The sequence below is a fragment of the Hevea brasiliensis genome, chromosome 11 (genome assembly GCF_030052815.1).
Source record: "Hevea brasiliensis isolate MT/VB/25A 57/8 chromosome 11, ASM3005281v1, whole genome shotgun sequence".
Classification (NCBI taxonomy): Eukaryota; Viridiplantae; Streptophyta; class Magnoliopsida; order Malpighiales; family Euphorbiaceae; genus Hevea; species Hevea brasiliensis.
Window position 1 is genome coordinate 92,971,441 of NC_079503.1, and position 59,919 is coordinate 93,031,359.

Consider the following 59,919-nt stretch of genomic DNA (forward strand, 5'->3'; position numbering starts at 1 on the left):
ATGTGAATTAAAAACTTGGATTTAATCAGGGCTTGGCTTTGTTCAGCAATTCCTCAGCATGACATAATGAAAGATTTGCTCTACTTATTTGCTTTCTAACTTAAGCAAAATTCAGCCAATTTTTTTGCCAAAGAAAAATATTAGTCTTTTAATTTGTAATTAAGTTTTTATTTTATATATTTTTTAATTGTTTAAAAATTAAAGTGTAGTTATTAAATCTAGCTTAGAGCTTGACTCAGTTGAGGGATCATATCTATGGGTAGGGGTGAGCATTCGGTTCAAACCGAACTGAATCGAACCGAACCGAATCGAACCGAATCGAATTAAATTATAAAAATTGAACCGTAAATTTTAGAAATCGAACCGAAATAGGTGAAAAACCGAATCAAACCGAACCGCTCTATTTCTGTTCGGTTTGATTTTTTATTGATTTTTTAATTTAGACTTGATTTTCAAATTATTTGGTCTAATTTTAACTTTGGTTTGAACCTAATAACCATTAATCAATGAAATTAAATAATTAATATATATAAAATTAAATATAATTCATAAATTTTCCATAAAAATAAATCAATTCAAAAATTGATTCGGTTCGATTTAGTTTGATTTCATTATATAAATTACTATTCGGTTCGATTCGATTTAATTGATTTTTTTTTCTCTTCAAAACCGAACCGAACTGAACCGAAATAACAAAAATTTTTATAATGTAAAATCGAACCGAACTGATTGAATTTTTAAAACCGAATCGATTGAATCAAATTAACTCGATTCGATTTGATTTTTCGATTTGAACCGAACTCTGCGCAGCCCTATCTATGGGTTACTAATTGAACTAATGAATATTATTCAATTAATGAATTATTAAAAAAATAAATTAAATATTACACCTATTCTATTAATAAATAAATTTAAATCATTTTTTATTTTTAAAATTAAACTTTGAAGACATTTATATATACTAATTTTTTAATGACACGTGTGTTGTGTTGCACGTGCATCTTATCTTTATTAATATATTTTTATATTATAATTTTTTATTTAAAAATTTATTTTTAATTTATTTAAATTTATGATCTAATTGTAAAAATAATAAATAATAATAAAATTTAAATAATTAATTAAAACCAACTTAGAATGAAAAATGTTACTCCAAAAACTATATATTAATAAATAATATTTAATATAAAAAAATTACAGAGTTTATAAAAAAAATAACATAAAAATAATATATAACACTTTCTTTTGAAACACATAAAATATAATACTTAAAAAAAAATCTATTGAATTAAGAATCTCAATAAATATAATAAGATAAAATGTGATTATATAAATGGAAAATATATATATATATATATATATATATATATATATATATAATTTTAAAAATACAACATATGGTTAATCGTTTGATTATTTAAGAAATAAAATTTTTATTAAATTAATATCATGAAATTTTATGTTGTTATGTTATCTTTTTATCAATTACAATAATGCTAATATTTTTTTTTATTTTAATAGTGTTATTTTCATGTTATTATCCTATTAAATGGTATATAGATAATATGATGGTATAAAATTTTAAGACATTAATTTGATAAAATAAAAGTTTTGTCAATCTAGTGATAAAATTCTAAATATCACATGATACATTTTTAAAATTATATTTACCTAAAAATTATTTTATGTATATAAAAAAGTTAATATAAATGTCAGAAAATTAAAAATTAGTAGTAGAAAAAGAAATTTAAAAGTTTTACAATAAAAATTATGTATAATAATTATTAAAAATTTATATATGAATATATAACTAAAATTTTTAATTATTTAAATTTATTAAATTTTATTATTTTATTTATTTAATTCTATATTTTTATTATCAATGTTGTATACGGTGATAGACCCAAGTACCAATTTTTTAAAAATATTGCTTTTCCTTTTTATTTTAAAAAATAAATATTAAATATAAGGTTTTACAAATTTTATATTTATTTGAATTATTATAAATTTTAATTTTAGTGACTAATTTTTTTATTTTGTCTCTAATATTTCTTTCAAAATTTAGGAATAATTATTTTATCTAATTAATTAATATTTAAAATTAGCTTTAACATCGAATGTAAAAATAGATTAAATATTAAGAAAAAAAATCTAATTTTTATGGTATAAAATTTATCTCTATTTATTTTTTCTCATAGAGTTAAAATTTTTAATTATTATTTATTATAATAATTATAATTTATTATTTTAAACAAAAATTATTTTAAAAATATATCTTAAACTCTCAAATCTCAAATTTAGTTTTCCTACGGCACTTTAACTCTTTAATTCCAAATCATAAATTAAATTCTCTAAAAATTAATGTTTTAATTGACAACTAAAAATATATTATAATAAATGTTGATTATGACTTATGGGGAAGTTATTCCTAATTATTTAAAGTTAATAAAATGTATGTGTTAGCATAATTACAGCAATTAGCATAATTATAGGAGATTTATGTAGCATAATTACAGTAATTAGCGTGATTATAGGAGATTTGTGTAGCATAATTATAGCAATTATTATTCTTGTCCAAATTAGTTCATATTCTCATATATAAATAGATGTAATATCTTTGTAAATAAGACACAGACAAATACACAATCCTTTTTTTCATTACTTGTATTCTTTCTTCTAACATGGTATCAGAGCCGTAAAGCTTTTATTTCTAGTTTATGGGGTCTCTCTTCTCTCTCTACAACCTATTCTGGTTCATTCTTTCATTCCTATTATTATACCTTTTTTTTTCTCCTCATCTTGTTATCAATGGAGAAATCTGATATTTCAAAACCTATTGCAACAGTTCTGACTGGTTCCAACTATAATATTTGGGTTCAAGGAATGAAAAGTTTTTTTATAGGCCGCAAGCTTTGGCGTATTGTTACCGGAGATATCACTACGCCAACAAGTGAGAATGATGAAACTGATGCAAAATTTGCTGACCGTCTTGAGGATTGGGATAGTAAAAATCATCAGATCATCACCTGGTTTCGCAATACCTCTGTCTCGTCCATCCACATCCAATTTGCTAATTATGACTCTGCAAAAGAAATCTGGGATTTTTTGGCTAATCGATATCAAACCACTGGACTTGCCCACTATTATCAGTTGTGGACTACTCTTCATAATCTGAAACAAGAAGCAGGTCAATCTGTAAATGATTTTCTTGCCCAGGTCCAACCCATTTGGAATCAAATATCTCAGGCCAAAATCAGTGAAGATCATCTTCATCTTATTCAAGTTCTAATGGCTCTTCGATCAAAATATGAGGCCGTTCGAGCATCCCTGCTACATCGAAATCCACTCCCATCATTGGATACTGCTATTCAAGAGATTATTTTTGAAGAGACTCGTCTCAGTTTAGATAAAACTCCTCAATTTGAAGCTGCTCTTGCAACTACTCGATCCTCACATCAGAAATATGGCAATCAACTCTGTAAGAATTGTAATCAAATTGGTCATGCTTTTGCATATTGTCCTTCTATAGAATGCAGATATTGTCATGGTTACGGTCATATTCTTGAACATTGTCCCACACGCCCTCCAAGACCAAAATGAGGGCATTCTAAATTCAAGAATGTCTCAAAGCCTGGATCTTCCTCTGTCAACTGTTGTTGCTGCTACTGAGGGCTCTACTGCCATCACCATGAGTGATCTTGAGGCACTATTCAAATAGGTTATCTCTTCTAATTCTCCTGCTGCCATGTCTGCCACTCCGAGTAATTTTTATTGGCTTTTTGACTCTGCATGTTGTAATCATATGACCACTAATCTTAAATTCTTGTCTTCTACAAAACCTGTATCTTCCTTACCACCAATCCATACTGCCAATGGTACTAAAATGAACATCACACATACTGGTCATGTGTCTACCTCAAATCTTTATCTCCCTAACACCTATTATATCCCTAATTTGGCACTCAATCTTATTTCTCTTGGTCAGTTGTGTGAAAAAGGACTAAATGTTATTTTTTCTCACCATGATGTCCAGGTACAGGATCCACAAACGGGATAGATTCTTGGGGAGGGTAGCAGAGTGGGTCGATTATTTGAACTTACATCTTTACATCTTCCTCAGAGATTTGTGTCTGCAGCTACAATCCCTAATTCCTCCATTCACCAATGGCATCTTCGTCTTGGTCATGCTTTCTGCCAGTAAAATTCAACCTTTAATTTCTCGTGGATTATTAGGATCTACTAAGTTTGAGTCATTTAATTGTTTAAATTGTCAGCATGCAAAACAACTTGCATTATCTTTTTCTCATAATAATACTACTTCAGACACTCCTTTTGGTTTAATTCATTCTGACATTTGGGGTCCTTCTCCTATTTCTTCAATAAATGGTTTTCGTTATTTTGTGGTATTTATTGATGATTATTCTCAGTTTACTTGGATATATTTTTTGAAACATCGATATGAGTTATCACAAATTTACATCACATTTGCAAAAATGATTAAAACTCAGTTCTCTTGTGACATTAAAATTCTCCGAACAGATAATGCCATGGAATATCGAGATTCTTTTTTACTTCAGTTTCTTGGTCAACAAGGCACCATTGTTCAACGTTCTTGCCCTCACACCTCTCAACAGAATGGGCGAGCCGAACGCAAGCATCACCATATTCTAGATTCTGTACGTATTCTTCTTCTTTCTGCCTCATGTCCAGAAAAATTTTGGGGAGAAGCAGCTCTTCATGCTGTTTATATTATTAATCGTCTTCCTACCTTGGTTCTTCATAATTTATCTCCTTTTGAAAAGTTGTTTGGACAACCTCCTGACTATTCCATCCTTAAACCTTTTGGATGTGTTTCTTTTGTTCTTTTACAACCTCATGAACATACCAAATTAGAACCCCATGCTCGTCTATGTTGTTTTCTTGGTTATGGCATTGAACACAAAGGGTATCATTATTGGGATCCTGTTTCTAATAAGTTACGCATCTCTTGTCATGTTACCATTTGGGACAATACTATGTTCTCTTCTCTTTCCAAATTTCATCACTCTGTCAGTACTGACTCTCTATTTTTCACTGACTCCTCCAAAGAGTTGTTTCCAAGTCCTGATCCAGGTGATTGTGATGTGCTCAATATTAGCCCAACTACACCTGCCCCTGTTGAATTGGCACCAGTTGTTGATCCAGTACTTGCGCCTGCATCTCCTCCTAGCACTACTCTTCGTCGTTCTACTCGTGTAAGAGAAACTCCTCATTATCTTTCTGATTTTCACTGTTACTCTACTATTACAACCCTTCATGAGCCTCGTTCTTATCGTGAGGCAAGTACTGACCCTCTTTGGCAGCAAGCTATGGTAGCGAACTTGGGCTTTAGAGAAAACTCATACTTGGGATTTAGTTGATCTTCCACCAAACAATACCCCTATTGGTTGCAAATGGATTTACAAAATCAAGACCCGTTCTGATGGAACTATTGAACGCTACAAAGCTCGCTTAGTAGCCAAAGGGTACACTCAAGAGTATGGTATCGACTATGAAGAAACTTTTGCTCCAGTGGCCCGATTAACATCTATTCGTAGTCTTTTAGCTATTGCTGCAGTTCGTAAATGGAAATTTTTCCAGATGGATGTCAAAAATGCTTTTCTTCATGGTGATTTAACAGAAGAGTTTTATATGCATCCTCCTCCTGATTATCATTCTCCTCATAAGGTTTGCAAACTTCGGCGAGCCTTATATGGATTAAAACAAGCTCCCAGGGCCTGGTTTGCCAAATTTAGTTCCACTCTTGCTCAACTTGGTTTTCTCTCTAGTCCACATGATTCTGCATTATTCACTCGCCAACTGACAGTGGTATTGTTCTTCTGTTGCTTTATGTTGATGATATGATAATAACAGGAGATGATTCATCTGGTATTTTAGAGTTATAACATTATCTCAATCAACATTTTAGAATGAAAGACCTGGGTTCTCTCAGCTATTTTTTGGGTCTTGAAGTTTCTCAAAATTCTGATGGCTATTATCTATCTCAAGCCAAGTATGCATCCGACTTACTTTCTCGAGCAGGCATCACTAATAGCAAAACAGTATTAACCCCATTAGAGCTCAATTGCAAACTTACACCTCTTGATGGCACTCCTCTTGATGATCCTACTTTATATCGACAGCTTGTCGGGAGTCTTGTTTATCTCACAGTTACTCGACCTGATATTTCATATCGCATTCATCCGTCGATCGGTTTATGTCTGCTCCTCGCTCAACTCATTTCTCCGCAGTACTTCGAATCCTTCGTTATATCAAAGGCACTCTTTTTCATGGTTTGCACTTTTCCGCTACCTCCTCCCTAGTATTATCTGGCTACTCTGATGCTGATTGGGCTGGTGATCTGACAGATCGTCATTCTACAACTGGTTATTGTTTATTCTTGGGTAATTCTCTTATCTCTTGGCGTAGCAAAAAGCAAACTGTTGTTGCACGTTCTAGCACAAAATCTGAATATCGTGCTCTTGCTGATGCTACATATGAATTACTTTGGTTACGGTGGTTATTAACTGATTTGGGTGTCACTCATTTTTCAGCCACAATGCTTCATTGAGATAATAGAAGTGTCATACAGATTTCTCATAATGATGTATATCATGAGCGTACCAAACACATCGAAATTGATTGTCATTTTGTACGTCATCATGTTGCTCATGGCACCATATGTTTGATTCCTGTCTCCTCTGTCAGCCAAACCGCTGATATATTCACCAAAACGCATCCTCCTGCTCGCTTTTAGGATCTCTTAAGCAAACTCAAGTTGGCATCTGTGCTACCACCTTGAGTTTGAGGGGGGGTGTTAGCATAATTATAGGAGATTTGTGTAGCATAATTACAGCAATTAGTATGATTATAGGAGATTTATGTAGCATAATTATTGTAATTATTATTCTTGTCCAAATTAGTTCATATTCTCATATATAAATAGATGTAATATCTCTGTAAATAAGACACAGACAAATACACAATCATTTTCTTCATTACTTGTATTCTTTCTTCTAACAATATAATTTATAAAAAATCATGATTATTGTTTGATAAAATATAGTTTATAAATTTTTATTAATTATAATAATTATGTGACTATTTAATTTTTTTTCCTCCATTTTTAATTTTGTGTCCCCTAATTGTATACAAAAACTTTTGTCATATCTATGTAATATTTTAATAATTATATTTAGGCTACTAGATTACACATATCATTAGTAAAGATCTGATTTTTTTTTTCCTTTTATTGTTGAAATTCATTTTATGATTTCACAAATTTTATTTTTCTTTAAATAAGTATGGTATTTTCCTTTTTTAATTTAATTTTTCTTTAGTTAATTTTACAATTCCAAATTGGAATATAATTAAGAAAATATAATTTTATTAATTAAAATTTAGAGTATTAATTATTAGTATAATTAAAAGCAATTTAATTTAAAATTACTTATTTTTAAAGCATTTATTTACGAATTTTTTAAAGGAAATATGAATTTATTAATTAATTTTTTTATAAGATTTTAATTAAAGTTGCAATAGAAATTTTTGTTATGTAAAATTTTAAGTACGATTAAAAATTTTAAATTTTTAAAAACTAAAATTAATATAAATAATTAAAAATAATGTAATTGTAAATAATATAAAATTTAAGAATAATTTTACCTATTAAAAATTCACACACTCATTTGTATATTTATGTATATTATTAATTAATGGTAGAATTATAGATAAATATGTCTTTATCATTTTATTTTTCATATATTATAATAAAGTAAAAAATTTTAATAACTAATTATAAAATCAACCTTGATAGAAAAAAGAAAAAATAAATAAAATTAAAAGCACTTTTAGTTTATTCAAAATACGATTTGAGCTTGTTTTATATTATAATTATAATTTTTATTATAATTATAATTAGAAAATCATAAATATCTAATTTTTAGTTTTTTCCATAAAAAATATATTTTTTGAGAATATTAAAATTACGATTTTCAATGAAAAAAATTAATTTTCAATTTTGTTGAATTTCTATTTATAAAATTTTATTTTGACTTATAATAAAAAAATTAATTAAGTAGAAGTTAATCACAATTAGGCTATAAATTTTAAATTTATATAAATTCTAAAATTAATTTAAATAAATTATTTATAAAATTATAAATAATTTAAAAATTATGGATATTTGTGTCTGTTCAAAAGTTTTCAGTATATATATATTAGTAATATTTATAAATAATAAATAAAAATAACTTTCATTTATTAAAAATTATTATTCCAAGTTTTTTTGACTGAAAACATCAAATTTCGATTTAATTGAGCATTGATAGAAAGTTAAAGAGCTAATTTAAACTTCAATTCTAAATGAAAATGAAAATGTATAAATTAATTAAGGTGAAAATCTCATTTTTGAATTTAATTAAAAATCCGTAAAAATTTTAGGGATCTATTTGAATTTTATTCCTGGCGTTGGCAGTAAAAAAGTTGAAACTGGTTCAAAACAGAAATGGGCTGCTCTCTCACTTTCATCAATTCATTGGACTGGGCTACAATATGAGGCCTATCTGAATGAAATGGCCTGTCTTCTCAATTAGCACAGTCTTTTGGGTCTAAAAATGGATCGTTTGCATCCTTACAATTACCGGGACGAAGAAGGGCTTCAGTAGGTGCTTTAGCAAATGCTCGTGCTTGAATGGCTGTTGCAAGAGCCTGCGATCTTTCTGCCTGCCGACGCTCCAATTCCGGGTGCGGAAGAAGGTCGGCAGCATACTGTTGTTTTTGCCGATCTTTGTGCTTCACCGTGCTAGTTGCTATGTAGTACAGACACGAAAACACTGACACAGCGAAACAATATTTTTAAAAATATGGAAAACGAAGACTTGGGAAAAATGCGTAAATAAAAAAAAAATAATAATAAAAAAAAAAAAAATATATATATATATATATATATAATGAGTTTTTTAACTCAATAATATTAGTATTATAAGCTCTTAAATTGTAGATAAAAAAACTTAATTATTAAAATTAATAATAATAATATAAATATAAAAAAATACTCACCAAATAAAATAATTTACTTGGTAAAAATGAATTTTATTCTCGTAATTGTTAGACTTTAATTACATTGTGAAGCAATTTAAGAATAATAATTTTAAATATATTAATTTAATATGTTTCAATTACAGCTTGGTTTGCTAAGTCACAACTAAAGTAGATTAAAAGAAAAAAAAAGAAAGTCATTGAACTAAATCACAACCAAACTCACATGCTTAAAGTCAGCCTTAAACATTGATTAAGATTCAAAACCCATATACAAAAACCAATTAGAGGCAGAACAGAGCATGGGAAAGGAAAAGATTAAAGGGATCTTTGATTTGATTTACCTGCAATGCCGGCGTCACGCCGCTAATCTAGTGCCGTCGTTGCTGGGTAAGTCCTCCTCTTCTTCTTTTTCTTCTTTTTTGCGATGTGTTGCTGATCAGTGCTCTCAACTCTCACTCTCTCTCTCTCTCTCTCTCTCTTTGTGTGTGTTGTGTTGGGTTTTAAACCTAAGCCATTTTTTTTTAAAGAAATGCGTTTTCAATCGGAAATGCGGAAACGTGTCCGTAACGTTTCATCTGTGTCTCTCTGTTTCCGATACAGAAATGTTTTCGAAACGGAGAAACGGTATAATTTGGCATTTTTGTGCATTACAGGCTAGTTGCTAAAATTCTGTAAAGTGAGCATTATTTGGTTCAAGTTGAATGAATCGAATCGAATCGAATCTTTTTAATTCGGTAATTTGATTTTATTTTTAAAATAATTTGATTTTATTTGGTTCGATTTTATATTATAAAAATTGTGATTATTTCGATTTTAAAGAGAAAAAAAATCGGTTAAACCAAACAGAATAAAATAGTAATTTGATATATTCAAATCAAACCAAATTAAACCGAACTGATTTTTGAATTATTTATTTTTATGGGGAATTTATGAATTATATGTAATTTTATGTATATAAATTGTTTAATTTAATTGATTAATGGTTATTAGGTTCAAACTAAAATCAAAATTAGACCACATAATTTGAAAATCAAGTCTAAATTAAAAAATTAATAAAAAATGAAAAACGATCGATTTGAATCAAACCTAACCGAAATAGAACGGTTTGATTCTATTCGATTTTTTATCTATTTCGATTCGGTTCAGTTTTTAAAATATGTAATTTGATTTTCATGATTTAATTCGGTTCAGTTTGAACCGAATGCTCACTTCTAAAATTCTGGTTAATAGATTATAATACAAGTAAGCAATGTGGGATAAGAGGTTACGAAGAATTTATGTTCACAAATTGATTCAAGACAAGAGGAGAAGAGCTTTTTTTTTTTCAAAGACTATGTTTGACAATATTAGCTGTTCTAATAGTTGTTAACTGTTTTAGTAGTTATTATTGATTTTAGTAGCCATTAGCGGTTAGATATTAACAGTTAATTATTAGCTATTTATATCACAATTTAAAATATAAGTTCGGTAAAAATAGTTAGATTAATAGTCAAATGTGAAATTAGTTGTATTATCTCGTTGACTCTAATCAAAATCTCTCTTAATTTCTAAAAGTTAAGAGGGTAAATTTCAATAATCACTCTTTCAATTTCTAAATACTAATTGAAATAGATAAAAAGCTAAATATTATCTTAAAAATTATTATTAAACAGCATCTAAATGAAACATATATTTCAATAAGAAAAAAAAAATCGTGTACACTTATACTTACAAAAGCTGCGTGCAGCATGCATAACTAATAAACATTTTTGGTGGTTGTTACATCCAATCCTCTCACGTGCTTTTAGTATGGATTTTGCCTTCACTTATCTCTTGGAGCATGAAAAATGCTGCTTGAATCTAATTCCCAATAATCAATCTCAGTTAGTGGAGAAAATTGATTTTAAAATAAATAAATAAATAAATAAATGGGACCTTAAACATGGTAATTGCAATTATTAGATGCTTTTAATCCTTAGTGGAATCACTCACCTTTATAAGAGAAAAATGTTCTGATTCAATGTTCGATCATTTCCCACTCCCATGCCCCACTATTGCCTCCATTGACATGCTACATTTCTACTCAAGCAGTCTGCTCAGCAGCGATGGGCAGCCATGCCCTTGGGCTTGACCTGACCTGACCTGACCTGACCCTGAACCAGAACCACTTCTGGCAGCGTGGGACAAGATAAGGATTGATGGAGGGGATAGTGTGGCCCATGCCAAGCCTATGGCTGCTCTAGCCAATACAAACACCCAAATGCCCAACGTGAATCATGCGCAAATATGCAACATTTTCTGTTGAATCATTTTGGGAATTACCGAATCAGATGCCCTTTCCTTTCGTTATCAACTTTATAAAGCAAGATCTAGCATCTTCTTTCTGCTTTAACTTTAGTCTCCAAATACCTATATCACCCTCACTCATCCACCATTATCTACCTAAGACAAGGTCAATATGGTCAACAAAAAGTAAAGAAAAAAGCTTTTAGTTATAGCCAATGTGAAGGGTACAGTGAAGCCACAAAGCCACCTCCTCTTTATATAACCAACTCCTCAATTAGACATCACCCACCAAGAACAAGACAGCAGCCTTATCCTGTCTCTAAGGTTTGCAGTTTCCAAAAAGAAGAAAGAAAAGAAAGGAATGGCATCAGCTGGTGCTAGGAGAAGTGCGATCAATCGAGGAAATTACTCACAGTCACAGAGGCTTTATTCTGGGCGTTTGATCCCCAAGAGAGGTCAAGTGAAGGTGGCAATAGTATTGGGTCTGGCTCACTCTTTTGCTTCTATCTTTTCTTTTCGCAGCAGAAGGGCTGGAGTCCCCAGCTAGTGTTTGGAACTTGGAAACTCCATAAGTTTTTGGTTCAAATAGAGAGAGAGAGTAGAAACTGGGTAATCTAATGATGTTAATTAATTAGTCTCTTTTGTACAAAGAGAAGTTTGGTTATGTAATGGGATTCTCACTTTTTTCTTTTCATCCCCATTATCATTTCTTGCTTTTGTTTTAGGAGCTCAGTAACTTCTGCAACATGTATTGTATAATTCTTGTAAAGATAATGGTCCACCATTGAGGTTAACAACCCAATTAATTATAGCTTTAGAGAATGTGTGCAATTTAGTGATCCGAATTACAAAAGATTACGAGGCTGCAAATAACAATTACAATTTTGTTTAGTGCAACGTGTCTTGACCTTATTCTTGACTTTTGTGTTAGTGTAGTCACATATAGACTTGACATGATTAAAAATATAATTTAATTAAAAAATTTACAAAATCCTTTCTATAATTGCTAGTTAAGTATAATATTATATGAGAAAACCCATCTTCATTAATTATTAATTAAGTTTAGTCATCCAATCAAGCAAACATCTAAGCCGCCACCACCAACGACAACAATAATAATAATAATGAAGCTAACAGTCTTAATTAATTAATTAATTAATTTAATATATATCTAACTTTGCTAGATGCGAATCTATTTCCATATTCTTTGACAAATGTGATAGAATTAAATTAAACTAATAAAGTGTCGAGGGATTTTAACAAGTACATTGAATCAATGCCTTTGATTCTATGAATGGAATTGATACTTGTTTAAGGATTAAAATTATAATATATTATTATTATTATTATTATTATTATTATTATTATTATTATAAAGTCACATCTTCATGCCAATTAATTGACACTTTTTCAAATTCATTCCATCTTCAAGTTAAGTATATTTGAAAACTTATTTTCAAGATCAAATTTTAATAAAAAAAAGATGTGTGATTGGATCCCACTAAGAGGTACTCATACTCCTCCATTATTGCTATAATTTTCCACTTTCTTCCATATGGCATGCATTATCAACTAACTAATAATAAACAATTACCAAAATTTAGTATGTAATTTTATGTTGAAGGTAAAAAGATTTTAAAACATTAAGGTGATGTTTCGTATGGCTTAATTAAAATTGGAATGTAATTATAATTATATTGTATATTTAATTATTTTATTTAATAGTAAAAAAATTTTATATAATAAAATGATAATTAAATAAGATAATTAATTATATTTAAAGTAATATAATAATTATTATATATTTTTGTATGTAATCATAGTTACTTTTTTTTTAATTTTTTTATTTTATTATCAATATTGTCACCGCTACCACTATTGAATCACTACTGCTACTACTGTCATTATCCCCACTTTGCCACCACCACTACTATTATCACCATCTTATTACTACTGTCATTATTACCACAACAACTGCTTAACCACTATTATCATCATTTAATCACTTTCACCACCACTACTTTACTTTGTTATTATCATTTAATCATCGTTATTGCCACCACCACTATTATTACTGTTATCGCTCCCACTATCACTCGATCATTAATCACTGTAACCATTACTAGTTATTATTAATACTATAAATAAATTAAATATTAAAACTAAAATTATCATTACATTATATTATTTATATTTATATTTTATAATTAAATACATATTACAACTTTAATTTCATTATTTAATTAATTATATTATATTATACTCTATCAAATATAATTTAAAATAATTGTTAATTTCATTAAATGTGATAAATATCTACTGTAATGTTAATATACTTACGATTAGACAGTATTTACACTAATTATATATGTATTTCAACCAATCCCCATCTTTAAACATGTTTATAACTACATATTTACATTTACCTTGTGTAGTTGTGAGTGAAGGCCAAGCTTGTTTCGGTTCAAGCTTTAGGAAAATCGAGATTTGATGATAGAGTGCTTTTCGATTTTGATTTTCACTTTAGTTTAATTTAATTTTGATTAATTCCATTTTAATTTTAAGAAAAGATAAAGCCACACTATGAGGGTGTGAGCTTTCCATTGGATAATGGAGCAAATTGGCCACGTGATCTTTATTTGTTTATGACATTTGCAGTCTATGTAAGTGTCCATTATGAATGATTACGTATTACCTTAACCTCATTCTAGTTTTATTTTACTGTAATAGATTCTTCATGTCCCTGCTTGGTTCCATTAAATTGTGACATAATTGCCCTTTTTTAATTAGTGTTCACATTCCTTGACATTATTGTTCACATTAAACAAGACCAAAAGCAATGTGAACCTTTGAACCACAATATTTTCTGGTTTGGTTTGGTCAGCTCAAGTTATTTATTGGGTTTGAATTCTTAGAATAAGAACAAGAGACACCATGAACAAATTTGACTTCCCAATAAATTCAAAATTAAAATACAATGAATGGAATATGAATTTAAATAATATATAATTAAGTTTATAATGAATTTGATGGTCGGATTTCTTAAATCCGATCTCTTTAATTCGGAAATCGAGACCAGTTTTGGTCGGATCTGTGACCGCTCTTAGTTGAAGGTCAAGATTGTCAACTATGAGTCAAAATTTGAAGGGGCATACCTTGTAATTAAATCAACATCACAGGGCGGTATTCAACAACTCCCCGTATATAATCCCCCCAGATGGGGTGAGCTTTCGACTCGGGCTTCAGGATACAACCCAAATCAAAGCTTTGCTTCTTTCATTATCTTTATAGTTCTTTGATCTTTGTGGAGAGAAGGAGAGAGAATAGAAAGATGGCAGGCGCAAGAACGGCTATGATCAACAATAGGAAGGTTTCAAGAAGGTTTTCTGGCCGTCCAATCCCAAAGAGAGGGCAGGTGAAGGTGGCTATAGTGGTGGGTTTGGCTCACTCTGTTGCTTCTTTTTTCTCTTTCAGTAGTAGACGAGCAGGACCTCCTTCTCACTTTTCTTAGTATTTGTTAGTTCAGTAGACCCAATTTTGGACGTTCTTTTGTAAGAGTGAGATGTTTTGTTGTGAGTTAGAGGCAGCCTGTTGTACAAAGGAAAGATAAGCTTGTTGCTTTGCACATAAATTGGATTGTTCTTTTCAAATCTTACTTTTTGGTTGTTTTCTCTTTGTGGCAATCCTTCAATTAAAACTTAAAAGGAAGGGAAAAGATTGACAGCTCAATGAAGTCTGTTATGTTTGGTCCATTAGTTAGGGAATTGAATTTGGATCCAGATTCATTATAACACAAGTAGCAATTGATGAACAGAACATGCATTACCACAGAGATTGATATGGCAAAACAGGTTTTGGTGCACTAAATGGCTTACACAAGGTGTTTCCTTTATTTTCTTATGCAAGGTGTTTCCTTTATTTTCTTGAGGTTTCTAGCTTTCTAATATTGTACCCATCTATCCATATTGATTGGTAACATAAACCTTAAACTACATCCTGACTCCAAAATTTTTTGAATCGGAGGTTAAGATTAAGGAACATGGAGCCTGATATCTAGCTCAAATCAATATAAAGAATAAAAAATGACAATGGTGTATGCCCTTCTTAATCTATCCAATCCTTGAGTTGTCTCTGCCAAAAACCAGGGTGGTTGCCCAATTCACTGCCACGTAAAATCTGTTCCTCCAACTGACCACTCGTGTAAGATATGCAGAGCGCCAGATTAGCCAACTGATGAATCCAGCAAGTGATAAGCCTTTTGCATCCTGACACATAAAGACCAAAGTTTTTATCGCTTGGATGATAATAAATTGAAACATGGCATTAATCGTTTTCTGGAGCACTTGTGATTACCTTAGACTGGCGCAGATCAACCAGTGCCTTGTAACGCCCTACCGATGCCATACTACCCAGATGCCTGTAGACAAAAGGATCTCCTAGAGAGAAATCTTTTGCACTGAAAGCCTTGCCTCCATTTTGCTTTCCAATATTGTTAAACAACTCAACTAGATATTTCCCTTGCCTTTCTGCAACCTGCTTAAGAATTGTAGATCGATTAGCTCTAAGTTCATTGATGGTAACATATCCGAAAGGCAACACTTGCAGGGGTCTGACCTGAGCTAGAGCTGGAAGCACTGGCCTTCCTGTCTGCTCAAGAAAACCAGCACAGTCTCCAAGTGCAAATACATCTTCCACAGAAGGGACCCGCAACCATTGATCAATACCAATCCTGTATCACTCATTAAGATAACATGATCCATATGGATCAGACAACACAAGACTAATTAATGTAAAATGGAAAAGGGTGTAAAAAATTGCTGTTTGTCTAATACCTTCCACCAGGGGACTTGGGAAGATTTAGTGACTTGACAAACTGAGATGGACCGACACCAGTAGACCATACCAAGAGACCATATGGGACTTCTGTACCGTCACTGAGAAATAATTTTGTGGGATGCACCTCTTTCACTACACCTCGTGTGAGACGGACACCACACTGATACAGAACTCCAAATGTCATGGACGGTCTTGGAAGGAAACACATTCTAGGATATAGGACAAGAAGATAAATTAATTACCTTAGTCAAATGATTTGTTGCATATTGCCGTAGTCCAACGTCAAAGGATGATAGAATTTCATTGGCCTGTTCAAGAAGAACGAAACAAAACATTAGCAAATGACACCAATAGTTGATTTCTTCATACAAAATAATTACTCATGAATAAGGGAGGATTCATGTTACCTCAATAAGGGTAACCTTTATATGATCCTTAACATGAGAATACCGCTCCTGAACATCTCTCATGATAAAATCACTCAATTCACCGCTAAACTCCACCCCTGTTGGACCACCTCCAATAACGACACAGTGTAACAGGCGGTTCTTCTCTTCTTCAGGTATGCCTGCAATGGAATTACCAGAATATGTTATTCATTAAAATTTTGGCTTCAAGAATTCACAATACTAGACCTTGTTATCAAGCCAAATAAATAAGTTGAGGCGCAATAACTGCCTCAACAATTACATGGTAGTGAAGAGAAGAGCTTGTTCTTCTGTTGGGTGAAGGAGAGGGCAGGGACAGGAGTGAAACCATTCTGAAGAAAGTTAGCTAGATTCTTTGTAATGACTGAGCTGAATTACAGTAAAAATGCTTGCCAAAGATTTTCTTGGATCAATTGAAGAATAGACATTTCTTGAAAAAATAAATCTTTTTGAGCATTTTCCTCAATTCCTCTCCTTTGTTCTTTCCATGATCTAAACAAAGCATCTAGAATCAAGAAGAAATCTCATGTTGGAAGATTAACACTCACCTGGATTTTCAGATAGCATGAGATTCAAAAGGAGCTTCTTCCTTATTTCTTGAGCATGATTCACTTCTCTAAGAAAATAAGCATGTTCATTCACTCCCTTGATACCAAAAGTCACAGGCTCAGCTCCAGCAGCAATGACAAGCTTATCATATGCAACTTTAAACTGGTGAGGCTCCTGAGGTAATCCACCATTGCTTACTGTCTCACAGTATACCTGGCCACAATAAGGAAGATCACTTGTCATAATCGCTACAACTTCCTAATGCAACTTGTTTAGACAAGGCCAAAATCCAAATAAAGGTTAAAATCAACATAACATAAAATAATTCAGAAGTTATTATCAAGACTTTATTCTTTAATAGAAAAGAAGAAGAATTCTTAAAACCCTCACTAGCAGCCTCAGAGTTTTTTTTTTTTTTGTTTTTTTGTTTTTTTGTTTTTTTTAAGCTTACTGAAATTAACAAGAGCTCTTCCACTTACCTGTTACAATTATAATACCGTTTGAGTTTTCAGGCACAACTTTGTGCTTTTGCATTTATGTTAAAAAGGATTTTCCATTACGGACTGTGACATTGCACGTGCGAGATAATGGTAATATACGGATGAATAATATAAATACGAAAACCACAAAATCTAACTGGAGAAAGAAGACTCACTTCGTGTTTGTCCGTGTCAATGCCAGTGCAGGAAGCCAAATAAAAATATGAGTTGGGACTTGTTGCCAATGCAGACTGAATCCGACTAACAGGCTCAGCTACAGAACGAAACTCAAGGGTTCCAACACAAGTTGATGCAAGCAAAGGAGTGAAGACCATGTGATTCCTTGGTGATATGCAAACGACATCATAGATTTTGGTGTCAAGTCCTTTCATGAATCGACATGCTGCCCATCCAGTGCCAAGGACAACCACCCTTGGCTTTTCACCAGGCCTTGTTGCTTCCAGACCTGGATACCTTGGTTCTTCATACTCATTTTCTGATTCTTCTAGAATCCTCTCTGCATTAGGAAATTGATAATGTGGGGTTCCCCCAATTCCCCTGCTCCAAAAAGGGGCATGATTTACCTTCCTAATGCTCGAAAAGTATGATAGGTTGCTGCCTGCTTTAACATTTTTAAGGAAAGGTGAAGAAGACCAACTATGCTTGGATATTCCCTCACATAGTGTACCCTTCTCTGCGTAACTACCAAAGTTGCCTCCTGTTCTTCTCAAGCCATTCCTAGCAATCCTTGAAAATGCCATGCTGAGTATCAGTTCTGACCAGAAGACTAAATACCCTTTAAAGTTTAAACCTTCAATTCAAATTAATTATAATCAGAAGCTGTGGCCTATTGGACCTGCACTGAGAGGGAGAGAAATTAATAGAACTGCATGTATTCTGAAAAAGGAAGACTTCAAGACATATATAGAAGAAGCCAATTTGAACATTCCAAATCATTCGGCGGGATAAAAGGACAGAAAATAGAACAAGCAAGCTGTAGTCCAAAACACGCATACAAGTTTGATCAGGTATGATAATGACCCTTTCCCAGACTAGTTGACACGAAAACAAAAGACAAACTTAGCTTCCCTCATCAGGTGATGATAGATACAAGGAGAAGAGTTAGGTAATTATAAGCAGAAGCTAAAGCACAATAGCTGTCACTACTAATAACACGTGCATTTGTGTTTAATAAGCCAAATTCATCATGATTTCAACTACCCTGACTCCCAAACTAGGTAACTGTTGATATCAACTTGTAGTTTGATTACCTTGATTGATATATACTCGAAAATTTGAAATAAAAGCTTAGTTGAGTTGAGTTGAATTGAATATATATACTCGAAAACCAAACTTCTGCCAAATCTCTTAAGTGGGTTGCAATATTTCAAGAACCAAACTTGGTATACGATTAACCAATTTAACTAATCTAATAATGCAACCATGTGACCTATGATTGCATTTCTTTTCATGCGAAAAGAATTACCAGCCATAGGACATGATTTACTTACTCTAATAAATATAAAAATAATATGTCCATTTCACATTTAGACTCCATTTGTTTTACGAAAAATGACTTATATATTTTTCAAAAAAATATTTTCCATGAAAATATTTTCCTGATTGTAATGTTAAATTAATAATTTTTATTTATTTCATATATGTATTCGTATTTTAATAAGATTTTTAAAGTTTAAAAAATGAAAAATGATTTTTCTTTTTAAAAAATTGAAATAATTTTTCTTAACAATGACTTAATTTTTCTTTAATCAAGAAAATATTTTTCACCAATCAAATTTTTCTGAGTGCCCTCAAACACTAAAAAAATATTTTTTAAGGAAACATTTTTCATGAAACAAACCGAGCCTCAAATATTGAAAATTTTGACATCAATCTCAAAAATTTTCGTTGTTTTCAGAGATTTTAAAAAGCAAATATAAAATTTCTAAAAGCAAAAAAGTAAAATTTTTTTCAATGAGCAAGATCACATCACAAAGATTAAACAAGCCAACTTGAATAAATAAATTATTTAAAATTACTAGAACAACTTAAAAGAAGCGACAAACACTTACACGCAAAGATTTGCTCTCATTTCAAAACAAAGTCACCCAGCAATGAAACCAAATTCTAGATTCTAGATGCACCACAAAATTACCAAGTTGTTAAACAGCAAAGTTCTCAACTTTCACAGATCTTGTTAAACCAAGGAGGGAAAATGGCCAAAAATGAAACAAGCAGGACGGAACCAACAACGCACCAACTCAAATGAAACTCAAACCAAGCACAATTAATGGGAAACAAACACATGTACAGTTCTATAGATAATTACATAAAGGCAAACAAGAAAACAGAGCATTTGGCATCAACAATATGGGAAACGGAGAGAAACAGAAACAAAAACATGATTTGCAAAAACAGAAAGGTTCAAGAAAATTACTGTTTGCTTTTTTGGTGGGTTGGAGCTTGAACAGAGAAAGAAAAGACTGTGTCCAAGATTTCTGGGTCCGCTTTTTCAAGACACACTAAACACACTAAACCAGAACAAAATTCATGTTCTTATAGTAGCAGACTTAAGATGCAAGAAATTCATAGGAGAAATGAGAAATCTCTGAATTTTTAATATAAAATACAGTAAAGAATGTTAAAAAAGTGAGTTCGAGGAAGGAAGCATGCTTTCGTATATGCCTTTTTTTTTTTTTTTTTTTCTGGTGAGTTGGCAATGGAAGAGAAATGAAATCAAAGCTCGCGTGCTGCGTGTGGCAAAATTTTTTCTTCTAGAAACGATGACGTTTTTAAAGTTTTATTTACGTAGGGACGGTTCTGTCCCCGTCAAAATGAGATTCTTGCGGACCATGAAAGGGTAGTTTTGGGTCTCCATAGTGTCTTAGAGGTTTGACCGTGTGACTTTGTGGCCACCTAAAACCCTAGTTTTAGGGTTTCGTGATCAAGTGCGATCAAGTCTAGGATTTATAAGTTTTTGCTTGAAAATTATTGGTCAATGATACGCACGAAGTCACACGTAGGCAATATCAACGGAAAGCAAAAGATCAAAATAGGACCCACAAGCTCCGAAGAATCTGGAAAGAGAAAGAAAAGTAAGCGCGACGGCTTTCCTTGACGATGAAATGAATATATTGACACGTGTCAAATTCACATTGGGTGGATGGGACCATAATATACGGCATTTTAATTGCCAAAAGCGTGACTTGAGTTTCACGGTTGATTTCTCATACTATAGGCCGCCGCCCAGTTCAACGTTTTGCACTGAGCTTTGAAATGGAGAATCTAATTTTGTAAGTTTCCCGAAATTATTTAATATCTCCGCGGTTGCCCCAACGAATAGAAAGCGAGTAAATATTATACAAGGATGCTTAAATACCAATTTATAACATAAAATTAATATTTAATTTAAATAACATAAAAATTTTTATAATATTTGATAATTAATTTTTATGTCATTTAAGTAAAAATTTTAAATTAATGAAATATTGACATGTGTAATTTAAATTATCAGGTAATGAGTAGATAGAAAATATAATTAATTTTTGTTATAAGTATCAAATTAACAAAATCGAAATAAGACGAATCGAATTGAAACTGTATCAAAATTTTAGTTCAGTTCCAATTATTAAATAGATTCCAAACCGAAATTAGAATTGTTCACCCCTAATATTTATAGAGTTTCGTGAGATTTATATATTAGGTATTAAATTTGCTACACAAATAATTAATTAAATATAATATATTTTATAACAATATTTATAAATTTTTAATATTGTATTTTAAATAAATATATTTTCAACGTTTTATAAGATAATTAAATTTTTAAAATATAAATTATCAATAAAAATATGTTTTTATATAAATTATTAATTAAGATATATAAATTATTTTTAAAATATAAACATGACTAACATAATCTATTTAATATATAAATTAAAATATAATTTAATAAAATATGAGATACTACCCATATCCCAACTTATAAAATACAAACATAAACAAAGAGCACAAAAGTACAAGTGTGGTTACATGAAGAAATGAGATCTGTTTTCTTGTTCCCGTGTTGGTAGGCTGATTGTTTAGGCTGCTGATGCAATCCCTTCTTCAGAATCCCCAAATATCTCATTCAAGAACATTGCTAAACGAACTCCTCCTTGAGCGATGCGTTTCATGACGATTGGCATCCTTGAATTGAAGTAATCATCTGCAATATGTACAATAACAATAGTAAATTACATATATATACATATATATCTTCTGTATCTGTACTGGTTTTAATTGGATTCACTTGTTTGGTTTTTGCAATATATATATATATATATATATACCTGCTAGAGTTGCACCCTCCTTCACTCCTTTATAACCCCATTTGCAAGCCAAGTTTATGCTCTCTACAGCATACCTACACAAACCAAAAAGAACCATCAATAACAAATCTTAGCCAAGTATATATATATATATATATATATATATTGTTGATTTGACTCTGAATGAAATTCAAACTCTAGAACTCATAGTCTGGGAGACCTGATTGAGGAGAATATGTTACAATAAAGAGAAGAGAACCTACTTGTTTGGACATGAAAGGAGATCGTCACAATCTTTCCATGATGAGACATCATCATACCATATTCCCTGTGTTAACATATGACAACAATGGCACACATCAGTATAACCCTTTTTACAAAGAAAATTATTAATTGAATGGTCTTAGTCTTCTACTTACATCAGTGAAGTTTCCCTCTATGGTTTCTTGGAGGAGGTCCATGTCGTTTTCATAGAAATCTTTTAGAGCTGTGAGAATAATCTCTCTATCCCATACCTGTAGTCATTACATGAAGTCAAGGCATGAGACCTTTTCGGTTCGGTTCCACCAATTTTAGATAGAAATTTCAAGAATAGTAGGTATTGTTATATATTATCATTAATATGTTTACTTACATGATGAAGATTAGATTTGTGCCTGAACCAGTGCAATTCAATGGTGTTCCCTCCTTCATCGCTGGTGAATCCAACATGCATTGGCTGAAAATTGAAATCTTGATGAACATACTAGACACCAATGGGCTAAAAAAGATAGATTAAAGACTCACCAAACATTTACCTGATGAATATCTCCCATGAAGTGAGACAAGAATAGCAAGGCTTCAGTCAAATTATCTGCAAAAATGAATAAATTAGAGGAGCGTATATAGCAAAATTGTAGTAGCAGGAGGTGTGGGATTCCTTACATCTGCGATCTGTAGTTCCCTCCCTGTAGTGCAAAAGCTGAGATGTAAAATTCTGAATGGCACCAGCAACACACAAATCCTTCACACAGTCCCCTAACAAAATTATAATAAAAACCCATATTAATAAATCCCAATTAAAGAAAGCAACAGTGAACAACACTTGAAATTAGGCTCAGGGCTTACTTGAATAATCAAATGTGCAGTCTTTGTCTGGGGTGTCAATGAAGTGAAGAGAGCTTGTCCACCTGTATTTGTGCCAGTGCCGGATTTGGTCAGGCCATATGCAGAGAGCTGATAAGTCCCCCTTCAAGTTGTGAGGTAACAAATGTTCTACAGCATGTGCTGCCTCAGGTCCTAAAAGGTTCTATTAATTACAAAGCATTAGTTATTCAGAGGGCTCCTAGTATACAAAAGGTTGATGTGTATGATGGACAATCATTCCTTGAAAGCAAAGTTATTAAGCTTGTCCACCCTTCTCATAAACTCTGAATATAGGCTTACTTCCTTGTGACCTCACAGCTACGGAGAGAACACAAATTAATTGGCACAAATTAATTGACTGTTAAAAAAGTGGAATGGCTAGGCACCTTTGGAAAACTAAAACTCTATCAGTTATTTTATTTTATTTTTGGTTGATTTCTCATTATGATGAACATACACCTCCCATGGTGATTTAGTCTTTGATGATTTTTTTTTTTAATTGGAATTGATAGTAAATTTCACACAATCTTATATATCGACTTTTGACAGTGCGACCTGCTAACATCATATTACCTGTGCAATCCGACATGTCATTATGTGACCCTCCTTGCTCCAGCCAAGAGCTCCAGGAACTAAAACGGTGGCCATACCCACGAACATTACAAATGCAAACGAAGACCATCTCAGAAGACCTCCACTACTATCCATCCTTAGTTCTTTGCTTATCAGTTCGATTTTTCTTCCTCCAGCATCACCCGAAAAACAATTGAGAGAAGGATAATTGACAAATGAAATGAGCCCGTTAGAAATGAGTTATAGATACAACTTCCATGAGGCTTCTGATTTAGATATACGCAACAAGGAAGAGGTTCTCATTGAGTACAAGAATTAAATTCCACTTTTGAGTGCCCTTAACGTTGACGATTTCCCAAGCAACAAGGGCATATTCTGGAATACAGAGGCATCCCAGCAACATTATGGGATGAAGTCAACAGTTGGCTATAAATTATACTTGTTATAGAATGCTTAAGAGAATTGGCAAAGGAGAAAAAGATAATTAATTGGATTGGCACATGAGGTGTTGTGAAATGGGAAGGTCGTGCTATATATAAAGTTATCCAGTCCCGGTGGTCCCGCTTCTGTGTTTATCCATTGATAATGCTTCTCCAACTGTTTTATTCTTATGTTTGAGCAATCTTTCCTCGAGAAGCAAAAATGCAATTGAGGGTGGCAGCAAAGCAAATGCCGCCTTGGGGCAAGCCTTTTCTCCACAATAGGCGACCAAGTAAGAAAGTAATCATCTACAGCAAAATATCAAGAATTACAGAATGATATGAAACAATTTCCATCAACCAAAGAAATTCAGGTAGTTGATCCTTGGGTATGCAACTGAGTTGCATATTGAGATTTTGGTACATCAGCATCTCTCAGCACCAATGCCGCTAGCTTACCGAACGTGCATGTGTATGCCACGAGTTGGCCATGAGCATGTATGAAAAATGCTAAATAAGGATGATCCAGGGAACCACAATGTACGCAGTTGACTAGAAGAAACAATTCCATTGCACAATCAATTGGAATATTATATAAGACATTTCGATTTGAGTTGTCATTCATGTGATAGATAACAGTGGATGACATCATTCCTGACCCCTCGAATGACCTCAAGCAATAGAAAGGAAAGTGTACAGCATGCAGGACATGTGGCCACATATTTTAATAATTTGAAGAACTCTCTGATTTGTTTGCTTCAATTTTCTAGCTCAGGTAATCACAACTTAATAAATATAATTGGGAGAACATATCCTCAAAAAAAAAAAAAAAAGAATTGTTTTTCTTTTTTACCCCCATCTTGGCTTCATTTGCCTAAAATAACGTTGTATGGTGAAATTTTAATTCTTGCAAAGATAACCCTAGTCTTGCTCAAAGGCAAGGCTACCCCTTTTAAGGCAGCTGTGAAAGCAGGACCACCACTTGCAGCAACCAGGCTTTACTCTGTATAATGGATGCACCTCCAACAGTTGATATAGAAACTTGAGCATGTTTACCATTATCTCCAGCAATATTTTAGAGGAGGAGTTTTTGCATTAATAATTTCTGTTTAATGAGAGTCCATCAAATTCAACAAATTTCCAGCTAGGTCACTACTTAGCTGCTTGGTACTCGGCAGTCATATTTTGATCAAATGATGAATATGTTGCTTGAGAAAACAACAAAATGACAAGTGCATCTTTCATGTAACTAAAGAAATATCTCCCAAAGTGCTTCCAGGTGTGGCATTCTCGTATGCAAACTTGCATGCCAAGCTAATGCTTTCAGAAGCATACCCCCACGAAGTGGAGGAGGAAAAGAAAAATCATGTTTACTTACTTCCTAGTCCTTGTCTATACATGAAATTAAATTTCTTTCTTACATGAAATGAGAAAACTGGATCTCAAACAAACAAGCATTACTCCGTGTGGGCATCTCTCTCTATCTCTCTATATGTGCAAAGGCAGTTTCAATAAAAGAAAAAGCTTTGATTCAACTATTCTTTATCAAAAAATGAATTGATCAATTACACACTCTCGTGTTTGCAAGTTAGTAAAAACACACACACACATACTCTACTTCTCCACACTCGACTCCCGATTCTTTTTTACTGATACATTTCTCTATGTCCTGACCATTTGACCAATTGGTATCAGGAATTCAATCAAACAAATATATGACTATAACCAAATTTAAGCATATGAGAATTAATGCTGTACCTAGTTTACCAATTACCACCATTTTCAATATCTTAGAACAAATATATCAGACACATGCATTTAGACACAGAGTAGAATAAGAAAGGAATGAACTTACAGATTCAAACAAACTCTCTGGTTTTTTTGACAACATTCCCATAATGATAGTTGATTGGACCAACCTTCCTGACAATATAAAATAAGAAGCAATTGCAAACATCAAAAGCTGTACAAAACACAAGAAGGATAGGAAAGGAATAGATTCATAGCCCAAAATGAGCTTCATAAGAACTTAGTTTGTAATTTTCAAATGAATCAAATACATTTTGGTACTGTTGCAGAGTGTGATGGAATTTACTGGGTTCTGTACAATACAACGCATTACGCTTTATAACAGTCTACCAGACATACTCCCAGAATGATAAAAGAACATATCTCTACTGTCCTGAAAAGTTATAAACACCTCTCTAGTGTGTGTGTGTGTGTGTATTTTCATTTAACAATCAGATACGCTAGGTAGAAGGAAAAACATACCGTCATATTATTCTGAATGGCTTGTATCATGTTTGCAAGATCTGAACCATAGAATGTCTTCAGGGCTGAATCAATAATTATGTTATCCCATACCTGGATTAGAAAAATTGTATCAAAACTGAAGGCAAACTAACAAGAATAATGTTAATGAAGGTATATAGTCATGCAATTCCAGAATAGAACTTCTTTTATGAGAATTTGTTCTTTTGGATGTGCATAAAAGCTGACCAATATTTGGCACACCTTGTGAAGATAAAGTGCATAAAGAGCTATATGATAATGACATAAAAGAATGTCAGGCGAGGGTAATCAAATGGTGCTTCCAGGGGAATGAGCTTTTCTGTATATTACAAGGAAACTGATTTTCTTGATTGTATTGCCATTGCAACTTCAATTTATTTCACATCTTCTATGCCTATCATCCAAGTTGAACGGATGACACAATATGACATATGCAGAATGTGCACATGTCCAATGTTTAAACAGAACATGTTTTATCATAAGGAGAAAATGATCCTCTCTCCCTCTCTCTCTCCCTCTCAATAGATTATAAAATGCTTACATGGTGTAGATTTGTCTTCATATGGCACCAATGGACTGTTATTGTATTTCCACCCAAATCTCCAGTGAAACCAAAATGCAGGGGCTGTCATCACAAAAAAAGTTAAGAAATCAGGTGAGTGATCATCAAGTTGAAAGGTAGAGCAGTTTTGGGGTTCTGTAGACAATATCCAAGCACTCTCAAGAATTATCCAACATACATTGTAACACATGGAATATCAACAACAACAATAACAAGGTGTTCTAATAAACTAGAGTACAAAATCAGGCAGGCATGGTATTCTATGTACCAAATAGATGGCCTTAAAAAAATTTTCCTTTATCTTCAACAAAAGTTGGTACTTTTTTTTTTCCAAAGGCTGTAGAAGAAGAATAATTTGAAATTGCTAGTCAGATAATAATTCAGTCACTTTTGCTACTTAATATTTTGTATCCTATGTCCTGCATTAAATTTATGTGGTGTCAGCAAGAGGAGCAGACCTGATGGTGATGGACATCCCCAATAAAATGGGCTAAAAAGATAAGCGCCTCTATTAAATTGTCTGCAATCAACATTGGAGAGTTCCAAATTACACAAAGTTAAAGGAAACATATTATGTTATAGCACTTTTACACGTCAACTTCGAACATATGCTGATGTAAGTTGGTTTGTGTAGTTGAAAATTGCTCCAATTACACATCTGTCTTTATGTCCAGCAGAGTCATGACAATCCCCTATCAGAAATCAGGAGACAATTATTAAACAAACTAAAATATGTATCTCTCTGTAAAAGTGAAGCCCATGAAGGAAAAAGCTATTCTAATTATGTTTATAGCTGAACAAAGGAACATCAGCAGCAAGGCATACTTGCTACAATATTGATAATTACACTTGAAATTGGCTGTATCAATATAGCGTAAAGCACTACTCCAGCGATAGTGGAATCAGACCTCATCAGGCGAAAAGCAAACAGCTGCAAGGTCACCTTCAGCAGAATCAGGAAGCAATTCATTGACTGCAGCTACAGCATCTTCACTTAAATAGCCCTGAAGGATTAAAAGGTTACCACTCATTCCTTAATTAAATCCTCAATCTGGCAACTTCAAAATGATGAAAAAAATACTTCAAATACTAACCACCACCACCAAGTAAAACCCATCAAGATAGCAAATAGCAAATAGCAATCCATTTAAAGTGATTCTCAAGAAAAGCAAAATCTTGATCATCGCGAACTGACTAAATTAATAACTATTAAACTTAAAAAAATCCCCCCTCTGCTATCTCGCGAACAGCATAGTGGCCTTCCTTTCCCCAGCCCAGAATTCCAGTAACCAATTGGAGAATAACAAGCACCCTTCCAACCAACAACAGCCCAGAACCCATCACCCATGTCTGTTCAATCAACAAAGTGCCCATTACAAGTAAATTTATGAGAAAATCAAAGAACATAAAGCATATTTCGAGGCGAAAGGAACAGCTCAAGTGAACCCAAGGCGCCTCACGCTCCCCAGGGCCTTGTTCTACTTGTAACCAACTTACCTACCTAAAGATCAATCAAAAGCGGGCGAGATCTGCGCTAACTGCAGCGATGATGATGGTAGCGTTGTACTAATCATTGTAGTTCCCATTTCCAGTCGTCTCACCAATCAGACTGTGCCACGTTGGAGTCAAAATTTATTTTTTTAAACGGTAAGGAGATATATTCCAATACGTCGATTTTATTTCAACGTCCCATTCCTAACGACAGGCCGTTCCACCAGTAGATTTTGAATAATATTACTTAGATTAGGAAAACTACTACAATATCTCGTGTTAATAAAACGATAGGTCGTATTCTTGATTATATACTGGAGTCTGCAGACTTGAGCATCGCATCGACAACTCCATTGGTCGAACGCTAGAAAAAGTCGAAAACAAAATGAAAGCAGTGGTGATAACTGCACTAGGTGGCCCGGAGGTGCTGCAATTGCAAGAGGTAGATGACCCGCAAATCAAAGACGATGAGGTCCTCGTCAAGGTCGAAGCTACGGCCCTCAACCGGGCGGATACGCTCCAAAGAATAGGCAAGCACCCGCCTCCCAAGGGCGCTAGCCCCTACCCGGGTCTTGAATGCTCCGGCACCATCGAAGCCGTTGGGAAACTCGTTTCTCGCTGGAAAGTGGGTGATCAGGTATTTTCCAACTTTCTCCAAGAAACCCAATTTATAAGCAAAAGATATTTTGGTTATTTTCTTGGTTGTTTTTATCAATCTATTAATGCTTAATTACGTCTATTATGATGAGAAAAATTGATGATGGTTCTTTAATTTGTTTATTTCTTGGTATGCAGCAATTGATTGAAGAGTGAAAAAGACTGAAAATTTAGTTGTATTTTTTTTTTATATATATATTCTCTAATATAAAAAAGATTAAATTTTAGCTTGAAAAGGCTTGAAAGTTTCCATCTTCTGGTTCTTGGAGGATTAAAGGAACTGATATTTATGTTACTTTAGTAAACATAACATTCTTATGTAGTCATATGAGTGCCTCTGGTATGCAGGTGTGTGCTCTTCTTGCTGGAGGTGCCTACGCGGAGAAAGTGGCAGTTCCAGCGGGACAAGTTCTTCCTGTCCCGCCTGGCATTTCCCTCAAGGATGCTGCTGCTTTCCCTGAGGTGGCATGTACTGTTTGGTCCACTGTTTTTATGATGAGTCGGCTGTCTGCTGGGGAAACCTTTCTGGTAACATCTGATCTTGCTCTATACCTAGATGTTTGCTGGTATACTGCAATTTATGTTTATTGAAGTGATGCAGTTCTACTAAGTGTGATTATTGTGTTACTTAGATCTATAGGTCATTTTATATCTTACTTATGATTGTTAGATATATTTGTTTCTACATGGATTCATTAATGTGTGGCTTACTGCTTAAATTGACTTCCATTTGATTTCCAGATTCATGGAGGCTCTAGTGGGATTGGGACTTTTGCAATTCAGATAGCTAAATATAAAGGGGTTAGGGTGTTTGTCACTGCAGGTCGGGCTGCATTTTTCATAAAATTCCTTGATTTGCTATGAAAACATTCCAAGCTAGTGTTCATATATTTTATTTCTTGATCATCAGGCAGTGAGGAAAAACTAGCTGCTTGTAAGGAACTTGGAGCTGATGTGTGCATCAATTACAAAACAGAGGACTTTGTTGCACGGGTGAAGGAAGAAACTGGTGGGAAAGGTATATTCTTTTCCTAGGCGTCATAGGCATCATAAATTTAATGGTTTGCATGTGCAAAGTGCTATCTGTCAATGCTTGGATTTTCTTTTCTAAAGCCTAATGTATTGTTTTCAATATCAGGTGTTGATGTTATTTTGGATTGTATTGGTGCATCCTACTTTCAGAGAAACCTGGACAGCTTGAATTTTGATGGGAGGCTTTTTATCATTGGCTTCATGGGTGGAGCTGTGACGGAATTAAATATGACTTCTTTGTTGGCAAAACGGCTCACAGTGCAAGGTATCATTGAAGCCGTTCATTTATTCTGGGTCTGTGTTACATAGGCCTGGATTTGGGTGAATCTATTAATGACTACCTTTCATCTAAGATGGTTACTCTGCTAAGTGTATTTCATAGTGCATGTTTCTCCCCCATCTCCATCAAAGTCCCATGATATTTTCCTTCTAGTAGTTGTTCGCTCAGATTCTCCATTTATATTCATATGAAGTATGATTGAACACAATATGAGCTAGTGTGCAAGTTTGAGCATGGTTCTGACGTGTTTTTGGGCTGTATACAGTTATTGATCTCCATTGACGTAGTTTATTGATAATTGTATATGCAGCGGCTGGTTTGCGTGGTAGAAGTGTAGAAAACAAAGCAGAAATTGTGAATGAGGTGGAGAAGAATGTTTGGCCTGCAATTGTTGAAGGCAAGGTGAAGCCTGTGGTCTATAATCATTTTCCATTATCTGAGGCTGCGGAGTCTCACAGACTCCTGGAAAGTAGCCAGCACATCGGAAAGATTCTTCTTGTTCCATGATGCTATGGATGGTCAAGTAGCTTTATTTGATGAGATCCGCCAGAGTCTTTATCTTTGGAATGACTATTCCCATCTTTGCTAGTGTGCTTGTAATTTAGGAATAAAAGAAGCCTGCGAGTTATATTGTGTTTAGTTTGTTAACTTGATATTTCCAAAGCTGGCGTGATATTTCCCCTTGAATGAAACAAATGCAAATTTTATACCCATCTATAGTAGTTCATTGCAACTAAATGTTTGAAGGATCATATGTTCTACATTTATTCATCACAGTCATGACAGGAATATACATCAGAGGTGAAAGTTATGCTTGTCTACAAGAGGTGGTGGAAAGCAACTACTTTTCAATCAAGATGTATTTTTTTTTATCAATCATGGATTAAATATTCATATTTCTCTTAAAAAACCAAAAGGCATGAATTGTTTATTGCTGCTAACAACACAACAAGTAAGCAGTTTTTGTTGTTTAAAACCAAATCATTGCAAGAAGGTAATGTGTCAGCGAGAATATATAATTGGCCAAGAACGAAAGTTATCGTCATTCATAGCTTCAAGACAATCATATATTTTAAAATGCTAGGCGTTCAAAATCAAACAAAGATGAAGGCAATAGTGATCACCACACCCGGCGATGTAGAGGTGCTGCGATTACAAGAAGTAGAAGACCCACAAATCGAAGACGATGAGGTGTTGATCAAGGTTGAGGCCACCGCCCTTAACAGGGCTGATACCATCCAAAGGCAGGGCAAAGTACCCACCTCCAAGAGGCGCCAGTCCCTACCCTGGTCTTGAATATTCCGGTACCATCGAAGCCACTGGGAAACTTGTTTCTCGCTGGAAAGTGGGGGATCATGTAATTTCCTACTTCCCATAGAAACCCAATTCATATTTCCTACTTCCCATAGAAGCCCAATTCATACCAAACGGTATCATTTGCATTTGACTCTCTTGTGCATGTACAAGTGTGTGCTCTTCTTAGTGGAGGAGGCTACGCCGAGAAAGTGGCGGTTTCAGCTGGACAAGTTCTTCCCGTCCCTTCGGGCATTTCAATCAAGGAAGCCGCTGCTTTTCCTGAGGTGGCGTGCACTGTTTGGTCGACCATTTTTATGACCAGTCGGCTTTCTGCCGGAGCTGGGATATTTGATGGATATCCTATATTTGAACTCGCGCCAAATGGGATTTAAGGTTCATGGTGGCTCTAGTGGAATCGGGACATTTGCAATTCAGATAGCTAAGACCCGAGGGGTCAAGGTGTTTGTCACTGCAGGTTTGGCTCCACTTTCATGAGATGATTTGGTTAGCTGTAGAAACATCCCAAGCTAGTGTTCATATATATATTTCTTGATCACCAGGGAATGAGGAGAAATTAGTGGTATGTAAAGAACTCGGAGCTGACGTTTTCATCAACTACAGAGCAGAGGATTTCGTTGCACGAGTTAAGGAAGAAACCAGCGGAAAAGGTGTGTTCTTTAGGATCATAAATGTGAAAATGGCAATTTTTTTCTTGTTTAAGCCAAAATTATTATTTTGAATGGCTGGTGTTGATGTTATTCTGGATTGTATGGGAGCAGCCTACTTTCAGCGAAACCTGGATAGCTTAAATTTCGATGGTGGGCTTCATATCATAGGCTTGATGGGTGGAGCTGTGACACAATTTAATCTGGGTTCTTCGTTTGCAAAGCGCCTAACCGTACGAGTTACCTTGGAAGGCCCTTCATTTATATTAGTTCTTGCCCTTCAGTAGTATGAATTTGTTGTCTGAGATGGATGCATTTATTTCCTGAACCTGTAATAATGTGTTTTCTCGATGGTGTTTGTATATGCAGCGTCTGGTTTGCGAATGAGTCCAGAAAACAAAGCGGAAATTGTGAATGAGGTGGAGAAGAATGTTTGGCCTGCAGTTGTTGCAGGGAGGGTGAAGCCTGTGGTCCATAAGCAATGTCCCCTATCTTCAGAGGCTCACTGGCTTATTGAAAGTAGCCAACATATTGGTAAGATCCTTCTTATCCCCTGATGATATAGAAAGTCATGGATCAGCTATTGCCGTCTTCCATAATGTACTTGGGGAATAAAATGAGGCTGGTTATTTTGTATGCTGTTTATTAATTTGAGTGCTTCCAAAATTGCAACTATTATTACTGAATATAAATTATACAAAATTTACATAATGGGTGTATTTACTGTGACATCATTTCCTTGCAACTTGATATCTTAAGATATTATTAGCATTTCATGTGATTGCAGATGAAATTTTGAAGCAAGGGAGAGGGAGATGAACTTTTGAAGCATTGAAATGGCACCCTACTTGCAATTTTACATGGTTCACCATAGTCACGAATATAAACTTATTTAGCTTGTTTGGAGCTAGAAGAAAAAATATGCAAAACATTGAGGATAACTGCAAGACTTGAATAATGGCTACTTGAGATGGTTTCAGATTTTACAACAGAGAAAAGTCTTTCTTACCTTTTGAACAATGTATAATAATTGTCACCATGCAAGTGCACAATGTTTCTGGCAAATGGACTTGCCTCTAATGCATTTCTCATGCGAATGCAGTAATTCCTCTCAATATTCTCCTTCATCACACTACCATATGGAAATTTGCCTTCTCAAAATGTGGTTCATACTCTTAATTCGATAAAACAAGGGTTTAATATTATGGAATTTTGATCCATTAAGTTCATTTTAAATTTTATAAGGGATTGATTTATTGCAAATGTTTTTTGACAGCCAAAATGACTTTTGGGGGTCAAAATCAGCTTTTTGGGGAGTTAATATTAGTGATTAGTGAGTAGTGATCAGTTAGCCTCATTGTTGATTTCAAAATTAATTCTTCAAACACAGAATGAAACTTCAGAATTTGATATCATCTACAGCACTGAGACCACCTACCAATCACAAGAAGCAATTTTTCCAGTTTGATTTTTGTGGGCTTTTTTTTTTGACCTTATTAATGAATGAAGACATGGAAGAGTAGATTAAGTCAAAAACGTCCACTGAAGTCATATACTTGATAAAATAATGAAAGCTACCTAGATGATGCTGAGGAAATTCATGGTTCCTATACCCCACGATTCAGCTTGTTTCCTTCTCCTTTCTCCCTCAATTTGGCTAGTTAGGGTTAGTAGATTAGTGTTCCATTCAATTAATAGAGTTATAATTTTGGTTTTTGCCTTGCCCTTGGTGCCATCAAGTTTCTGCACTAGGAAGGCTTTTGTAATCCGAGTTGTCTCTTCTGGAACAACTGGTTCTTTAGCTCCAGTAATAGTAAGTTTTGAGAATTTTCTTGTATCATGAATGCTGTTCTGATTTCTTTTAGTTATACCACTATTCAGCTTCTGTTTATCTTTTTGCTTTTGCCAATGCCTTTATCTTATTCTCTTTATCTTTTGTAATCTTCATCCAAAATTAGGAAGAAAAAATTTTTCCATGGATGTTATTGGGGCAGTTGTTAGTATCATGAGCTGCTTATGTGCAAAAAATTGTATAAATGAATCAATCAGTAGGCAGTATGGACATCTTCGAAACCCTAAAAGAAAGTTGGGAAAGCTTAGAAGGAAAATGGAAGAGCTAAATGCCCTAAAAGTAGAAGTAACCATAAAACTGGAGCAGATGCAGCTGCAATTCGGGATGGAGCCAAAGGAAGGGGTAAAATTGTGGCTGAGAAATGTTGATGAGATTGACAGCGAAGTGAGTAGAATTACCACTGAAAATAGACAAGAAAATTTGAGTTGGTATTGTCCTAACTACTTGTGTTCAAGAAAACAGTTTGGAAAACTCGTTGAAGAAAAGATTGAGGAGGTTGCTGACCTTATTGAGAAGGGAAACTTTTCAGATGATTCATTAGCTCACAAGTTGCAGAACAAAGGTCTCACTCTCCCCACAACTTTGCTATTGGAGAATCACACAACCATGCTTAGCTGGAAGAAGATTTGGAGCTGTTTGATGGGTTCTAAAGTAGGTAGGATTGGTGTTTATGGAATGGGAGGCATTGGCAAAACAACTATTATGAGAGAAATTAATAACCAACTTTTGAAAGGGAGTACAGATTTCGGTTGTGTTATATGGGTGACTGTATCAAAGGATTTTGATCTTGACAGGTTACAGAAGGGCATTGCAAAGCAGTTGAACTTTTCCCTTTCTGATTGTGAGTCAGTGGTGGAAAAAAGCGCTAAAATATATGGTGCTTTACACAGAAAGAGGTTTGTACAAGTTTTAGATGACTTGTGGGAACCATTTCCTCTTGAACAGGTTGGAATTCCCTTTCCAACAGCAGAGAATGGTTGCAAGATAGTTCTAACTACACGGTTAATGAGCATCTGCCGAGGAATGGAAACAGAACAGGATGTAGAAATAAAAGTTCTTTCTGAGGATGAGGCATGGAATCTCTTCAGGGATAAAGTTGGAAAAGCAGTTCTAGTTGAGCCAAAGATACAGAATATTGCTAGGAAGGTAGCAAAGGAATGCGGTGGTTTTCCTCTTGCCATCATCACGGTTGGGCGTGCCTTGAGAAGGGAAACTAATATTTCAGAGTGGGAGATTGCTCTGACTGAGCTGAGAGGCTCAACTGGCAGTATAGAATGCATGGAGGACCTAGTGTTTGCTAGATTAAGATGTAGCCTCACAAAATTAAGGGATGACACAAATTGATCTTGCTTTCTTTTTTCTGCATTATATCCTGAAGGACATTACATTGATATAAATGAGTTGATTGAGTATTGGATGTGGGAGGGTTTGCAGGGCAGTGTTGGAAGGATAGTGGAAAAGAAAAGGAAGGGAAAAATCATACTGAATGAATTGAAAAATGCATGTTTGTTAGAAAGCATAACTCAGTATGGGATTGAATATGTCAAAATGCATGATTTGATTAGAGATATGGCAATTGCAATCTTAAGCACAAGCCCTCGATGCATGGTAAAATCTGGGATTGGTCTGAAAACTCCTCCACAGGTTGATGAATGGATTGATGATCTCCATAGAGTCTCAATAATGAGAAATGATTTGAAAAGTATTCATTTTAAGCCCAGATGCCCAAGACTCACTTCTTTGTTACTGCAGCACAATTCATTCTCAAAAAACGTATCGCATTCTTTCTTTGATGGCATGCCAAGTCTAACAGTTCTTGATCTCTCTTACACTGGAATTGAGTTTTTGCCAGAGTCACTATCTAACTTGGAAAACCTAAGTGCACTGCTACTAAGCAGTTGTTGAAAATTATCTCTGATGCCTTCTGTGGCAAATCTTGTGAAGTTAAGGGTTTTGGATCTATCTTGGTGCCACAAAATTCAAGAACTTCCACATGGGATGGAGCAACTAAGTAACCTCAGATGCCTGAACCTCGCTTGTGCAAACATCGAAGTATTTCCAGTTGGATTATTGGCCAAATTTATCTTACTGGAAGATCTATTAATGGTTGGTTGTGGTCATACATGGGGATCAAGGGCAGTAGAAGGCATCACAGGAGGGGCAAATATTGAAGAAATTATAAGCTCCACTAGTTTATCATCTCTGAGAGTGGACTTTTGGAACTTGGAAATCTTTGATTACTATGTGAAATCGGGGCACTGGGAACAACTTGACGAATTCAAATTCAATATTGGTCAGCCGTTTGAACAATGCTCAGAGAAAAGAAGCATAGCTTTCAAAGGAAACTTACTTTTGAATGGAAGACCTATTGTGCTTCCAACAAACACTACTGGATTGTCTTTTAATGAATGCCCTGATATTTTTTTGTTGTCAGCATACCTATTTGATTTGAAGGAATTGAGATCGTATCAAGTTTACTCATGCCGAAACATGAAATACATCATTTATGCTAATCAGACCATTTTATCTACCTTGGAAATACTGAAACTCAATAATCTTTTCGATTTGAGAACAATAAGTGTGGGCATTGTGGAGCAATACACTCTAATGAACCTGAAGATAATTGAAGTTGTAGCTTGTGGAAGTGTTATATGGCTATTCCGTGGAGATATACTGAACAGCCTTCAAAATCTTGAGGAAATTGTTGTTGGGGACTGTGCCAAGATGAGGTACATCATGTATGATTCTTATGCTGGCAAAATCCCCTTACCAAAATTACAGAGCTTGAAGTTATATGATCTACCAGAGCTGGAAAGCATCTACGATGGAGTCATCACTTCACATTTTCTACGTTCTGTTGACATTTTGGGTTGTAATGCTTTAAAGAGGCTTCCTATGGCTCTCTTTGATGACAGCAATTTACCGCAACAATTACCACCTCCTTCTCTTAAAGAAATCAAAGGAACTTTTAAGTTGGTGGGAATCACTGGAATGGGATCAACCTGAGGCTAAAACCATTCTACATCCATACTTCATAGAAGAGGATGCAGAAATGCTAAAGCATCGCCTTGAACAGTATCACAGGTGTGTGTGCTATCTTTGAATATGCCATTTTTTCAATATCAATATCATAATTAATAAATATAATCTCAAGAAGCCTAAAATCTAAACTATATGGAGTGTGGCTTTTAGCTAAGTTTTATCGAAGGGCAAAGTTAATTCACTAGTTGACTTGAAATATGCAGGACACCAATATGTGACCTCAAAACTGAAATGGAAAATAACCTTGTCATTGTGTGAAGATCTTAGACAGAATCAACAATGCTATTGAATTGTCCTGTTAAATGAAGCTTATGCAGGTCACACTCCATTTACTGTAGGAAAGCAGTCTTGAGAAGGAGAAAATTTTTGCAGGAGGCAAGTTGTTGGCATGGTGATGTTATTCCAGGATCTGGTTGATGAAATGTGAGGCTGATTGTCAGATTTTTTGAATCTTGTATAAACTGTAAAACAAGTTCTGCAAAATTCACAGTTTTATTTATACTTTTGGTTTTCCCATTTGCTTTTGTTTGTTTAAGGTAATATTATAACAGATTTATTTGTCTACTTTAGTGTCAAACTCAAATATTGGCAATTTCCCCTCTTTTAAAAAATCTGGATGTATTAAAAATAAATAAATTTATTTGCAATATTGTGTAATTAAATTTTTTCTTTAATGGAGGCATCTAAGGGCTCGATAACAATTATTGAGTTACAAAATCAGATATAGTCATCTCACCTTTTTACAATAAAGGTGAATAATACTAAATAAATTGATAAACCGGAATTCTAGACCTTCTCATTTCTTATATCTTATAAATAAATAATTATTAAATTTATGATTATTTAAAACTTAATTGAGCTTTATTATATAAATTAGAGATGTACTTAAATTTATTAAAAAAGTTTAATTTTAATAGAAAGCAATTTTTTTAAAAAAATTTACAATATGATAATCTCACATTATTAATTTTTATATAGGGTTAATTGCAAAAAAACCTTGAAGTTTATATAATTGTCAATTAAACTCTCACATTTGATTTATATCTCAAATTAATAAAACTGTCAAAAAATTATTAGTATATGTTAAATCATCACTATAGAAGTCACATCAGAAATCTTAAATTAGGGTTAATTACCAAAAAATCATGAAATTTATCAATTTTTATAATTAAATCCTAAAAATTACATAATTATCAATTAAACTCTCACGTTTAATTGATGTCTCAAATTGACTTGACTATTAATAAACCATTAGTATATTTTAATAAATAAGAAATTACAAGTCAAATTCTATTACACTTTTTGTCTTTATCATCACTTCGACTCTACTCTGCAAATCATTTATTAGTGTGTTATTTTAATCATACTATTCACTAAATTGCATCTATTTCTCAATAATTTTATTGTTAATTTCTTTTAACTCTGTAACTTTCTCTTTAAGAGAATTTCTTTACTAAAACAAATGTGTCAGTAGCTTCTTCTCCAGGTTATTGGAAGGTAGATCAATTGTCCATTAATATCAACTATCAACAAACTTATAAAATACAATTTCTAATCAAAATAGTCAAAATAAAAGTCATTACAATTAACTTCTAAGCACCACATACTAGTTGATATATCAATCAAACGTGAAGATTTAATTGGCAATTATATAAATTTAGGGTTTGATTATAAAAATTAGTAAATTTCATGATTTTTTTAGCAATTAACCTTAATTTAGAATTTCTGATATGACTTCTATAACGATGTTATGGCAACTGATAAAATATGAAGATTTAATTGATAATTATTTAAATTTTAGAGTTTAATTATAAAATTACTAAATTTCAAAGTTTTTTTTTTATATATAATTAACCCTTTCATATATCATAGTAAGTACATCCTTTTAGTGCAATGCAAATAGAATAATGCAATTTTAAAGACTTAAAAAATTGTAAAATGATCATAATATATGATGTATGATAATTTTTTAAAATAAAAATTTATTATATATTGATTTGAACTAATAAAGTATTATTAATTTATATATATATATATATATATATATATATATATATATATATATGGACACAAAGCTTAGCCCAAATTGGTCTCGCCTGTGTAAGATTTTGAGCCCAAATCAACCCGAACTAGCGAACCCAACTCGACCCCAACCTCTAGCCAGCAGCCCAGGAGGCCACGAGTTTCCATGGATATCACAAAGGACGAATCAAACGTGTCTGCCTGTCATCGGCCCACGTTATCAACTTGGAATTTACTTTCCAATTTTGATGAAGTTCAACCTGTAACTATCGCAAGGTTTCATTATTTTGCATCCACACAGCAGCTCAAGAAGCAAGAACAATTGTCGATCGAATCATTGTTAAAGCTTAAGGGATCTTCATTTTTGTCGCTCAATCTACCTCACCTTGATTTGGTAAGTTCAATTATTTATGCAAAACAACTTAGAAGGAAATGATTTGTGATCTTATCTGCAAAATTCTTGTTTTTTATAATCTAATCTAAAGCACCAGAAGTGGAACCGTTGACCCTTATCATGATACTAAAGAAATTGCTCAAGACATCTCTGTGTTTAGGCTGGGGCTGGAACTCTGTACTGATTTTTTGTTGGTGGCGTCATTTTAGTGAGTATTCGTATTGACAGGAGGGATATTCTGTTGTTAGAAGTACTTTCTTTTAGATAATGGGCTCTACTTGCACATATTTTATGTCTTTCTATTTTACGCTCATATGTAGCTGGATCGCTGTGATACTTGATATTGATGAATTTTTTCTTGAATACTAGCAATAGCTTTGCAACATCATATATTTGTATAGTAATTTGTGGTATTAAGTTAATGGATATGTAATTATGGTGGGGTTTGAAAGCAGTGGCTTAGTTATAGCTTTCTTTTTGAGTTTTTTAGGTGCATATTTTGATTTTTAGTATATCATAGATAATAAACATCAATAAGCTAAATGCTGTAACACTTGCATTGTGGCACAGGCAGATTGCAGAAGCCTATTAGGTGTTTTTGTCTTCCAAATTTGTACTGTGTATATTGCTCAATTTATAATTCCTTCCATTGACCACTGATCTTATTTAGATACTGATGATTTGTTAATGCGGTTTAGCAGATTCTTACTTCTGAGCTTGCTGTTGAATAATGGATATAACCACTTTGAATCGAGGGCAACTCACACTAATGGGATCTGCATTCTGTACGATGCTTACAATGCATTTTACAATGCAGCTCCTATCTCAGCATCTTTTTTACTGGAAAAACCCAAAGGAACAGAAGGCCATAATAATTATTATCCTTATGGCTCCAATATATGCCATTGACTCATTTGTGGGTTTGTTGGATGTTCAGGGGAGTAAGGCATTCTTCATGTTTTTGGACTCCGTTAAGGAATGTTATGAGGCTTTGGTGAGTGATTCATACTCAATTATGATTTTGCTGTGTCTTGTGGCTCTTTTTGTCTTTATATCACTTCTAGCTTTCAATTTATACTTGCAGGTGATTGCCAAGTTCCTGGCTTTGATGTACAGTTACCTGAATATATCCATCAGTAGAAATATTGTGCCAGATGGAATAAAAGGAAGAGAAATTCACCATTCTTTCCCAATGACACTTTTCCAGGTGAAACAATTGTTCTATTTTACCTTTCTTGTTTTAAATTGTTTGCATATGAACACCACTATTAGGTTTGCCTAAATTGTTATAGCTATATTGAACATGTGGTTTCACAAACTGCAGCCTCGCACTGTCCGGCTGGACCACCATACCCTGAGGCTCCTCAAATATTGGACATGGCAATTTGTTATCATTCGCCCAATATGCTCGATTTTGATGATAACACTGCAAATTCTTGGGATTTATCCCTCTTGGTTGAGTTGGACATTCACCATTATCCTCAACATTTCTGTTTCTCTGGCACTGTATTCTCTAGTAGTGTTTTACCATGTGTTTGCAAAGGAGTTGGCACCACACAATCCACTTGCCAAGTTCATGTGCATCAAGGGGATTGTCTTCTTTTGCTTTTGGCAGGTAAATATCTACCCCAGATCTGTAGCTTGTTCTCCTGCTTCTTCTTTTGGGGTGGGGGGCTTTCTAAGCCAAAGCTGGAAAGCAAACTTGGAAGGGCTCTGAGGGCACAAAAAGAGCATCCTAACAGAACACTGGACCAAAAGCAAATCATTCAACCTTACACACCCAATTCATTGCACCGGTGCTTAAATTACCTTTGACTTAAGTTGTTTAATAAAAGTTTCAGAATTTGAGTAAGTTTGGTAACTGGTTCTGCTGAGTAAGCCTAGATGACTTTAGCTATGAATGCATAAGTTGTTACAGTTTTTTGTATAGGTCCGTGCACCTCTAAATCATGAGGGCTGAGAACTCCTTTGCAATCTGCTGAAACTTCCTTTTCAAGGATTTATTCTTTCCCAATTATTTATGTTCTTGTCCTCTTCATTTATTACTTGAAAAATCAAATGAGTTTATGCGCATTCTACCATATTACTTGTTTATGTGCAGGGAGTGGTGCTTGACGTACTAGTTGCCTTGGGTGTAATTCGATCTCATCATTTCTGGTTGGATGTGGACCACATTGAGGAAGCTTTTCAGAATGTCTTGGTATGTTTGGAGATGGTTGTATTCTCTGTTCTCCAACAGTATGCATACCATGTTGCGCCTTATAGTGGAGACGTGGAAACAAAGATGAAACTAAATAAAAAAGAATGATATGACTGGACTTCTATAGTGTGGATGCAACATGTTATATATGCATATGGAACATGTTATATGTGCATATGGAACATCTAGTTGATTGTTTGATTCTACTGTGAGAAAAAAGGGACAGATGTGCCTTAAAATTTGATTCAACGTCCATGTAAAATTGCACTTCGTTAAGTAGAATGGCATTTTATGTTTGCTAATGCTCAAGACCCTTCCATTTTATGTTTGCTAATGCTCAAGACCCTTCCAATGCAGTGTCTTTGCGGCTGAAATTACTATGCACGTTTAGTAGAAAGTCATTTTGGTTTAATCTGTTCTTGTATTTGTCAAGGATCTTTCAGATCATCGGTTTTGAATTGCATTAAAAATACCCAAGAAGTTAGAAATTGATATTGTTTTGTTGTAAGATCGTTGATGAAACAGCTAGCAGAAAATGGCCAGCTGCACAGTGCATTAGATGAATTATGATTATGGTTGCATATGCACCATTACACCATTTAGTTTAAAAAAACTGTAGCCATCATTTCATCACATGGTAGTACAAAGTTTTTTAATCTAAGCATCAGTTTGAAATGTAGGGTCAGATTCTGTTCTTGGCTTCAGGATTTTTGTTTTATTGAGTTGAGCCATTGCAAATCATTTGATAAGTAATTGAAATATTTCCTCAAGCGGCATGAGTTGGTGGCCTAAACGAAATCACTTGAATATGTAAGCGAATAAACTCTTCAATGGCGGAGTGGTTTGGCGGGGCTCGGCTTGTGGTCAAGCACAAGCAAGAGTTTTGAGAACGATTATATCCATTTGTTTTGCAGCTCTCTGGACCTGGAAATCAAATCTAAATGTCGAAACCTCCATTGCTTTAGAAGTAGAAGGGCTACAACTGAGTTCAAAAGGCAATAAATTAAACAAAACACTGAGATAATTGATAATTGAAGGATCTACACCTTTTCCACACTACAATGAAAAAAGCCATCAATGATTTGATCCCATTAGTCCCCACAAAATGTCCATTTGCAAATTTGTCAAAGAGATGAAGTTTTCCATGCAACTTTTATTGAATTAGCAACTTATAACATACAATGGACAATGGGTTCAAAACAAAATGGCCTAGTTAGCATAATTTCATTTCACTTCTCTTGTATTGTCCATATGCCAGCTTGTGGTTGGCCTATAAGAAAATCTGTCATCATATTATTGTCCTCTAGCCTCTAATCTCTAATCAACACACTGCCCAGAGACTGACCTCATTTTGGAAGGAAAATTATAATGTGATTAAGCTTAGTTGAATAATGGGATGATATCTTTTAAGTCTTCCATATAAGTTCGGAGATTAACAATGGTTATGGCATACCAACCTTGGTTGGTTCCCACCATCCATGGCATTACTTCAACAAGATTCTTCCTTTCATTTAATTAAGAAAATTAAAGAAATGCATTTCATCTTGATTAATAAAAACAAATTTTCTTTTATTGTTTATGTAGGTGTATATACAATATTTTATTATTATATTTAATTTTTTATGAAAAAATTACTATTAGTCTCTGCATTTTAATAAAATTAACTACTTGATTTATGTACTTTGCTCTCATCTAACTATTTAGTCCCTCTATTAATTTTTTTGTTTATCAATACTGGTCAAGCTACCATCTATGTCATGACCCAACCTATAGGCCAGACCGGCACTAGGACCTGGACCAGCCTAAAGTCCCCGAGACCTGTAGTAAGCCTAACTATTCCTCAACCCAACTCTAAGGCCCATTTGGGCCCAATTTCAAGAATTCAACCGGATAGAGTCTGACCATAAAATGGACCATTCAACGGGGAATTTTTGACTCGCCCGACCTGTAAACACAATATATAATAAATTGGAGAGTTCAGCTCACCCTCCACATAATCAAAATGTTATATTCAAATAGGAGCTCTGCTCCCTCATCTAATCCCATCATGCATACAGTTAATAATTTTACAGGTCCAACATAGCTTTTATAATACAGGCCCAAAATAAAAATAAGTGCTTCTAACACATGCGAAATCTAAAATTTAACTCAATTGTATAAAATACATTAAATACTATTAATGGACCTACGAAGAAGAAGAGCAGGTTAGCTACAACAAATAATCCTCCTGTAGCCTGGAAAAATAGATGAACAGGAGTGAGCGTTCAACTCGGAGAGTAAAATATCAATTTTAATCATAATCTCTATAACTATCTAAAGCTAATGCACCCTGTGGAGTGAAATGCAACATCGTCATAATTTTCATATCATAACAGCAAAAAGGCAATTTGGAGCACTCACACACCCAACACTGTCAAGCAATACATATATGGGAGTTGATCCCCTATACAGCCCTCTTAATCCAGCCTCTGCCAGTGAGTGTCTCTCAAGCCGGACTTTCGCTTAATAAACTAAATGCGAGGTCCCAGCTAGTGTCTCTCAAGCCGTGTCTACCCATCCTGTCCATATCCAATACCATACCACACGCATGCCATGCACACACACTGCTCTAAATTACCACAAACAACATCCATGGCACTTCAATAATTATGAATGCAATATAAAACGTGCCTAGTGTTTAACTACATAGATATATATTTATAAGTGATGCACGGGTATGCTTAAACACATAATAATATCGAAATTACAATTAAAATTAACATTTTACTCACAAACTTAAACCGCGGTCACTGCGGCAGCTGGGTGGAGGAGGAAGGCTGTTCCGGCTCACCTGACAATTTAATTGTAATTATTTAATATATTTGACTCAACACAAGTTTAGAAAAGACCAAAGACACCCTAAGTTGTGCTGAAAATCCGGCAGAGACTCCCTTATACCTATGATCTACCCAACCTGCAAAATGGTTCAAATAACACTTTTAAACTCAACTCATATCTCATCATCATTATATGGCCCCTCCTGGTCCCTCCAAATCAAGTAATAATCACAACATCAGACAACTCAATTATAAAACTTCAAAACTAATATTTTTCAAAAGCTATCCAAACTAACTTTAAAAATTCTATATACCTGCCCCGTGGTCCTTAACAATATTATAAGGCTATTACAATAGGAATCGTAATTTTCTTATCATCCACAAATATTTTATAAATTTTATTCTAACCCAGTGCAAGGCAAAAATTGAGTAATATAGAGTTCGAGTTTACCTATGCCAAATCTGATAATTGGAACGCGTCCAGAACATCTGAAAATGATGGGGTAGCCTATAATCTTGACCTAGTTCTAAAATAGTTCTAGCAGCTTATCTGCTCAGCCCGAAATTATAGATCCGGGCGACGATCGAATTTCCACAAAATGAAATTACATACGCGAAGTCCACAATACCAGGGTTAGAATAAAAAAAAATTTATATATATATAATCATTATTTGAAAATTAGGAATATTACATTTTTTCCCCCTTATAGAAAATTCGTCCTCGAATTTTACACAAGGCAGAACAATGACACATAGTTGCATATCAAACTTATGAGTACTTGCTGCGCATATCCCACTCTAACTTCCAAGTGCATTCCTCCATAGATTAACTCCTCCACAAAACTAACCATAGGGATTTGTCTTGACCAAAGTTGTCTCATCTAATAGTCTACTATGACTACTAGTTGCTCCTCAAAGATCAAATTCTCATTTAACTCCACTGTGTTTGGTCACAGCACATGAGAAGGATCGGGAAAATACTTTCTAAGCATGAAAATGTGAAATACTGGGTGGACATGAGAAAGGTTTGGTGGCAACTCTAACTGATAGGCAACTGCTCCCACTATGTCCATGATCTTAAAAGGCTCTATATAACGGAGTGCCAATTTGTCTTTTCTTTCCAAATCTCATAACCCTTTTCATAGGAGAAACCTTTAAGAACACGGTCATCCATTGCAAATTTTACATCTTTCCGCCTTGGATCTGCATGGATGGTTAAAAATTTTTATGTCTTTCTGTCCCTGTCGTAGTATGCCAGCTACCATCCTCCTTATGAGTCTAAACCATCACATCTAACTACTCGTTTACCCCTCTCTCTTTTTTTTTGTCATCTCTAGTACTCATTATAACTCCACTACTCTCGACTTGATATCTGATAACTTTAATCAACTTTGGCGCTTACCTTACTTTTATTATGCCCTAACGTGTTTCTTGGTGATTTCAGTCCTCATTCCTTTGTTTCAATAATCTCTGTTCCCTAAAAACATAAATTTTGTTCCTTACCCTATAGTATCCTATGAAATGCTTTCCTGTAGCACCTATCATATACATCTCGTTCGAAATCTTTACTTGTCCTATGATCTCAATGGTCAATACCTATAAATCTTCTCACTCCCATGATACTTCAAATTTTCAATCTCTTTTGTGTCATTACTAAGGTCCTTAGACCAGCTCTTGTCCATCTTATGTAACTAGTTATGTAGAGCTCCATCCAAGTGTCAAGCGTACCCTACACCACTTATCAATATTGAAAAGTGAACCGGGTCTGTTCTCTTATAGGACAAATTTATTTGTATTCCCTGATAATCTAGTTAATGCAACTTTATTGTTTCCCACTCCTTCTCTGGAATGAAAATATCTAGACTTCTTCCTAAAGCTTCTTAGTATGTGGCCTACTTCTGACACATTGGCACTCAGATCGAGGCTCTACTACTCCTTTAATCTATCATCTCATAATAACTTGTTTCAAACATCTCTTAGTGTGTTCCTAGCATACCTATTCCTTCTTATCCTCATCATTATAACTAGCTCTACCGAGCTTTCTTCCTGTCGTTTGGATCTTATCCACTTTCTTTTCCTATTTTTGCTATCGTTGATATCTTTTCAACATGCTGTACTTATTTCTTAATTTTAGTCCTATCTCACCCTTACACCTTTTCCTTCAAGAATGTCCATCCCATCATCAACTTTAACTTTTTTTTTAATTATTATTTCTTAGTCTTATCTTGATTACTAGTTCCATTACTTCGAGAATTCTAACTTTACGATTGACTCCTACCAGCACATTCTTCACATTATGTAACACTTGTAATTAACCATAGAAAATTCTTTTTGTATCCCCTTTCCCAACTTACCTATCAGAACATTATCATTCCCTACCAGCCTTACTAGGGAATTGCTCATCCTGGATGGATAGGAGCCCTATAAATTATAAGTTTCATCTGAATTAACACGGCTATGGAAAATATGTGCCATGTCTTAATTCTGAACAAGATACTTCACGTGTTCATTCTCCTTAATATAATCACATATACTGCCCATATCTTTCCAAACTTCAACCTCAACTTTTCCCATTAGCAACAATTTCATTCGCCGTAACTCATTAGCAAATAGCACTTCCTCCAGCTTATAGCTCAAAAGGGTTGTAAGCCCTAGTAACTAGCTTGATTTAACTCCTTCACCTCTCTGATCATTCTTTCATACTTAACATTAGATACACCATTATTGTCATTTTCACCTCAAAAGATTGGATATGTACTAACGCCTATCAAATTTTCAATTAATTGGGTTACTTTGACACGACCTCTCTTCTTAACATAATCTCCTAGAATCGAAACACGAGCCAATTTGAAAAGAAGGAGAAATGTTCTCCCACCATTTATGGTATACCATTGTTTGATAAATAAGATTTAGCTCATACTCCTTAGTCTCCCTTTTTAGTTTCATTATTTCTTTGTAATTATTGTGTGTTGTTACAAGACATCAGTTGTATCTATCATTTGTTATACTCTTGTCCTGCCTGATATATCATCATAGAATTTACTATTTCCCTTTTACTCTCCATTTATCTTCCATACTTATAATTATTTGTCCAATGCTCCTTATACTTAGTTATATTCTAGAAGATAAAAGCACTCACAGATTCTTTCAAATCTACTCCAATCTTATCAACAATCACTCCTCTAATCCATGTACTTCTCAATATCTTATAATTATACCTATACCTATCTTATCCTATTCTGACCGTTATTAGCATTCTGCTACATATTATCATACTATTATTTATTTATTTATTTATTTATTATTACTCTCTTTTTTTTGCATAATTATTCTATCGATCACACTGAAAATATATGTCTAACTTCAATTTTTGACTCTAGGTCTCACCACTCTAAATTTTAATATCAAGCCTCTGTGACATTATCCCTCATCTTGCATATTTATATCCCTTATGTTGACTTTTATCCAATTTACTCCTACTGATCTTGCTTCTTTATCTGACAATACAATTCAAGTTACCACAGCACACTCAACAGTTACTACTACTTTGGTCACACACCTTACCTAATTTCCATTATACTGTCAACAACCAAAAGGGTTCTTATGTCATTGTCCCATTATCCTACCTTAGGGGTAGAAAACAGATAAGGTCTAATCCAGATCCTGTAACTCTAAGCTCTAGGCTCAGGCTCCTAACACTACATCAATTATGACCTGCTCTAAGTCCTGTACTTCCGGGTTCCATAACTTAACAGTGTTCTTCCTAATGCCATCCTTTTCTACGCTCTCTATCCTTTTTTTTTTTTTAATCTCGTTTACCCTTCTTAGAACCACATTCACCTCCTCGGCATTTTGGCTCTATTCTTCCTAATCTTATCCTAATCTATTTTTCCAGTTTATTCTTTAGCCAACTACTTTTATCTTACCCAAATCCGAACTTTCACTCTTCCATCCTTTAGCTCTATTTTTTTTTTTGAACCTGATTGTCATATCAGAAACTTATATCTTTCCACTATCCCTACCACGTCATCTATTGTTAGTAGTATGCCCTAGAGCATATCATTTAGTATGTATCTTGTACATATTTTTATTAATAAAAGGCATTTCCACTTTTCCGTTTACATAATATATTTATGTGTAATAGAAAAGGTCCATTGATATTTTGTTAGAAATATTATTCTTAAGTTGTTAAGAATATGAGTGACAATATTTCTAGCACGAAGTATCATAAATAGGTTCACAATCGAGGATACTTCATAATAAGGACATGACTTATCCAGAAAGATTATATTCATGTTTGTTCCCAAGTTATTTATATGAGATATAAATAAGATGGAATGGTGAGTCTCATGCCATATAACAAATATGATAGGCACTTATAAATGATAAGTAGGCCGAACCAGTGACACTTATGGCAAGTACATGGAGTTTACTCTTGTCAATGTTTTGTCATAAATCATATCAGTGCATATAATATTTAGACCTGAGATAGCACAGTTATCTTGTATATAGGTAGTTTGAGTTTGATACTGCTTTCATACTTGTACTGTGTATGGGTATATGGGCATGTGTTGGCTCCTACTAGTTATATATAGAGGTAGGTATTGATCAAGATGGAATCTGTTCCTCTAAGTAAATAGAGATAAAATCCCATGTTTATTTAATTGTTCTTGATGTTTCAAGTTCCTGGCCAGGACAGATAGATTTATTCAGAAAAAAGCTTCTGATGAGAAAATCTTTTTAATCAAGAACTGGAATTAAAAGAGAACATAATATTCATAGCAAATGGAGTTTGACATAAACCATGACTCCAGCTTGAGTTGGGATTTTGTAACAGAGAGATTCTAGTGCATGGTAACATATGATTATAGGTTCATTTAAGGTAAACCTTATTACTAATTGGGTGGCCATGGCATACTATGCTAGGTGTTAACCATGGTCTATAAGGTTCATAAAATGATTTAGAGAAATCATTTATGGTAAGAAAGAGTTCTGATGATATTAAGAGTTGATATCATATCTCATTGCCAATTAGTGATGAGCCTAGTAAGTCACACACATACACAAGTTATCACCTAATTAAATATGATTTAATTAATTAATTAAAGAGTTTAATTGATTAATTAAATAGGTTTGGTTTGCAATTAGTTTGCAAAGTCCCTAGCATGACTTGAAACTAAATCTAGATTATTGGATGTATAATATAAGTTAAATTTATATTTAAAGTGTTTAAATATGAATTTAATTAATGAGAAATTAATTAATAGAGATTAATTAATTAATTTATATTTGATATAAATTAATTAGAAGAAGAAAAATAATTATTTTGGTTTGAGAACTCAAAATTAAGACACAGGGGCATTTTGGTCATTTTGCAGTGTGACACGTGACACCATGAGATGGTGACACATGGCATAACACATAAGCTTGTCAAATGTTTTTTAATCATGTAAGATGATTAAAATCAAGATTACATATAGGTTTGACACTTGGCACAATGTGATTGGGTCACTTAAACCTAGAGCTAATCAAATGGTGACATGTGGCAAGGGTTTAATGTGTTAACCTAGCTATTTAAGTGTTGTTATGAGAAAATAAAATACAACTAGTAGCCACACTCCTTGGTCACGCCATTTTGCAGCCCTCCCTCTATTCTTTTCCATCTCTCATCAATTCAAAGAGATTAGCCATCAATCTCTTGAATTAAGAACACTAGAAATTGTTTCTAGTGTCCTGTTTACATCTCTAATCTCTTAAAAGGCAGAACTTGAATTTCTAATTAATAGAAAAGGCTTTAGAAGCTGTTCAAGGGATGCCATAGGTGTTCTTGGTGTGGACAAGCTAGAGGGACAACATCTGGTGTCCTGAAGACGAATCTCAAAGGCGTAGACACGCTGCAGTGCATCAAGAGGTTAGTGTAATCGTTTTTGATTTAATCTAGGGTTCTAAAATTAATCTGATTAATTTTAAAATCTTAAATGGCAAATACAGATCCAAAAACATATTAAAAGAGTTTTAATATGTTGTTTATCATTGAAATCAAATAGATAAAAATAAATCTTGCATGATGCATGTGACCCTAGGTGAAAATTTTTGAATTCAATGGTATAAACTTGTGTTTTTCATGCTTCCGTTCCTTCAATTGGTATCAGACCCACTATATTTGCCATTTAGATTGTTTATTATATGATTTAATTGTGTGATTTGATCATGAGATGATTGATCCATTGCTGGTTGGATCAAGAGGTGTGGCGGCATGCTTGATGAACTCCAATATGGTGCGCATGGCTTTGGAAGATCATGGTGCGCATGGTTGTTATTAAATTCTGCAATTGTTGCATGATGAAAGGTTCATCATATGACTAATTAAAATGTTTAATTAGGATTTTTAATCACACAATTAAATTATGATTCAAATAAAAAATTTTAAAAATTGTTTGTATGTGATTCAAATCTGAATTTTAAAAGTTGTTTGAATGTGATTCAAATCTGAATTTTTAAAGTTGTTTGAATCATATTTAAATCTAATTTTTTAAAATTGATTGAATAAAATTCAGATCTGATTTTTTAAAAAATGTTTGAATGTGATTCAAATCTGATTTTTTTTAAAAATGTTTGAATGTGATTCAAATCTGAATTTTTGAAGTTGTTTGAATGTGATTCAAATATAAATTTTTAAATTTGTTTGAATGAGATTCAAATCTGAATTTTTAAATTTATTTGAATCATATTCAAATCTGGATTTTTAAGTTGAATATGAGATATTCAATTTAATTTAAGTATGTATGTTTTATTTAATTGTTAAATAGTGATATGCATGATGGATGATCATGGACTATAAAAGACTAATGTGATTGGATTTATTTCTTTTATGTTTCTTTGGGATTGTAAATTAATTAATTTATTTTAATTTATTTTGGGCATGTATTATTAAGTTTGTAATAATTTTTGGGTTGTAATTTCATTTATTTAAGTTCTTGTAAATTCGCCTTGGTATGCCAAGGATTACTATGTAATATTGAATTGCAAGAAGTTCAAGGAGGTCAAGAGCATTGGTGGGACCAGTGGGAGGAATTCAAGATCAAGTGTTGATTATGTACTCCTTCAGCAACTCTTGTAAAATGAATGAATGAAATGCACCTAGGAATGCCCTGATTCAATTCTTGGTGGCTCAGAATTGAATCCCTTAGAAAGTCCATGATCATACCATATTTACTGCTTATCCATGAATGCATGAGATGTATGGAAATGTATGCAATTATATGATATATGCATGCTAAATGGATAATGTGCAAAGTGAGACCTTAATAGTAATTAGAATGACCATAAAATCTTCCAAATAAATGATTAAGTTGGATATGCTATAATTAAAGTAATTATAACATAGGCCCTCCATTGGGGCAATTATTTTAAGAAATTTTAAATAGTTGCATGAGATGCAATTAATTTAAGAGATTTTCTTAAGAATAATTATAAGCATGAGATGTTGTAAATATGTAAATGGTTTGATGGCCAATATTGGATGTACCTGAGGACATTAAAATTATTTACATAATTACTGGCTCAATGGGATCAATTTAACTAATGCAAGATAAGTCAATAATGGATGTACCTGAGATTTTGAGCATTAGGGGCTAGGTAAAGGATTGAACCTCACATGAGATGTGATGGGCAAGGAGTTGCTCACTTATAGTTTATTGTAATTCCAATAATGGATGTACCTGAGGATGATCAATAGAATTATAAGAATTCAATCACCCATTAGAAATCTATCCAACTAGGATTTCCGTTTCCTACTTTGGAAGTGTAGGATTCGCTAAGTTAGTGGGAGGACCAATTTGATTAAAAGACCATAATCATTTTGGTTAATTACATGATACATTTACTAATTAATCTGGTTATTTTCTGTAGTTAATTTTCTGATAAAAATGAGCACAAAACAACCACCACCATCCAATATCCTTGCAAGCATACTTGATCACAATAGGTTGACAGGACCAAATCTGTCTGATTGGCTAAGAAATTTGAAGCTTGTCCTGAACCTTGAACATATAGGATATGTTCTAGATTCAAATGTTCCTGGTCCCTTACCTCCAGAGGCCACACAAGAGGAACATGATACTTTGGACAAGTGGAAGGAGCATGATATGAGAGCTAAGTGTTACATGCTTGCTTCCATGAGTAATGAGTTACAGAAGCAACATGAGAACATGTAGAGTGCGAGTGAGATCCTCCTTCACCTACAAGAGTTGTATGATGAGCACAGCAGGAATGCTAGGTATGAGATATCTAGACAGCTATTCCGTATAAGGATGTCTGAGGGATAGAATGTTGGGGATCATGTCCACAAAATGATTCGGCTGATTGAGCAGTTGGAACATCTTGACTTCAACATGGATTTCCAACTACAGATTTGATCCTTGATCCCTTCCCGAGTCTTTTGGGAATTTTGTGACAAATTTCCATATGACTAAACAGAATGCACCTTAGCTGGTTTACTCAACATCTGGTTATTGCCCAAAAGAATATGCCGTGCAATAAAGGGAAAGAGGTAGCTTTGGTTGCATCTTCTTACTGTGGAAAGTCCAACAAGAAGAAGGGCAATAAGAAAAAGAAACCTCAGTTCTGGTCCTTCCAAGAAAATAGCTAAGCAGAGAAAAGGAAGACTAAAGTCGATGGAGGCAAAGGAAAGTGTTTCCACTTGCCAAAAGGATGGGCACTTTGGAAAAGAAGCGCCAGAGTATCTTGCTTCTCTGAAGGACAAGAAGGATACACCTTCGGAAGGTATGTCCATATCTTGTTATTTAGATTCTGATGATACTCATAGTTCATCTACAGCTTGGGTTTTAGATACTAGTGCCAGTTCTCACATTTCTAATGATATGCAGGAACTAGCAAACAGTAGCAGCTTGCGTTCTCAAGATATTAGAGTCCGGATTGGTAATGGCTCAACTGTTGAAGCTTTAGCCATAGGATCTAAATCTTTTTACATGTTTGGACATGTTTTGTGTTTGGATAATATTTTATATGTACCTGATGCTTTTAAGAACATCATTTCTATATCTAGTTTGACTAGAAATGGCTATGAATTTCAGTTCACTGATGATGTTTGCAATATTTATTTTAGAAATAAATATGTTGGTTCGGGTTATATGAATGATGGTCTTTATTATTTGGATAATAATGACAAACACAAATTGAATGCAAGTGATCTAAAAGAATACAATGCCATGGTGAAAACCAACTCAAGTTCAAAATATATTTGGCACTTAAGATTATGTCATATTGCAGAAGATAGGATTGCAAAATTGGAGAAAATGGGGATTCTATCCTCATTGGGCTTTGAGCCTACTCCAACTTGTGAATCTTGCCTTCAAGGTAAAATGACTAGATTACCCTTTGTTGGACAAGGGCTAAGAGCTGAAAATATTTTGGAGCTAATACATAGTGATGTATGTGGTCCATTTAAAGAAATGGCTAGAGGGGGTTTTCATTATTTTATTACCTTTACTAATGATAAATCAAGGTTTGGGTATTTGTATTTGATGAAATACAAACATGAATCTTTTGAAAAGTTCAAAGAATTTAAATCTGAAGTAGAAAATCAAACAGGAAAGAATATTAAAGCTCTTCGATCAGATCGTGGAGGTGAATATTTGAAATCGAATTTGATGAATACTTGAGAGAGCATGGCATTGTTCCTCGGTGACTCCTCCAGAACGCATACGGTGAATGGTGTATCCGAAGGAGAAATCGTACCCTATTGGATATGGTACGTAGTATGATGAGCTATACTGATATGCTAATCTTCTTTTGGGGATTTGCATTAGAATCAGCTTTGTATATTCTGAATAGGATTCCATCAAAATCAGTTTCTTCCACACCTTATGAGATATGGCATGGAAGAAAACCAAGTCTTAAGCATGTTAAGATTTGGGGTTGTCCAGCTTATATCAAAAAGCTGAACACTGATAAATTGGAGACCAGATCAGAAAAAGGTCGATTTGTTGGATATCCAAAAGATAGTTTTGGATATTATTTTTATTTGCCTACTTCACAAAAGTTTGTGATAAGTAGAGATGTCACATTTCTTGAACAACAGTTTGTTCAAGAAGGAGGCAAAGGAAGGCAAATAGAGTTAGAATTGGAGAATTCTGACCAACCAACAGATCAGATAGATATAGATCCATCTAGTCAACCAATACCCGTTGATGAAACATCTACAGCTGTTCCTCGTAGAACAACCAGGGTATCTCACCCACCAGTGAGATATGGTTTTCTTCATGAAAAAGAACAAGAGTTGTCTACTCATGAAGAAGTAGATCATGGAGATGATCCAATTACCTATGAAGAAGCTATATCAGATATAGACTCTTCAAAATGGATTGATGCTATGAAATCCAAGATTGATTCCATGTTTAAAAATCAAGTTTGGGATCTTGTTGACCCACCTGAAGGTATTATACCTATAGGGAACAAATGGGTTTTCAAGAAGAAAATTGGTTCTGATGGAAAGGTAGAGACCTATAAGGCAAGGCTAGTAGCGAAAGGGTTTCGCCAAAGGCAAGGAATCGACTATGAGGAGACTTTCTACTTTGTTGCCATGCTTAAATCAATTAGGATTTTATTAGCAATAGTGCATACTATGATTATGAGATTTGGCGGATGGATGTCAAAGCGACTTTTCTCAATTGATACATTGAAGAAAACATTTTCATGGAACAACCTAGGGGATTTGAATCCCAAGATGGTTCCAAGGTATGCAAGCTAAAGCGATCCATTTATGGGTTGAAACAAGCTTCGAGGAGTTGGAACATCCGTTTTGATGAAGCCATTAAATCCTTTGGTTTTATCAAAAATGAGGATGAGCCATGTGTATATAAGAAGGTTAGTGACAGTGCTATCACTTTCCTTGTCTTATATGTGGATGACATACTGTTGATGGGTAATGACACAGGTATGTTGATGACTATAAAGGTATGGTTGTCAAATACATTCTCCATGAAAGACTTAGGGGAGGCAACCTATATTCTTGGAATTCGCATCTATAGAGATAGAGCGAAAAGAATAATTGGTTTATCCCAAAGTCTATACTTGGAAAAGGTGTTAAAGAGGTTTAACATGCTTGATTCCAAGAGAGGATTGTTACCAGTGAGACATGGTATCCATCTTTCTAAAGAGATTTCTCCAAAGACACCTGAAGAAAGAGATAAGATGGCCAGGATTCCATATGCTTCGGCTATTGGAAGTTTAATGTATGCAATGTTGTGTACTAGGCCGGATATCGCATATCTCGTTAGTTTGACTAGCGGTATCAATCCAATCCAGGTTTGGAACATCTGGATAGTCACAAGAATATTCTTAAGTACTTGAGAAGAACTAAGGATTTATTCTTGATTTATGGAGGTGGAGACTTGCAATTGGATTGTTATACTGATTCTGATTTCCAATCAGATATCGATGATAGAAAGTCTACCTCTGGATATGTGTTCATTTGTAATGGAGGTGCGATCGGTTGGAAGAGTTCCAAGCGAGCACGATTGCAGATTCCACTACAGAGGTCGAGTATATTGCTGCATCGGATCTCGCAAAGGAAGTCTATTTCGATAAAGAAGTTCGTGTGAGAACTTACAGTATTTCCATCCATTCAGTCATCAGTACCACTACACAGTGACAATAATGGAGCGATCATCTGAGCTAAGGAACCAAGGTCTCACCGTAAATCCAAACACATAGAAAGGCGCTACCACATTATCGGAGAAATAGTTGGGCGAGGCGATGTAGCCATGCAGAAAATAGCATCGGTGAAAATCCGGTGATCCATTCACTAAGCCTATGTCACGACTCGATTAGACTGACATCTTGAGAAGATAGATCTAAGATATTGTAATGAATGGCTCTAGTGCTAGTGGGAGATTGTTAGTAGTATGCCCTAGAGTATATCATTTAGTATGTATCTTGTACAAATTTTTATTAATAAAGGCATTTCCACTTTTCCGTTTACATAATATATTTATGTGTAATAGAAAAGGTCCATTGATATTTTGTTAGAAATATTATTCTTAAATTGTTAAGAATATGAGTGACAATATTTCTAGCACGAAGTATCATAAATAGGTTCACAATCGAGGATACTTCATAATAAGGACATGACTTATCCAGAAAGATTGTATTCATATTTGTTCCCAAGTTATTTATATGAGATATAAATAAGATGGAATGGTGAGTCTCATGCCATATAACAAACATGAGAGGCACTTATAAATGATAAGTAGGCCGAACCAGTGACACTTATGACAAGCACATGGAGTTTACTCTTGTCAATGTTTTGTCATAAATCATATCAGTGCATATAATCTTTAGACCTGAGATAGCACAGTTATCTTATATATAGGTAGTTTGAGTTTGATACTGCTTTCATACTTGTACTGTGTATGGGTATATGGGCATGTGTTGGCTTCTACTAGTTATATATGGAGGTAGGTGTTGATCAAGATGGAATTTGTTCCTCTAAGTAAATAGAGATAAAATCCTATGTTCATTTAATTGTTCTTGATGTTTCAAGTTCCTGGCCAGGACAGATAGATTTATTCAGAAAAAAGTTTCTGATGAGAAAATCTTTTTAATCAAGAACTGGAATTAAAAGAGAACATAATATTCATAGCAAATGGAGTTTAACATAAACCATGACTCCAGCTTGAGTTGAGATTTTGTAATAGAGAGATTCTAGTGCATGGTAACATATGATTATAGGTTCATTTAAGGTAAACTTTATTACTAATTGGGTGGCCATGGCATGCTATGCTAGGTGTTAACCATGGTCTATGAGGTTCATAAAATGATTTAGAGAAATCATTTATGGTAAGAAAGAGTTCTGATGATATTAAGAGTTGATATCATGTCTCATTGCCAATTAGTGATGAGCCTAGTAAGTCACACACATACACAAGTTATCACCTAATTAAATATGATTTAATTAATTAATTAAAAAGTTTAATTGATTAATTAAATAGGTTGGGTTTGCAATTAGTTTGCAAAGTCCCTAGTATGACTTGAAACCAAATCTAGATTATTGGATGTATAATATAAGTTAAATTTATATTTAAAGTGTTTAAATATGAATTTAATTAATGAGAAATTAATTAATAGAGATTAATTAATTAATTTATATTTGATATAAATTAATTAGAAGAAGAAAAATAATTATTTTGGGTTGAGAACTCAAAATTAAGACACAGGGACATTTTGGTCATTTTGTAGTGTGACACGTGGCACCATGAGATGGTGACACATGGCATAACACATAAGCTTGCCAAATGTTTTTTAATCATGTAAGATGATTAAAATCAAGATTACATATAGGTTTGACACTTGGCACAATGTGATTGGGTCACTTAAACCTAGAGCTAATCAAATGGTGACATGTGGCAAGGGTTTAATGTGTTAACCTAGCTATTTAAGTGTTGTTATGAGAAAATAAAATACAACTAGCAGCCACACTCCTTGGTCACGCCATTTTGCAGCCCTCCCTCTATTCTTCTTCATCTCTCATCAATTCAAAGAGATTAGCCATCAATCTCTTGAATTAAGAACACTAGAAATTGTTTCTAGTGTCCTGTTTACATCTCTATTCTCTTAAAAGGCAGAACTTGAATTTCTAATTAATAGAAAAGGCTTTAGAAGCTGTTCAAGGGCTGCCATAGGTGTTCTTGGTGTGGACAAGCTAGAGGGACAACATCTGGTGTCCTGAAGACGAATCTCAAAGGCGCAGACATTTGCGATTGCATCAAGAGGTTAGTGTAATCGTTCTTGATTTAATCTAGGGTTCTAAAATTAATCTGATTAATTTTAAAATCTTAAATGGAAAATACAGATCAAAAAACATATTAAAAGAGTTTTAATATGTTGTTTATCATTGAAATCAAATAGAAAAAAATAAATCTTGCATGATGCATGTGACACTAGGTGAAAATTTTTGAATTCAATGGTATAAACTTGTGTTTTTCACGCTTCCGTTCCTTCATCTATATCTCAATGTTACTTAGAATTGATCCTCTAACTACCCTAGCTAGATTTCTACTAGCATTCAGGCTATCTCTCCTACTGCATTTGAACCGCACTCCATATATATATATATATATATATATATATATATATATATATATATATATATATACATATTCTATGATCTATCGATGCTAACTTTTGTCCTTTTGGGAATAGCAGTCATACTTCTCCTGCATGATCTCTATTCTTACCCTTTTGGACTACATACAATCCTCTACTACCTTAGGGAGGGGATCTGTAGCAACTCTAATTTTTCATATCCATTTAATTAGATGAAACTTAAAATACTAGGTATCCAAACCCGTCATTCAATTTAAAGGCTTACATATATCTTGATCTTACATCTTATAATTCCTACATGGAACTTGTACCCTCTTCAGAACACCTGAGCTAACAAACCTGAGCTAACAACTCTCTATCTCATGCTACAATCCCATCTGGGACACTACTCCATAAGTCATCATTATCAGTAATAACCTTCGATCGCTTCTGAAAAGATAGGACTATACCCTAAGTTACTGCAACAAAGGTACTTCATTTACCACCTTGCCAAAACCATGTCAAATTAATGACCCTCTTATCATATCATAGCTCTGTAAATCATCAATTCATAGTTCCGACCTTTCCTAGGTAGTAGGGTTGTACTTTACACATTGCTGATACACATAAGGTATATTATTCTCACTAAGCTCTAAGCAAAATGTCTGTCATACTGTAAAAACCATCCAAAATTTCATACCGAAGACTAGATGGTCTCACTCTATAGATGTCACTTTTACTTTGCAACTAATCTGCAACCTGTAGTCTGATGGCAACTCTTGATGTAACTCGAGCTCATGCTAGGGTAACCGAGTTACTGACTCTAGTTACCACCCAACTGTGACCTTTCGATATTCTAGCTCTAGATCCCTAATCAGGAGTTCCCAACTCCTTTGTAGATATAGAACTATGTTCTGGAATAATTTTACCAAAACAGAGGCCATCAGCAAACACCTTCATTATGGAGCACCACGGGGATGCATGCAGCTTTACATAATAATCTCATGTTGGTACTGTAATCTGCAGCTTACAGAGCAGACATCGAGAACATTATATAGTTACTACGATACGTCCTGACAGACTAGGTCTCCTAATCTCTTATCTCTCTTGAATCTACTATTATCATAAACTTACTCTGACTGGGTCATCCACTGATGACTGCCAGCAG

At 33.9% G+C, this 59,919-nt stretch overlaps 6 protein-coding genes and 1 long non-coding RNA gene across 20 annotated transcripts; 4 read left to right on the forward strand and 3 right to left on the reverse strand.

The window, feature by feature from the left end:
* Positions 1-8,509: 8,509 nt before the first annotated feature.
* On the reverse strand, positions 8,510-9,707 carry LOC131170468 (uncharacterized). The gene is made up of 2 exons (XR_009141204.1): positions 9,402-9,707; positions 8,510-8,852 (listed from the first exon to the last, which is right to left on the reverse strand). It is a non-coding gene; the product is annotated as an uncharacterized LOC131170468 (long non-coding RNA).
* Positions 9,708-15,128: 5,421 nt separating this feature from the next.
* On the reverse strand, positions 15,129-20,288 carry LOC110643082 (internal alternative NAD(P)H-ubiquinone oxidoreductase A1, mitochondrial). Its single transcript, XM_058130324.1, has 9 exons — positions 20,055-20,288; positions 17,794-18,473; positions 17,138-17,351; positions 16,569-16,729; positions 16,404-16,469; positions 16,158-16,321; positions 15,940-16,054; positions 15,679-15,858; positions 15,129-15,590 (listed from the first exon to the last, which is right to left on the reverse strand). The coding sequence occupies exons 2-9, from the start codon at positions 18,376-18,378 to the stop codon at positions 15,435-15,437; spliced, it is 1,641 nt and encodes a 546-aa protein (XP_057986307.1). The 5' UTR covers positions 18,379-18,473; positions 20,055-20,288; the 3' UTR covers positions 15,129-15,434.
* Positions 20,289-21,528: 1,240 nt separating this feature from the next.
* Positions 21,529-28,530, reverse strand: LOC110643083 (endonuclease 1). Of its 6 annotated transcripts, none has more exons than XM_058130326.1 (17): positions 28,400-28,530; positions 27,993-28,248; positions 27,807-27,902; positions 27,490-27,590; positions 27,357-27,418; positions 26,878-26,961; positions 26,316-26,408; positions 25,900-25,967; positions 23,626-23,791; positions 23,035-23,215; positions 22,852-22,944; positions 22,725-22,780; positions 22,562-22,645; positions 22,347-22,442; positions 22,191-22,255; positions 21,949-22,022; positions 21,529-21,824 (listed from the first exon to the last, which is right to left on the reverse strand). In XM_058130326.1, the coding sequence occupies exons 4-17, from the start codon at positions 27,554-27,556 to the stop codon at positions 21,700-21,702; spliced, it is 1,314 nt and encodes a 437-aa protein (XP_057986309.1). In that variant the 5' UTR covers positions 27,557-27,590; positions 27,807-27,902; positions 27,993-28,248; positions 28,400-28,530; the 3' UTR covers positions 21,529-21,699. The 6 variants fall into 6 exon arrangements, with proteins under 6 accessions (XP_057986309.1, XP_057986310.1, XP_057986311.1 ...); XM_058130327.1 differs by having other exon boundaries at positions 28,396-28,484; XM_058130328.1 differs by having other exon boundaries at positions 27,724-27,902; positions 27,993-28,527.
* A 63-nt stretch (positions 28,531-28,593) lies between these two features.
* Positions 28,594-31,071, forward strand: LOC110639426 (uncharacterized). Its single transcript, XM_021790358.2, has 6 exons — positions 28,594-29,026; positions 29,395-29,574; positions 29,788-29,869; positions 29,957-30,064; positions 30,185-30,343; positions 30,669-31,071. The coding sequence occupies exons 1-6, from the start codon at positions 28,775-28,777 to the stop codon at positions 30,863-30,865; spliced, it is 978 nt and encodes a 325-aa protein (XP_021646050.2). The 5' UTR covers positions 28,594-28,774; the 3' UTR covers positions 30,866-31,071.
* A 142-nt stretch (positions 31,072-31,213) lies between these two features.
* LOC110632709 (probable disease resistance protein At1g61190) lies at positions 31,214-35,888 on the forward strand. Of its 7 annotated transcripts, XM_058130335.1 has the most exons (6): positions 31,214-31,715; positions 31,826-32,129; positions 32,215-32,322; positions 32,434-32,552; positions 32,689-32,853; positions 33,107-35,888. In XM_058130335.1, exon 6 carries the CDS (start codon positions 34,295-34,297, stop codon positions 35,513-35,515), a length of 1,221 nt encoding a protein of 406 aa, XP_057986318.1. In that variant the 5' UTR covers positions 31,214-31,715; positions 31,826-32,129; positions 32,215-32,322; positions 32,434-32,552; positions 32,689-32,853; positions 33,107-34,294; the 3' UTR covers positions 35,516-35,888. The 7 variants fall into 7 exon arrangements, with proteins under 7 accessions (XP_057986318.1, XP_057986319.1, XP_057986317.1 ...); XM_058130336.1 differs by having other exon boundaries at positions 31,214-32,129; positions 32,431-32,602; XM_058130334.1 differs by having other exon boundaries at positions 31,214-32,129; positions 32,431-32,552.
* A 191-nt stretch (positions 35,889-36,079) lies between these two features.
* Positions 36,080-37,777, forward strand: LOC110632737 (disease resistance protein RPS2-like). Of its 2 annotated transcripts, none has more exons than XM_058130339.1 (2): positions 36,080-37,255; positions 37,417-37,777. In XM_058130339.1, exon 1 carries the CDS (start codon positions 36,089-36,091, stop codon positions 37,175-37,177), a length of 1,089 nt encoding a protein of 362 aa, XP_057986322.1. In that variant the 5' UTR covers positions 36,080-36,088; the 3' UTR covers positions 37,178-37,255; positions 37,417-37,777. The 2 variants fall into 2 exon arrangements, with proteins under 2 accessions (XP_057986322.1, XP_057986321.1); XM_058130338.1 differs by having other exon boundaries at positions 36,106-37,255; positions 37,552-37,777.
* A 1,682-nt stretch (positions 37,778-39,459) lies between these two features.
* On the forward strand, positions 39,460-42,131 carry LOC110632708 (uncharacterized). Of its 2 annotated transcripts, none has more exons than XM_058130341.1 (5): positions 39,460-39,629; positions 40,331-40,623; positions 40,714-40,836; positions 40,954-41,244; positions 41,731-42,131. In XM_058130341.1, exons 2-5 carry the CDS (start codon positions 40,360-40,362, stop codon positions 41,935-41,937), a joined length of 885 nt encoding a protein of 294 aa, XP_057986324.1. In that variant the 5' UTR covers positions 39,460-39,629; positions 40,331-40,359; the 3' UTR covers positions 41,938-42,131. The 2 variants fall into 2 exon arrangements, with proteins under 2 accessions (XP_057986324.1, XP_057986323.1); XM_058130340.1 differs by having other exon boundaries at positions 39,477-39,629; positions 40,328-40,623.
* Positions 42,132-59,919: the final 17,788 nt, after the last annotated feature.

Excerpts from the sequence above, each read along its gene's own strand:
- LOC110639426 (XM_021790358.2), top strand. The coding sequence starts at position 28,775 with ATGAAAGCAGTGGTGATAACTGCACTAGGTGGCCCGGAGGTGCTGCAA. Across the intron at positions 29,870-29,956 it reads TAGGGTGTTTGTCACTGCAG|GCAGTGAGGAAAAACTAGCT; the intron begins GTCGGGCTGCAT and ends CTTGATCATCAG. Across the intron at positions 30,344-30,668 it reads AAAACGGCTCACAGTGCAAG|CGGCTGGTTTGCGTGGTAGA; the intron begins GTATCATTGAAG and ends TTGTATATGCAG.
- LOC110632708 (XM_058130341.1), top strand. The coding sequence starts at position 40,360 with ATGGATATAACCACTTTGAATCGAGGGCAACTCACACTAATGGGATCT. Across the intron at positions 40,624-40,713 it reads AGGAATGTTATGAGGCTTTG|GTGATTGCCAAGTTCCTGGC; the intron begins GTGAGTGATTCA and ends TTATACTTGCAG. Across the intron at positions 41,245-41,730 it reads TCTTCTTTTGCTTTTGGCAG|GGAGTGGTGCTTGACGTACT; the intron begins GTAAATATCTAC and ends GTTTATGTGCAG.
- LOC110632737 (XM_058130339.1), top strand. The coding sequence starts at position 36,089 with ATGCCTTCTGTGGCAAATCTTGTGAAGTTAAGGGTTTTGGATCTATCT.
- LOC110643083 (XM_058130326.1), bottom strand. The coding sequence starts at position 27,556 with ATGTGTAATTGGAGCAATTTTCAACTACACAAACCAACTTACATCAGC. Across the intron at positions 22,945-23,034 it reads CTGCACATTTGATTATTCAA|GGGACTGTGTGAAGGATTTG; the intron begins GTAAGCCCTGAG and ends TAATTTTGTTAG. Across the intron at positions 22,781-22,851 it reads GGGAACTACAGATCGCAGAT|ATAATTTGACTGAAGCCTTG; the intron begins GTAAGGAATCCC and ends TCATTTTTGCAG.
- LOC110643082 (XM_058130324.1), bottom strand. The coding sequence starts at position 18,378 with ATGGCATTTTCAAGGATTGCTAGGAATGGCTTGAGAAGAACAGGAGGC. Across the intron at positions 16,055-16,157 it reads CCCAAGTCCCCTGGTGGAAG|GATTGGTATTGATCAATGGT; the intron begins GTATTAGACAAA and ends TGAGTGATACAG. Across the intron at positions 15,591-15,678 it reads TTGATCTGCGCCAGTCTAAG|GATGCAAAAGGCTTATCACT; the intron begins GTAATCACAAGT and ends TTTATGTGTCAG.
- LOC110632709 (XM_058130336.1), top strand. The coding sequence starts at position 34,295 with ATGGATGTTATTGGGGCAGTTGTTAGTATCATGAGCTGCTTATGTGCA.